Below are 60948 nucleotides of genomic sequence, written 5' to 3' on the forward strand. Positions count from 1 at the left end.
CAGCCCTTCCCACCCCCTTGCTTCTGTGAAATGGGGAGACAAAGCACTTTTGCTCTCCAAAGCACTTTTGGATACTCAGGAGGAAAGATAAGATACGTGTTTGAAGTATTCAATCATAGGAGCAAAGAACTTGCAAAATATGAAGTGACTTGGAATTACCCGTGTTGTAGCCTAATGTGCTACTGCATTTCTAAATCACCAATATTTGCTTGTCTTTGCCTAGGGGCAAAGCCTAGACTCTAGACTCATAGTCTAGACTCTAGACTATGTTAACTAGTTAAGGATGTTACATTTTGAAAGGATGTATGTTAGATATATTACTTGCAGCAAGAAGTTCACTCTGTGCAATATGGACGTGTTTGCAAACCATACCAAGGGTCAGGTTGCTGTACACTTACAGTACACGTCAACCATAACAGAACATCCACAAATGCATCAATTATACCAGGGATGTATAGTAAGTCAGGGAACTAATATAAATGATGACAGTCATGGCTGCACTGCTACTTGTGCTGTCGTTTTGTTTGTTTTTCTATGATAATTTAAAATATATAGGTAGGGCTACTTGAGGAAATTTGGAGAGCCACATTCTGTGGTTTCTCATTATACTTCCTGCATTTAGAGGGAGTTTATTTAAAAGAAAAATAAATGACAATCAAACCAAATCATCAGTTATCAATGTCTGTTTAATTGTGTGACTATCTGACTGTTGATGGCCACAGACGATGGTCTCCTATGGTATAGTTCACTCTGTAGAAGATGTATGCAAAGTGAAACGCCAGCCCTTTAAAGAAACAGTAGTTAGTGTAAAATGAATGTTTGTATGTTGCAGTAGCATTGACTGTGTTTCAAAACTCAGATGCATAAAACGTGAGGTATATAAAAATAGATCTATGCCTGTATTTGAAACTACAACTTGATAACCCCTAGAAAGAAGAGGACATGAAAGGATGCTGGCTATATATGTTAATCAGCAAAAGGATTACAGTTGTTTTGTTCTGTTTTTAGAGACAGGGTCTCACTATATTGCTTAGGCTGGTCTTGAACTCCTGGGCTCAAGCGATCCTCCTGCCTCTGTCTCCTAAAGTGCTAGGATTACAGGTGTGAGCCACCACACCTGGCCCATAGTTGTATTTTTTTAGGTCACTTAGAAAAATATGTCATGCATTTTACATTTTGAGAAACAAATCATGGTTTCTTCTAGCATTGCACAAACATTGACCCAGCTTCTGGGTATGGAAATAACCCTGTGGTGACATGTTAATATAAAATGTTGGGGGGGAATATTCCCAGTAAAGGTCTTAAAAGAAAAGTCACATTACAGCTAATGTAATGGCCCTACCATTCATTCTTCTGGTATTTGTAACGAAGTGAATCTACTGTTTAATCAGATCCATAATCTTTAACAGATTCACCACAAATTTTTTGTGGGCGTTGAGTGCTCAGAATAATGCTTGAACGCCTCACCTGGAAACTGTAGCAGTGTGTTCTGGGCAGTATCTGTAATGTATGAAATAGAGTCTGGAATAGGTTATCCACTCCATCTCTCTAGGTTATCTTAGTCATATGATGGCCTGATAAATCTGTCTGACTGGGCTACAATCCATTGTTCTTAGTCCAATATGGACACTGCCTTAGGCAATGGTCAATATAAGCAAAAGGAGATAGAGATCTGAAATAATTTTCTGAATAATTTAGGTGGAAAACAAGAAAGAGTGTATTTCTCTGCTTTCATTTCAATTTCATTATTTCAAATTGCTTATCAAAACGGCCCAAAAGATCTGAATTCACATTAAGTTCTCCTTGCACACTTACCTACTTAAAAAACTAAACTTGGGCCGGGCGCGGTGGCTCACACCTGTAATCCCAGCACTATGGGAGGCCGAGGCGGGCGGATCACGAGGTCAGGAGATCGAGACCATCCTGGCTAACACGGTGAAACCCCGTCTTTACTAAAAATACAAAAAATTAGCCGGGCGTGGTGGCGAGCGCCTGTAGTCCCAGCTACTGGGAGGTTGAGGCAGGAGAATGGCGTGAGGCAGGAGAATGGCGTGAACCTGGGAGGCGGAGCTTGCAGTGAGCCCAGATCGCGCCAACGCACTCCAGCCTGGGTGACAAAGTGAGACTCCTTCTCAAAAATAAAAAATAAAAATAAAAATAAAACAAACTAAACTTGCACTGCAACTGAGAAATTATTTGGAAATCATGTGGAATCTATGTATAATCAAAGAAACAGACAGCTATATTACTCAATTTCATATACATCCAAAAAGTATAGGCTAATATTATATATAACCTGAAGTTGCAGCTGGTTCTTTTTGATCTGAAGCTGATGCTTATTAGAACAAATGATATATGGGGACAGGAGAAGGAAGGAAGGGCAAGGAAGGAATTGACAGATAAGAAGCAAATGGTTTCTTGTAGAGAGGAATTTTGTTTTAATGTAGAAAGTTATTTGAAATGAACTAGGTGAAATGAAATTAACTAAAGGTTTTAATCTGGGATTGAAAGCCTGAAACCGTTTCCTGCTTCTACAAGTGTGCCACATCAATCCGGTAATGCCCCAGTGTTAGTCACAGATAGAACTTTGTTTCCTGTGATTTTAAAATACCGCATCTGTTCCTCCATGGACTAGAGTAATTGGCACATTTTAATGCATACGCTGGGGGTTTCATTTTCCCAGGCTCCCTTCACCATCACTGCATTGGTAGCTAGGAGCTTATTGCTTCACCCCAGTATGGAGTTCAGATGACAGTGTTTTCCATTACATTTAGATTCATAGAATCTGAATGGCTGATTAAATGGCCATCTGATGGCTGAAAGAGGGGCGTATTTTTCACTCTGTAGTGAAAGGCTTGGAGGAGTTTCTACTTTTTATTTTAATTATACTTTAACCAAAGAATTATTTTAAAGTAACCTTATATTTGAAAGATGATTTTGCAAAAAATAAAAAATAAAAAATATGTCTTCTGGAGTGATGTCTGTTTGGTAGATCATTGTGGATAATTTCCTTGTTAGTGGTATTTGGAATGCACATAGAGTGTCCTGTCACTGTGTTTAGCATTACCATCAATGTATCTTTTCCACTCAACTAGCTGTATTCGTATTAAAATGAAGTCTGTTATTTCAATTACTTAGTGTCGTTGGGAACTAATTGAACAGCTACAGTAAGAGAAGTTCCTATCTCATTGCCTTTGTGGAAAGGCTTCCCTATGTGGTAAAAGGAAGGCATTCCTCCGTAACCTAGGCACTCTGCAAGTCCAGTGTTTAATTTCAAAGCAGTGATGAATTGCTCTTTTGAAATTACTCTAAGTAATCCATGTGTTAGAATACAGATGAACCTCCATTTGATTTCACAGGCTTCAGCACAGACAACTGTTACTGAGTCTGCACGAACTTAGATAATGAGGTGCAGGGTTATTTGCATTTAAATTGTAATCCAGCACACGTGTGAGAGAGAAGAGGCGCTAGTCTAAAAGGCTGCCTTGCGGGGAGAAATGAGACAGGCGGAGGAGGGTGGGGTAAGGAGCGATTTAACATCTATTTAGGTTAATGTTCACTTTACAAAGGTGATGGGGATATTTTGTTAGGTGATAGCAGATGCTTTTCATTTTTAAACATAGGATTAAAATTGGATTTGCTTCTCTTTAATACTTCAACATATTGAATTTTCCTAGGAAAGTGACTAGCTATAATGAAAATTCAAGGGAAAGGGGAAAAAGATTGTCTGTAAATGCAGATGAAATAACTTCATTTTAAAATACAAATAATAGTAGGTTTGGTGTATGTAGGTTTAAAATTATAGTGATGAGTAGTCAAACTTAATATACAATCAGTTCTTACAAATATTTTACACTTAGCTGCCATTACACAACAAATTGGAATTTTGCAGCTGTTCAACTATCATGGACTCTGTACAGGATAGATGTGTATAATGGGAAATATGTACTGCTTCTTTCTTTGATTGCCACTCAGGATGGAAACACCATGCCAAGGCATTTTGGTTATACACAGATCATTCTAAACCTGTTATTTTGGAGAGGTATATTGGTTTCTTTCTCATTTATAAGGCTATTGTATTTTTTTTCTATGTGATTCAGGTGTATTTATTTGAAGACTATTTGTAATTATAGGAAAACCACACCTACCTGTATTGCCAAATTCTTTGTAAACTCTCCGTGGCATTTGTGCTTTCCTGGCTGAGAGCTCTCCCCTGTTGATACAGCTATGGCACCATTGTAATTACAGGTGCACCTTTCAGGTGCATCTCCATTAAATGGTTCCTAGATGATTTAATAAAAAGAAACTTCTTAGTTGATCCAGAGCAATGTCATTTTAAATCTGAGTGGTCTCTTTCTATCATGTTTTCAGATGTTACTTTGTTCATTATTATTTCTTAAACGTGCATTCAGAGTGTGATTCTGTTTTCAAAAGGCCAGAGGACACTTGCTGCTGATGGAAGGGGAGGATGCTCCCGCAGCACTGTGTGTCTCTGGACCCTTCTGACCAGGCATCAAGCCTCCATGCCATTCAGACTGGGGAGCTGGACACCCACTGTGTGTGAAAAAAGCAAGCTTCAAAATGCTTCCCCTGCCCTATGTGCAAACTAGGGAACAAAAAATATCTTTCCTTCTACCTATCCTAGGTTCATGGCTGAGGCCCCTGTAACAAAAGATAGATTGACAAAAGAAAAAGCATATAAGTTTTTCATGTCTTGGGGCCAAGGGAAAGCTTCGCCTCTACCCTCTGAAGGTTCACTGAAAATAATTGACAGGAGGCAGATTAATAGAAAAAGCATATAAATATATTAACTATGTGAGCATGTAGAGTATCACAGAGTGAGTGCCCAATCTCCCAACGGGGTACAGAGGCTTATATACCCTACATCTTAGGGGAAAGAGGATGGGGAAGTGTGGATGATTTCAGGCAGATAGTAAATGATTTTTAAAGAAATTCAATGGACTTGAAGAACATACCATGGTCTGGGACAAAGTCGGTTGGACCCACAGAGTGGACAGTCATTTGGGACAAAAGTCTGTCCAGGTTTATTGTCAGACTTTAGTCTACCTTCCTGTGATGTGAGTTCAGTCAATGAAAACTCCGAGAAGGGACCAGAAGTAATTGTTTCCTTCTTTGGTAGATATGAGAATAACCTCATCCTGTGCTTTGGGACAGGTAGAGGACTGAAAGACAGGGGACAGAGGAAGGAAAAGCAATTATTCTCCTTGGTGGGTCTGTTCAGTCTTTATGTAGATAGGGGAAAGGTTTCTTCTAGCATCTGTTGATCCCTAAGGGCCTTTAATTCAAAATACTCAGCTGGGTGTTGTGGCTCACACCTGTGATCCCAGTACTCTTGGAGACCAGAGCCGGAGAACTGCTTGAGCCCAGGAGTTCGAGACCACCCTAAGCAACATAGCAAGACCCTGTCACTACAAAAAAATACAAAAATTAGCCAAGTGTGGTGGTGTGCACTTGTGGTCCCAGCTAATCAGGAGGCTGAGGTGGGAGGATCGCTTGAGCCCAGAATGTGTAGGTGACAGCCATGATCGTGCCACTGTACTCCAGCCTGGGCAACAAAGCAAGACTCAAACAAACAGACAAAAACCCAAAATACTCATTATACCAGGGAGCCATATTTGGGGGGGGAAGTTCCCTGTGTTCCTTTACATAACACAAAAACCTTCATACAGAAATGAAGATTTGAAGAAAACCAGTTAAACCTGAATATTTCAATGCAAAATTTGGTGAAGAGTAGACAGTCATGGAGAAACATGATAGAGCTAAGAGTGTGATCTAATGGTAATAAACTGGGAGGACTTAATGAGGCCTGTGTGTTCAGATTCCCCTGGGTGTCCCTCTGTCTTCAGAGATGAAGGTGCTAATTTTCTTTGGGTCTAGGGAAGACACCTTTCCTAGCATAACAGCTAGGAAACATAACCTGCTTAGGAAAGGTTAGAGTCCTTCCTAGGTTTTATCACCAATTCAGGGGAGAAGGGTGGGAAGGGAGGAATGGCCAAAGTGACCTTCCTGCTCCTGTTGTTTTCTCACATTCCTTCATCTTAAACTATTCAAAATGCTGAGATGCAGTATTTTCGGGTATTGTGCCCTGAACTCCATGTCACCTTTGTGGCTGACTACCCACCATCCACCTCAAGGAGCTGCACCAAGAATGATCCAGAGAGTGAGAATTTGGGTAAGAGAGAGGGCACATTCAGCTCAAACTAGGATCTGCACTTCTAAAAGTCATATACCATTTTTGTTTTGTTTTGTTTTTGTTTGTTTGTGTGTTTGTTTGAGATGGAATTTCACTCTTGTCACCCAGGCTGGAGTTCAATGGCGCGATCTCGGCTCACTGCAACCTCTGCCTCCCGGGTTCAAGCGATTCTCCTGCCTCAGCCTCCCAAGTAGTTGGGATTACAGGTGCCTGCCACCACTCCCAGCTATTTTTTTGTTGTTGTTGTTGTTGTATTTTTAGTAGAGACGGAGTTTCACTATGTTGGCCAGACTGGTCTTGAACTCCTGATCTCAGGCAATCCACCCACTTTGGCCTCCCAAAGTGCTGGGATTACAGGCATGAGCCACCACACCTGGCCGACCCTATTTTTTGAAGTAATTATGTGTTAGGCTAATAAGATCTTAAAATAAGCCTTGAATGCAAATTTGTACCAAGGACATGAATACAGATTTTCATTAACACAACTATCTACTACCTTGGCAGGGTTTACTTCCTGAGGAAACATAACAGCTAATGTTCATATGCGACAAAAGACCAGGCTATATTTAGCCTTCTGGCTGGTTCTCAGCGGTTCTCTGCTTGACAGATTTCCAAACTCATTCTGCTCTTTTGTGATGTATGTAAAGGCTGCTTGCACATCCAGAGAAAATGAATAATGTACTTGGGATTTGTTTAAGTTAAATCAGCAAAGTGTCTGTTTTTGGTTTTTTGTTTTGGGGGGTTTATTGGAAAGTTGTTTGAGGACCAAAAACAATCTTCTTCCTGAAGAAAGAAAATACTTCGCTGTGCCAGAAATAAGCATGTAAAAGCTCAGATGGCTTGGTTCTGGCTATGTAAAGAGGTAGAGGCGGCCGGGCGCAGTGGCTCAAGCCTGTAATCCCAGCACTTTGGGAGGCCGAGGCGGGTGGATCACGAGGTCAGGAGATCGAGACTATCCTGGCTAACACGGTGAAACCCCGTCTCTACTAAAAATACAAAAAAATTAGCCGGGCGTGGTGGCGGGTGCCTGTAGTCCCAGCTACTTGGGAGGCTGAGTCGGGAGAATGGCGTGAACCCAGGGGGCGGAGCTTGCAGTGAGCCGAGATCGCGCCACTGCACTCCAGCCTGGGAGACACAGCGAGACTCCGTCTCAAAAAAAAAAAAAAAAAAAAAGAGGTAGAGGCATGAAGGGGAACGTACCAAGGGAACTGGGTGGAAGATCAAAGGTGATAAAAGGAAGGAAAGACAGAAATGGTAACTGGTAAAGTAAATTTTAGAGGAGCCAGTTTGGAAGTTTTCCAAAAAGGCCAATGAAGTTCTAGTTAGCAAAAAGGAAAAAGAAAAAAAAAAATGCCAGACGCAGTGGTTCATGACTGCAATCCCAACACTTTGGGAGGCCAAGACAGGCAGATCAGTTGAGGTCAAGAGTTCAAGACCAGTCCAGCCAATATGGCAAACCCTATCTCTACTAAAAATACAAAAATTAGCCAGGTGCGGTGGTGCATGCCTGTAATCCCAGCTACTTGGGAGGCTTAGGCAGGAGAATCATTTGAGCTGAGGAGGCAGAGGTTGCAATGAGCTGAGATGGAACCACTGCACTCCAGCCTGGGTGACAGACCAAGACTCTGCCAAAAAAAAAAAAAAAAAAAAAAGAAAAAGAAAAAAAAAGTGGGGGTGTGGGATAATTCAGCTGACCAAGAAGTTCTCATGGGAAAAAATATCCCAACAAGAAGAGAAAAGCCTTAAATATATATATAGTCTGAATATCACCTTTTAATTAAGCTGACTTCTGAGAATAATACTCTTTTAAAATGTCTTTTAAGTATATTATTACCAGTTTTGGGCAAACAGCAAACATTCTCATTTCCTGGCTTTTCTTTCCCTGAAGTTTGCATTTTAAGAGGGATGGTTTCTTAGGTAAGACAGGGGAAAGAATTGACAGGTACAGAGAAATACTGGAAGTTTTTAGAGGTTCAGGGTAATTAATAATCAAATTTTTCCTTTTGAGTATAAAGTACCTTTTTAGCTCAAATGAGAAGGGAGAAAACAAACCAACAAAACAAAACAAAAAAAAAAAGTTTTTAACATGCTCTGAATATAAACCAAAATTTTAATCCAAACCTATATTCAACAAGTGACTGAAGACTCAACTAATAAGCCCCTTTATGGCTTTAACCAAGGTGGCCCTTCCAAGATCCAGACCATTCTCACAGGACAGCCAAAGAAAGGAAAGCTTAGCAAGCCACAAATGGATGTAAACCCACATTTTAGTTTGGCCACGTTCTTGAGGCTCTCAACTTTTTGTTTGGCTGCCTGCAGCAAAGAAAGGTGGGATAATCTACATGCCCCTGATAAATGGAGAATCAAAAAGAAAGAACAGTCAGTAAGACAAAACAGGAAAACAAAAGTTGTCTGTGGCAGTGAAACCACTTTTGCAAATATTATGACTGAGAAAATTATTACAGTGAAAGAGATCTGACCTAACCAATTTTGTCTGGCTTCTAACCTCCAAGCTGTCCTTGTTCATTTCTAGGTGTAGGCCAAACTAACTTGGGGGAACTTAGTTTATAGTTTAACTTTGAAACAAAGACAATAACAGCCTTCTCCAAAAACAAACCCCCTTCTTGTCAGGGGACTATACTGCCTTTGTAGATTTAACAAATTAGCCACAGGATTAGAAATTATGGTTTAAGAGTCATTGCTGTAAAATCTGAGATCAGTGTTTGAGATATTTTGAAGACCCTGCATTGATTGATACACCAGCTGACGCCACCCAAATTGATAAACTGGCTCATCTGATTTTGTGTCATCCACGCAGGAACTGACAGCACAAGAGGACAGCTTCAAACCCCTGTGATTTCATCTTCAACCTGACCAATCAACACTCCCTACTTTCTGACTCTCTACACACCAAATTATCCTTTAAAACTCCCATACCAAAATTTTGGGGGAGATTGATTTTAGTAATAACTTTGTCTCCTATGTGGCATGGCTGGCCTCACATCAATTAAACTTTTTCTTTACTGCAATGCCATGGTTTTATTTGTGCAGTGGGCAGGAAGAACACATTGGGAAGTTCCAAATTTGAGGGCTCTTCCAGGATCACCCTTGTGACTCCTGCTTGTGGCTTGGTAGCCCCTCTCTGGCGATGAATCTAGAGGCCAGCCCAAGAGGCTGCCTAATTCTCTTGAACTGGAGGCTGTCTCTGGCATAGTTTCTACTGGCAGGGCATTGCCAATCCATGGTGCATGGATTTCATTGCAATGGAGAAAAAGTCCTATAACTGTAACACCATCATTAGGTGTCTGTGGTCCTATCATGGAGTGTCTGATTTGGTGCATATTCTAGGTGCTTCCAGCACCTCCTTTCTCCTCCTGATTGGCTTGGCTTCTTCTGGGGTCTTGGTTCACCTCCTTTAAGGGGTTTGGCTGGCTCTCCCCAAATAGTAGGAAGAGTCTTGGTTCAGGAGATTTTTCCTTAATCAGGAAGATTTTGGGGAGATTTCTCAGGAAAAGATTAGGTGGTTAGTTTGGGAAGAATACTTAGGAGTTTTGGTTAGGGATCTTGGTTTAGAAGGTCTTCTGTCTGTCTTGTCTTTGTTGTGTGTTTGTTTATATACGTGGAGGTGATCTCTGAAGGAATTGTTAATGGAAGTCAAGCAGGCCTAAGTTGGAGAACCCTCCTTATTTTTCTGGTCATATTAGGTAACCCCTGAAGCAATTGTTAGCAGAAGCTCCACAGGTCTGACACAAGGTGACCATCTGCTCTTCATCTTGCCCATAGTTCACCCACTGAATTCTGAGTTGAAGGTCATCTCTCCCCACTTTGAGTGGATCAAAGATGACAGGGATGAACAGGGGCAAATTTGAGACTTGCCAGGTCAATATCAGGTGCTGAGTAAGGTGACTAGTGTCTATTTTGTTATATGTAGTTTGCTTTGGCTGGGATGGAAAATGTTCATTTGTTCCACATGCAGTCTGTTGGGCAGCATCTTGCAAAATTGAAAGGCTTTTGCCTATGGTTTTACAAAACAAAAAGAGGTGATTTTCCCTTGTGATGCTTCTTGGCTCCCATGGTCATTGGAATAGAGGGGGAAAAAACAAATATTCAGTATTCTCATAAAGAGCTAATATATTCATGTGGTTTGCTAATTCAGTATCAAGCAGAACAGGAGTTAATGCATGTGCTGAACTAGTAGAAGACTGAAATTATCTCTTATGATTTTTTGTTTAAAATATTTACTGATCCTTTATGTTTTCTTTTTAGAGTCAAGAAAACTTTTTTTTTCTTTTGAGCTATTTACAGCTTTTATCTACTGAGTAAAGTATACTCTGTGAGAAAACCTTGGAACATATGTCTTTCTCTCTACCTAATTTCTCCAGAATTTGGAAACTATTTGTGAATATTCTTAATTTATGGCAGTATAGTTATTTACCTACATGTAATAACAATGTTTGCTTTTGTAACAAGACATCACTGGAGACACTGATTATTTTACCAAGGCTTTGACTGCAATGGCATACTTTCATATACAAACAGACTGCTTTAAGGAATCAAAGTTGACTTATAGGGCCAATAAAAGCCCCTGGTAAAAACTGGCCTCAAACCTTTTCTATGCAGTCCCTGTCCAGGGTTCTAATCTGTGGTAAGTAAAGAATGTCACTTTCTGACAAGCCCAGGAGCCCCCAGTTATCTTGGAACCTCAAGGAGAGGAATTCACCCAATTCATACTGATATTTGCAGGCACAGATAAATCCATAGCTGGGCTCAAGGCTTTGAAAAATCTAAGCTGAGATTCCTTATGGAATAAAGTTCCATTAAAGCCAATTTTCAAAAAGGCCTATATGGCAAATAATTATTCTTGCTGACTTTATGCAAATATTCATGCCAAGTACGATAAGACTAACACTTATTTTGCAAGCAAATTTGTTTTTAGTAAAAACGGGAATGGAGAGAGACAAAGTGTATTTCAGAGAAAGCTATAGTACCTCTGTTGTTAGATTATAGTCTTGTCCACCATTTTTGAGTTTTTATTATTTTCTGCAATTTAGACTGATTCCTGAATTCTGTCTGGGTTACAAGTCTCAAAATGAATGCTTTCAAATCTTTCTTTCATTTTTCTGACTTGAACTCACTGAAATTGCTACTACATCTTCTCTGAGGCCCTGAAAGCTGAAGCTTATTCCTTGTGGTACAGGCAAGAAAAATATGTCCGATTATCACTGCCTTCCTCCTCTATAACGAAAGATGCTTTGAGTCTAAAGTTTCAATAAATTATGCCCAACATTAACCTTTGTTTTTCTTGTTTCCACAGAAATGCCTCGTATTAAAAACTTGTTTGCTGTCATCATATATAGAGGCCTAGCTCATCTGCACTGCCCCTTCTTGATATGGTAAACAGCTATTTAACGGGACTGATCTAGTCTCAGGACTAGGAAGCCAACTAAAAATATATGGGTTGGTATATTTAAATTTGTCCTTTCCTGTCTATCCTAATCAGCCATTCTAATAACCTCTGACCCAAATATCTCTCTACTAGAGACCCCATGTCTGATTGGTTCTCCAAGCTATTCACTTGGATCCCTCAGAGATTCAGATCAGTTCTACAAAGGCTTCTGAAGCTAGGTCTCTCACTCCTTACCCTAGAATTCATTATTTACTTTATAGCTCATTTAAATGCTGTGCTAAAACGATAGAGGAGAATACTAATGCTTTTGTCACGCAAGCCTTGAAACCCCAGTTAGGCACCCTGAGTGTGTGCAGATAGCTGCAAGGCAGTTCCACTCCTCTTACCTTGGAGTCAACTCCTACTCCCACCATGCCACGTGTCAGCAAGAAAAAGCTAGAGTGATCATTGCCCTTTTTCCTTCTTCATAGCCCACATCTTAAGAATAAGGTGTTATAAAACCCAAAGAGAGAGATTGAAACTGCCTTTGCAAAAATTATTACTGAGAAAATTATTACAGTGAAAGCCAGACTGAATCCATCTGGCTTCTAACCTCCAAACTTCCCTTGTTCATCCCTGGATGTATGCTGAACTAACTTTGGGAGGAACTTAGTTTACGGTTTGACTTTGAAGCTAAGATGATGACAGCCTTTCCCAAAACAAACTCCCTTTTTGTCTGGAAATTAGATTGCCTTTGTATGACTAACAAATTAGCCACAGGATTAGAAATTATGGTTTAGGAGTCATTGTTGTAAAACTTGAAATCAGTAGTTGAGTTTGTTTTTGTTTTTGTTTTTGTTTGCACTCCCTGTATTCCAGTGCACCAGCTGATGCCACCAAGATTGATAAACTGGCTCATCTGATCTTGCGGCCTCCACCCAGGAGCTGACTCAGCACAAGAAAACAGTTTCAACTCCCTATGATTTCATCTCCTACCCAACCAATCAGCACTGCCTACCTTCTGACTCCCTACTCACCAAATCATTCTTTAAAACCCCAATCTCCAAATTTTGGAGGAGATTGATTTGAGTAGTAACTCCATCTCCCAGGCCGGCATGGTTGGCCAGCCTGACATCAATTCAACTCTTTCTTTATTGCAATGCCGTGGTCTTTATTTATGCAGCAGGAAGAAGAACCCATCAGGCAGTTACAGCAGGGGGAGGATCATTAAGGAATGTCCAGAGTCATACAAATAGCTTCCAAACCTCTAAACGTATTCCTTCTTCAATTGTGACTCAAAATCAGTAAGAATTTTTATGACTTAAAACCAATAAATGTAAGAATTGAGTTTTATAGAGGATATATGCAGTCCCTCTCAAGATCTAAAGTCTCTTTCAAAGATAGCCTAAGACAGCAAAGATTCTCATTATTAATAAAACAACAAAGTTTGAGACAAGACAAATTTTCTTGAGAGCTGGTACATTCAGATAAACAGACATTTTGGACTCTCAGCCAACTGGCTGCCTGCCTGGCATAAAGCTGATAATTTATTCCCTTCGAAGTAGCACCTGAGAACAAATTCACTGATTACAAAGCCAAGTTTCTCAAGACATAAAAACAGGACAAAAAGATAATCTTATGGTTTTCCTCCTTATGACAAACCACACCAAATACAAAAACAAGAAGAACAAAGACCATTTGTAGGAGTTTACAGATCAATAATCAATAAGCCTAAAATAAGTCTACAAGAGTCACAGATTCAAAGCACTAGTTTTAAAAAATCTCCTATTATTTTAAATTTGGAAAAGAAAAAGACAAGAAGTGACTCTTACTGTCTGCTCAACTGGATCCCATAAGTAAAGATTCACAGGACTGCCTGATAAGAATTTCTTAACCTTTTCCCAGCTTCATCAAGTCCTAGGTTCTCTCAGTTGTAGCTTCCAGAGGAGCAGAGCAGTTTTAGTATCCTGCCAGTTATGCCAAATCTGTAAAGCAAAGAGAAATTCCCACCTCCTCTGAAAGTGCAAGTCTGCTAAACAAATGGACAATACACAGATTAACAGGAGGAAAGGCATACAAATTAACTAACCTCAGACATAGGAGTTCCACAAATACACGACTCTAAGAAGGGCCAGATTATTGAGGCTTAAATACTCTCTTTATAGGAAACAGAGAAATCACAGTGTAGGCAATTTTGAGGGGTGGTAAGTGATTTTCAGGAGAATTAAATGAGCGCAAAGAGCCAACAATAGTTTGTAAGTGATTCTCGTTTGAAACCAAATGGGAACAATAAGTTATGGAAAGGTGAAGGGCAGAATTGCACTGCAAACAAAGGCTGTCTTATTATGCAGATAAAGTCTCCTAGGTGATCTCTCAGAGCTGTCCTTAGAATAATAGATGAAAAGTCTGTCTGAGTGTGGTAACAATTTTTAGCCTCTTCTCTGATGGTTAATCTTGCCTTGTTATTTGATGAGATACTTACAGAGGAGGTCTTTTATTATTATTATTATTTTGAAATGTAGTCTCACTGCAATGCCCAGGCTAGAGTACAATGGCACGATCTCAGCTCACTGCAACCTCTGCCTCCCAGGTTCAAGCAATTCTCCTGCCTCAGCCTCCTGAGTAGCTAGGATTACAGGCACCTGCCACCACGCCCAGCTAATTTTTTTATTTTTAGTAGAGACAGAGTTTCACTATATTGCCCAGGCTGGTCTCAAAAACATGAGCCACTGCACCCAGCCCAAAGAAGTCTTAAGACAAATTGCATTTCTTTTGAAGGCAACTTCCAGAGAGAGCCCCTCTCTGGACCTGGGGGAGAAAAGCAAGAGAAGGTTAGAAAACCCTGAGTGCTGAGGCAGCTTCTCAGACTTTCCTAGTTTCTTTAATTCAAAAGTGTTCAGCACCATATTTTGGCGTATTGTTCTCTGAATCACAATAAGAATGGTAAAAATTGATGTGTTGGTTGAATTCTGTAGCTTGTCTAAGATGTTGCCTTAATGATTTACCACTTTCCTTTGTATAACTCTTTATAATTAAAAAAACAAAAACAACAACAACAAAAAACACTTTCTCATTTGATCCTCATAACAATTTTACAAAGTAAGGAGATCAGGTATTATCAACTCATTGAATGAAACTAAGATACTGAGCTTGTGGATTCATTCATCATTCTGTAATACTTATTGAACACTATGTTTCCAGCAGAGCAGCAGGCTGGAGCTATAGTGGCAAATAAGAGTGCAAGGCCCCTGCTCTCATGAAGCGGGAGAGAGAGAAGAATACATAGATAAACAAGATAATTACAGATTTTGATAAATGCTCTTTAGGAAATAAATTGGGTAATATGATAGAAAGTAACTTTGAAGGGATGTGGAGCAGGGGTTACACTCTTAGATAGGGTATGGTGTCCCTGAACAGGTGATGATGAAACCAACAGTTAAAACTGAGCAGGAGCTGGTTGTGCTGAAGACCTAAATGAGGAGGGTATGAGGAAGCTGTACATACAGAAGCCCTCACATGGGAAGAAACTAGCTGGGTTAGAGCAGAAGAGGCTGGGGAGCTAAAGCGTAGTAAGCATGATAGAAAGTGGGGGGCACACCCAAAGACATGGGGTCTTATAGACCAGGAGTCAGCAAAGTATTGCTTATTGTGCAGAATCTCACTCATGAGCAGAATCTGGCCCACAGCGTGTCTGTACAGCTGCAGGCTAAGAATGATTTTTAGCTTTTCAAATCTTTGGGGGAAAAAAAAGCAAAAAAAAAAAAATAATGATATATGAAATTAGAGTTCCAGTATATATAAACAAAGTTTTATTGGAACACAGCCTCATTCATTTATTTATGTATTGCCTATGGCTATTCCAGGATACAAGCGCAGAGTTGAGAAGTAAAACTATTTAAAAATGTTTATACTTGGCCCCTTGCAGAAAAAGTGTGTTGATCTCATCATAGACCATGGTGAAACATTTGGATTTTATTCTAAATCTGCAGAACCCAGCACAAAAACTATTTTACCTGACATAACAATTCATAGATTGGTGGCATCCAGTGGCTGGCAAAGTAACAGCCAGCATTTGAGTGCTTGTATTTATCAGGCACTTTTCTAAGTACTTCACATGTGTAAGCTTTTTAAATCTTCTCACCACCTCTGTTCGGTAGAAACTATGATTCCCAATTTATGAAAGAGGAAGTTGAGGCTTAGAAAGGTTCAATCATTTGCACACAGTCACACGTCTCATGAGTGTTAGAGCTGAGACCAGGACCATGTCAACCTGGTTCCAGAGCCTGGACTAATCATGGAAAATGTTTTTTGAAAGACATTTCAATGAAAATATTGCAGAAGCCTAAGGCATCTTGGGGATGCTCGTGTTCTTCAGAATACAGTTTGGAAACCACAGCTTTCATCTCATCTCATTTACAGATGAAGACACCAGGGCTGGTCACTTATCTGGGCAGAGCTCCATGAGCTGGGGCCTGAAGCTGGCCCTTGCTATCCTGTGGTATATTCTCCAAAACCACAATTGCTTTCTGAAATCACCTCATGTTTGGGTTGTTTTCAGAATGATCTATTTCACTAGACTAAATAAAGTTTCTACCCTCACGAAAGCCCAGGTTCACAATGGCAGGTTTTTCAGGCAGAAGCCTTCAGAACAAAAGCCAAATGATCCCTTCCTCCTCCCAGCACACCTAACCTACCACAGTTCCTGTGGGGAGGAGATGCTGCTCCAGCCACCTGAGGTCTGCAGATTTATGGAGGATGTTTTTTGTGCCAAGGTGCTAGGTATTCGGGGTATTATTATATATTTAATTTAACCCTCCATGAATGCCACACAAAGAACGTGTGATCCCGGGTGAGCTGATTCTCTTCCACTGAGGGCAAGTATAAAAATGTGAAGTCTCTCAAAGGAATCTCATAGACAAAGCAAAAGATATATGTGTGTGTGTGTCTGTGTGTATCACGGATTCACTGTGTCACTTCAGGCAAACTTCTTAATTCTTCTTTTTTTTTTTTTTTTTTGGAGACAGAATCTCGCTTTGTCGCTCAGGCTGGAGTACAGTAGCGCGATCTCGGCTCACTGCAAACTCTGCCTCCCAAGTTCAAGCAATTCTCCTGCCTCAGCCTCCCAAGTAGCTGGAACTACAGCTACTGTAGTCTGGCTGTAGTCTGGCTAATTTTCCGTGTTTTAGTAGAGATGGGTTTTCACCGTGTTGCCCAGGCTGGTCGCAAACTCCTGACCTCAAGTGATCCACCTGCCTTGGCCTCCCAAAGTGCTGAGATTACAGGCATGAGCCACCACGCCCGGCCAATTCTTCATTTTTAAAAATGATACAATCCAACTTTCTCAGCTCCTGCCTTATGATTCCTGGACAGTCACCTCAGGCTATAATTACTCTTCCCATTTTACAGGTGAGGAAACTGATTCCAACAGGCAGGTAATGTGCTTAAGGCTACACAGCTGCTAGTGACAGGGCCTAGGGGCCAAGCCTGGGCCTGTCTGCTACTCACTCCCATGCTCATTCCACTAAGCTCCTACTACTCCTAGGAAACTTTTCTCTGAATCAATAATTAATTTCAAAGGCTGCTGCTCTGGCTTAGAAACTCCCCAGTCACTTTGTGCAACAACAGTGCTCAGAAAACCTCAACGCTGGGTGTGAATTATCTGAGGCATCTTCTGGGAGATGCAGGCAGGTCCACCTCTTACTCTGACTTGGGAAAGGCCACGATTCTTCACAGGAGCTGTGAAATGTCAAGAAGCAAGTGTAGGCCTCTTTTGTAAATGCAACAAAAAACCCAGTGGCTTCTAGACACAGGGAAATCCCCTGTTTTCTGACCCCTTAAAACAGTTCATCTTTAGCCTGTTTAACAAATGTCTTCTTTTTCATGTTTGCACCCCCCTCACCCCCAAAACTCATGTTGACAAGGGTGATGATGAAAAATAGAGAGGATGTTTGTTTATTTCTCCAAAATATGTCCCCCTCTGCCACCCCACCAGATGCTACTTCCTATTAGTATTGAAACCAAATATGAAGATTTCATAAAACAGAGATCAAAATGACAAACTAGCTATCAGTTGTGAGGTCTCCCACATACAAGGTGGTCAGTGGACTCTTTTCCATTAGAAAAGAGGTAGACCACTTATTACCCTCCAACCTCATCTTTTTCTCCCAATTCACTGAGCGGCTACAATCTGCTGCCCTCTCCTGTTGAATATTCCATAAGCTGCAGGCTGAAGTGGGGGTAATGAGAACAGGGACCCTGGAAAGCACACATATATGTCGTCCACCAGTTCACCATGTAGCATTTCCCCCACCAACCGTTCTTAATGTCCGAGTCCAGTGGACTACTGTGACATTTGTCAAGGTTTTCAACCAGTTGAATATAGCACCCGTGGATGAAAAGGATACACTCACCATTGTCCAAAGTGCAATTTAAAGTAAGCTCTTCTCTAACGCTCTGGGGAAATTGTAAGTCAAACATCTTTTTAGACTTCAGAGCAAAAAGAGTAGCATTTACATCTCAAATAAAGAGTCCATTTAGTCTTTCATTCACTCACTCATTGACAACCTATGTCAAGTGTTGTTTTGGGTCAGGTTTTGGGGAAACAGATGCTGAGACAGAGATCTGTGTGCCGAAGTTTATAGACAAGTACTCTCGGTGACAAGAAGGAAGCAAGATGGGGAATCAGTAGAGGCTGGACTGAGGTGCAGTTACAAAAGATCTCAGCTGATCCTGATCCCTTGGGGAGCTTCAGAGTTGCTCCACCTCAAGGCAAGGGAAAAGGACCTTGACACCCCCTCATGGATGCCCTATGGAGGAACTGTGACCCTGGGTAAACCATTCTCTTCTACTGAGGACAAGTATAAAAATTAGAAGTTCCTGGATGGAATGTTACGAGCAAAGGGGAAAAAATCAAAAAACGAAAAATTTGAAAGACGAAATATTTTGTTTTGGAGGTTTCTTTTACTTTTATTTTTTTAAGACAGGGTCTCACTTTGTCACCCAGATTGCAGTATGGTGGTGTGATCATGTCTCACTGCAGCCTCAACCTCCTGGGTTCAAGCAACCCTTCCACCTCAGCCTCCCAAGTATCTGGGGCTACAGGCATGCACCACCACGCTCAGCTAATTTTTGTATTTTTTGTAGAGATGAGGGTCTCACTATGTGGCCCAGGTTGGTCTTGAACTCCTGGCCTCAGATGATCCTCACACCTCAGCCTCCCAAAATGCTAGGATTACAGGCATGAGCCACTGTGCCCAGCCAACAAAATATCTGAAAGACATTTTTGATGAGTAAGACTTTTCCTACCCAAACTATCATCAAATTTATCAGAATATTAACATTAATTTCAATTAGAACCAGTAAGTAGTGTTTCCTTTAAATTTTCCAAGCATTGCAGACTGATCTTTGTTTTCTAAACATAAACCTACTAATATTTTGCTGTGTGCCCCTGGAAAAACTAAATTACATCTATCTCAATTTGTCCAATTAATGAAAATTAACTACCAAAATTGTTCGTATGTACACTGTCTCCCCCACTAGATTATATTCTCCTAAAAAACAAGGAATTTATGTTTTTTATTTGAGCATGTCTCAAAGTAGTGCATACTAGATGTTGTATAGGTGACAAGATGAATGGGTGGATAGAAAGAAGGTTGGATACATATGGATGGACATATGTATAGATAGATGGGTGGGTGAATGGATGAATGGGTGGGTGAATGGATGAATGGGTGGGTGGAGAGATGGATGGGTGGTTGGGTGGATGGATGAGTATATGCATGTATAGATAGATGGTTGGCTGAAAGAATAGGTGATGGACGGATGGATGGATGGATAGATGGATCGGTGGATAGATGGATGGATGGATGGATGGGTGAATGGATGGATAGGTGGATAAATGGATGGATGGCTGGCTGGCTGGCTGGCTGGATGGATGGATGGATGGATAGATGGATGGGTGAATGGATGGATAGGTGGATAGATGGATGGATGGATGGATGGATGGATGGATGGATGGATGGATGGCTGGATGGATGGATGGATGGATGGATGGATGGATGGATAAATGGATGGCTGGCTGGCTGGATGGATGGATGGAGAGCTGGATGGATGTATGGGGAATGAGTGGGAAGGTCATACATGAGTGAGTGGGGTGGATGGATGGATAAATGGATGGGTGGATGGATGGGTGGATGAATAGATTTGTATTTGTGAGTGGGTGGATGAAAAGATGGGTGGATGGGTGGGTGGACAGATATATGGATTTCAAAAATGAGTATATATATGAATGAATGAATTCATTCCCTGACAACAATTATAAATTGATGTCAGCATTAGAAATATAATATTCCCAAAGGTTGAGCAAAAATTGTCTAATTGTATTTATCTAATAAACTAGAAAAGTAAAAATAAGGATGACATCACTACACAGGGACATTTTACAGTATTTCTCTCACCCATCCTCCCTCTAAAAACCTTTGTAACTAGTTGATTTACCAGTACTACCCACTTGTGGTAAAACAATTTTTGTCACCAACACATCACTCACACTTCTCTACCATCAAGATAATACATGTGGTCCCCAAAATGTTCCACCAGGAGGTGTTTTGGGGGCAGTTAACTAAGAGGGGGCTTCCAGACAGGTGGAGGAGTTGATATACATGAGGTCACAGATCTACTCCCTCTCCCCCTTCAAAAGAAACTAGTCGGCTCCATTTGTCTCAGAATCTAGAGGAAGTTGACGAAGGTGCCACAGCAGCACAGCACAATATGTGGTGGGGAGTTTTCAGCTTGCTGGTTTGGTTCCCCTTACAAGGTAAGGACTTAGAGTCATTATTTTTGTTGTTGCTCAGCTGACCTAATGTTTTGCCAATCTACCTATCAGCCAGTCAACTGCATTTACAGAGGAGCTGCTGTAGAAGACAACCCAGGTAACTGCTCATACTTTCCAAGCCATGCTCAAATCATGCATCTGAGGGATGTTACTGCATTTATTTGATCTCTTGTTCAATGGCTAAAGAGTATAGAAAGGATCACTATAGTGTGTGTCTCTGTGGGTCCTATGTTATAGCAAGATGTAACAAGCTTATTAGGCTCTGTCTTTTAAGGGTATACCAGTTGAGAGAGCATCCACATTGAATTTTAAAATTTCCTTGCTGTATAAATCTTAACCAAATGATTTAATCTCTTTGAAACTCAGTTTCTGCATCTTAAAATAAAAATGATAAAAACGTTCGATCCACCAAACTCCCTGGATTGTTAGAAGGATCAAATTTCAAATGTGAAAGCACTTTGAAAATGATACAGTGCTGTACAACACTTACCTAGCTCAGAGGTAATAATGAGAGCAATGAAAACTTCATGTTTATTTTTAAAGAGTAAGTTATATTTTACATTTTACTGTAATTTTCAAATTTGGGTTTTAGTGCTTAATCCTAATGTAGCATTATGAAAATTAAGGATAGAAACAGTTACTTTTTTGAAGCAGGTCAAATTATTTTCTACCCCAAAGAGTGGGGGCAGGGGTGTAGGAAGGGACTCCTGTTGTCCTTCAGTCTCTGCAGTTGTATCAGATTCATGCAAAGGACATTACTCATAAATCCACTCAAAAATTTTGCTTTTTGTGTGTTTGTTTCCAAATACTGAATCTGTAGTTCTGTTTCATGAAATGCACCTATCCTTCCAAATCAACATTTAATCTAGCATGGCATCTGAAGGATGCTACTTTAAAAAACTCGATTTCCTATTTTACATGGTACTTCAATTCCCTATTTCATATAGTTCAATTAATGCCTTCTTTTTTGGTCCCTGTACCCTGAGGCACTTAATAAGGATTCAATTTTGGTAATGAATAATATTATTTTCTTCAATAAGTGGCTTAAAGAATAGCTAATACATTCAGAAAAAGTACATTTAGACAGCTAAAATTAGAATGATTTCAATTTTTCCAGAGTTTAAAGCCTTTAACTGACCTTAACTTTTTTAGGCTTTGAGTTATTGCCTCATACAAAAAAACTCATAAAAATACATTTTTAAAAATATAGCAAAACTTATGTTTCAAGGTAAACCTTAATTACTTAAATATTATTTATATGGAGAGGAAAAATATTTATTGTTTCACACACAGTGTTGAGTACTCTATGTTAATTACACCTAATCATAGCGGAAGTACTGAAGTAGTAGGTACTAATATCCCCAATTTAAAGATGAGAAAAGAAGTTAATGTAACCTGCCCAAGTTTTCAAGCTAGAATATGACAACATAAATATCAGCCTATAAAGCACACAGTAAAAATATTTATTTCATGAAACTTTTAATTCATGTGTGTGTGTGTATGTGTGTGTATGTGTGTGTGTATGTATGTGTGTGTATATGTGTGTGTATGTATGTGTGTATGTATGTATGTATGTGTATGTATGTGTACGTGTGTGTATATGTGTGTATGTGTGTGTATATGTGTGTGTATGTGTGTATGTGTGTGTATGTGTGTGTGTATGTGTGTGTGTATATGTGTGTGTATGTGTGTGTGTATATGTGTGTGTGTATGTGTGTGTGTGTGTGTGTGTGTACTAGGTTGTGACAGAAAATGTGTTTATTAATGTGGATCAAAAGTTGGAAAACCACTGACTTTCACAATTTGGAGGATTCAATATTAAAAAGTCCTCATTTGAAAACTCATTCAACGGGCCACCCGAGGGCATCTAAGCTCAATGGCATTTGAGCAGTGGCTGCCACATTCATTTAACCTTGCTCAAGCCCATCCCAGATGTAATTAGGAGAGGAGTTGACCATGTTGCTTTCTTGTCAGCAAAAAAGGCAGCAAATCATCAGTTTTGGCAAATCTATAAACTGTCAGCTGATTTTAGCAAATTAAATTATGGGAAGATCACTGTGACTGCTTCTACAGTGTAACTTCTACGGCTGCCAAAAATTTATGGAAAAAAAAGTCACATAGTTTGAGAGCCTGCCCTCTTTTCAAGGCTACTCCCAGAATAAATAGTCTTAGGATTGGTAAAAACACCATAAAAATGAAGCATTTTTCAAAATTCATCCCATTAACTTACATTGTAGACAATGAAAATGTCAAATCCAAAAAATTTTGAACCCTCTATTTTCATTGTTTTGTGGAGGGTAGGATGCAGAAAACAAAGGAAAATTGCAAATTGAGTAGTTCTTTTCGTATTTTCTTTGCCCAGGAAAAAGTCACATGTTAGATGACATGTTGAGACAGCTTCTTTAAAATGTACTAAAAATAATTTGATTCTGACAAGTCTGATTTATTTTTATACCTGCAATTTTCTCTATTGATTCAATCTAAAAATAATAAAAATCTTTTTTTGTGATGATCTGAATTAAAACACATTTTTGCTTAACACCTCATGGCAGTCATGTAACTAGGACTCTGATGTGAGAATTAATGCATTGCATGTCTCTAACTTTAACTTAGCCCTAGTCTTTATTATTTGATATAACAGTTAAAGAGCAAAGTTAGCATCCTATTAAAATATTTATTCCTAATACATACATTTACTCTTTTTTTTTTTTTTTTTTTTGAGATGGAGTCTGAGTCTTGCTCTGTCACCCAGGCTGGAGTGCAGTGGTGCGATTTTGGCTCACTGCAAGCTCCGCCTCCTGGGTTCACACCATTCTCCTGCCTCAGTCTCCCAAGTAGCTGGGACTACAGTCACCCGCCACCACTCCCGGCTAATTTTTTGTATTTTTAGTAGAGACAGGGTTTCACCATGTTAGCCAGGATAGTCTCGATCTCCTGACCTCATGATCTGCCTGCCTCAGCCTCCCAAAGTGCTGGGATTACAGGTATGAGCCACCAAGCCCGGCCTATTTACTCATTTTTATCCACTAATTCAACCAATATCTAAAATTTTACTTTATGCTAAAATGAATGAATGGTAAATATCTTTTCCATGGGGAGTTTGTAATCTATCTACAGAGAAATACCTGTAACCAAATAATTATAAAGTAATGTGCTAAGTGCTATAATAGAAGTATATCTCAAGCCTTTGGGAAACTAGGGGAAAGACATTATGGGGAAAAGGGAGGCTAAGGCCTGTTTTGGAAGTTTTGACAAAAGTTGTGTAATTTGAGTTGAGTCTTTAAGTTGAGTCTTGAGTTGGGTCTTAACGTTGAGTCTTGAAGGAGATAAGAAAGGCATTCCAGGCCAAGAGAATATCATAGACAAAGACAGACTATCTTCTGGAGCCTGGAACTTTCTGGAAACAGCAAGTGGCCATCCATATACAAGGACTATCTGAAAAGGAGTATCAGGACATGACAAAGGAGGAGAACACAGGAGTCAAGTCAGCTGGAATTTGGGCCTGATTCCTATAGGCAATGGAAGCCATAGCAAATATTTGAATGAAGGAAGAGACATAATCAAATTCATGGGTTATATGTTTGTTTGTTTGTTTGTTTGTTGAGATGGAGTTTCATTCTTGTTGCCCTGGCTGGAGTGCAATGGTGCAATCTCAGCTCCCACAACCTCCACCTCCCAGGTTCAAGCAATTCATCTGCCTCAGCCTCCCAAGTAGCTGGGATTACAGGTGCCTGCCACCCTGCCCGGCTAATTTTTTGTATTTTTAGTAGAGACGCGGTTTCACTGTGTTGGCCAGGCTGGTCTCAAACTCCTGACCTCAGGTGATCCACCAGCCTCAACCACCCAAAGTTCTGGGATTACAGGCGTGAGCCACTGTGCCCAACCTCAAATTCATGTTTTTAAAATGTAATCCTAGAACCAGATGATGATGATGAATTACAGAGAAGAGAGACTAGAACTAAGTTATTACAATGGTCCAGGAAAGAAATGATGGAGTCCTTAAGTAAGGCAACAATAATAGTGACAAAAGAGGAATAAATTGATTAAAGAGATGTTTTAGAGAAAGAAGAGTTTGGACCACCTCTCAAATATCTGGTGTGCAGTGGTTGGTGATGACATTAATTTATATAAGCGAACTCTAGAATGGGGCAGGTGGTATATCTGTGTTAGACATGGGTAGAGCATGGGGACAGTAGAGATAATATATCTGTGTTAGACATGGGTGGAGCATAGGGACATGTAGAGTTTGGGGTCTTTGCAGGACAAACTTGCTCTGCTCTGGTTTTAAATTTATAGCATGTAAAAACTAGGTTATTAAGGCAAGAAAAGGAAAGAATATTTTATTCTTTTCTCAGTCTACATGATAACCTATAGTAGAGGTAAAGATTACACATGTGAACTTCCAAAATCTTGGGAAAGACCGAAGAATCTTAAGAACTGCACTGGTTTTATCTATGTGTACTTTGGTAGGTGGCTGTTACTGCTGCTTGTCCTTTTGTTTGAGAGTAGATCACATGTGCTTGGGTGTAAAGTCATCCACTGATAGGACAATTAGTTCATGGGATTTGGGGTGGTGATGATGGTGAAGGTCACAGGTTCCATTTCCATATATAAATGTCACAATCTATAGCCCCAGGATCGGCTAGCAATCTCATAACACATGGCCATGCATGGATGGATGAATTCAGTCACGGAGATAATGACAAAGCCCAGAAGTCAATAATCCATTCCGTAAACACGACCTACCAGTAGGAAGTGGTGACCTCACAGGAGAAACACCACAGTCATTCATTGTCAAGCTCTGTATGCTCAGCATGTGGGGAGCCATGCAGGGCTAATTTGCAGATAAGAACTCTGAAGCTCAGATAGGACTAGGAAGTCGGTGTATGACACTCGGGGTCTAATAAGAAAGTTTAAAGGTGAATGGGGATGTACATGTCTCTAGAGCCTACAGAGGAGGAAGTGGTAAGCAAGGAAGAGATCTCACACCCTATCCCTCTGACAACAAAGGTGAAAGTCTGACTCCAAACTTAGGTGAAAGAAAAGTCCAAAGAAGTTCCAATTTAGTTTCCAATGGCAATGAGGAGACCATGGGGAACTTGTCCTTGGAAAATGTGCCACCAAAACTTAGGCACAGCATCCTGCTCATCCTCCTTTAACAAAACTACAAACATTGAAACATATTTTTAAGCAATACAGCCTAAGCAAAGCTGGGTGGGTCTGTGGCTTCTCACTGGGGCTATTCTTCCCTTCTACAGTGATTTCCTGTTTCTAAATCAAACATGGGGTCTACATGATAATACTGCAAGATAAGCAGAACTGTAAAGCCAAAAGTGAGGCTTGGTGCAAAGAGTAAAGGAAACAACTGATATTCTATGCCTCAAACACAGCCCTTTCTATATGAAACTCAGGCATCCATGGTGTGGTCAATCTGGTTAGCAGGCTGATACTGAATTCTCAAGAAGTGCAAACATAATCTTAAGACATACAGTACTTTAGCATGTAATAAAAAGCCAAACTATATTTCATCACAATTTTTAAAATGTTGTAAGAATTAAATTATACCATTTAATTCATAAGCATGCATCCTATGAAAGAGAAAAATGATACATACAACCTTAAAATGGCAGACATTTATTCCTAAACAGGCTGCAGATAAATCTCACCACTCCCATCTTACCCAACACAGGCTTTCTGTTTAGACCATCATTTTACCAAAGGTAAGAACATTGGCAAAACTTCTGTCAATGTCTAGTCCCCAAGGATGAAATTAGGGCATGTTTCTTAACACTAGTCTTTATTCTATCATTGATTCAATGTGTAACTTTCTTCCAGTAACTTCTTTCCTGTTTCTCAGAATTTTTATTAACAACAGGAGAACAAAGATATCTGTCAATCACCTACATTATAGTGCCATCATGAAAACTAGCATTAAGCCAGAACTTTTCAAGCTCACCTTGTAATAGTTTCTGTAAAGAATGAATTTTAGAGAAATATAAAACATAGTCATTGTCCTCTAGAAACTTCAGTCTATTTATAGGAATCAAGACAGTGCACAAGAACTAGTGAGTGAATCAGGAAGCATCACAATGCTATGGAAGTTAGACAGTTCTAGATTCAAATCTTGGCTCAAAAAATGCTTAACCTCTGAGCTTTGATGTCCTCATCTGTGAAATGGGAATAACACCTCCTTTACGGAGTTATTGGTTTTGGGCCTGAGTAACTGGGCTATTTGCTGGTGGTGAAGTCTCAAATAACACATTTAGGGGGAAGAGTATCAGGAGTTTGTGTTGTACTTGTTAGGCGTTCAGACTTGTAACTGATCATCAGAAAAGTGATGAGGCCAGATGAGATGACCTACAGAGTGAGTATAGAGAGAGTCTATCCAGGATCTGACCTCCGTTGTGTGGAGGGCAGATTGATGAGAAGAACCCGGAAACGGAGCTGAGCAGCAGCAGCAGCCAGTGAGTTAGGAGGGGAGTCAAAGAGACTGACATCTAGGGAACCAAGTAAAGACACTGATTTAAGGAGCAGAGAGTGATCATTTATGGCAAAGGCACACCATAGATTGAATAAGATATGGTCTGAGAATGGAGCATTGGTTTGAGCAATGTGAAGGTCTTTGGCAACCTTGACAAAGAGCTATTTCAACGAAATAGTGGAGTTGAAAACCTGGTCAGAAAACAAAGAGCGGGATAAACAAGTATAGATAGTTCTTTAGAAAAATGTTTCAATAAAAAAGGGGGAAGGCAGGGCATGTGGCTCATGCCTGTAGTGCCAACACTTTGGGAGGCAGAGGCGGGTGGATCACTTTAGGACAGGAGTTCAAGACCAGGACAACATGGTAAAACTCCACCTCTATACTAAAAATACAAAAATTAGCCAGACGTGCTGGCAGATGCCTGCAGTCCCAGGTACTTGGGAGGCTGAGGTAGGAGAATTGCTTGAACCCAGGAGGTGGAGGTTGCAGTGAGCTGAGATCATGTTACTGCACTGCAGCCTGGGTGACAGAACGAGAATCTGTCTCAAAAAAAAAAAAAAAAAAAAAAAGAGGGGCATAGGGGAGTATAGGGGAGTATAGGGTAGTAGCTGGAAGGAACTGTGATATTTTGTTTATGCATTTTAACATGGGAGAAATAGTATACATTTGTGTGCTGATGAGAATGACAGTTTTTTTTTTTCTTAATGTTTTGTAGAGACAAAGTCTTATTATGTTTCCCAGGCTGGTCTCAAACTCCTGGCCTCAAGTGATCCTCCCACCTTGGCCTCCCAAAGCGCTGGGATTATAGGCGTGAGCCACCACATCCAGCCAAAGAAAAAAACAATTAGAGAAAAAAAACAATGAAGGTAGAATTATTTTTGTACCAAATCATCTTTTGAAAGATGGAGCAACACAGAAGGGAATTCCTAGAGTAAATAAATGGGATGAAACCTGGTGCTCAAGTGGAGATACCAGCTATCCACTCCATTCACAGTGATGGAGGGCAGGCCAAGTATGCAGGATCTAAAAGCAAGTAGATGTGACTTGGAGATGACATTGACAAACACATATGCAAATAAGTTAGTGTTTCAATAGCAAACAATTTATGTGATGAAGAGAGGAGAGAAGTGAGAAAACATGTTATTATTTAATTTAGTTTAATTTAATTTTGAGATGGAGTACAACGGGCTGGAGTGCAATGGCACGAACTCGGCTCACTGCAACCTTCGCCTCCCAGGTTCAAGTGATTCTCTTGCCCCAGCCTCCCGAGTAGCTGGGATTACAGGTGCCCGCCACCACGCCAGGCTAATTTTGTATTTTTAGTAGAGACAGGTTTCACCATGTTGGTCAGACTGGTCTCTAACTCCTGACCTCAGGTGATCTGCTCACTTCGGCCTCCCAAAGTACTGAGATTACAGGCCTGAGCCACCGCACCTAGCCATAATTTTATTATTTCACAGAGTTCTAACACCTCTGCCTGTCTGCCTGTCTGTCTCTCTCTGTCTTTTCATCAAATAATGATTGTGTACCATGAACTGAGTGGTATGATTAACTACACCCTTGGTTGGAATCTAAGGTCCAAAATAAAAAGACCTCATAATCACCGTTTGCTCCTCAAAATCTTTAATCCTCCTGAACTGTTCCCATTTAGGTTTACTGTGACTGGAACTGCTTCTTCCTTAATGTCTACTAGGACCTTAGAATGTTTAATAATAAATAGTCCCATAACACTGGGGAAGGAGATCCCTAGTGAAGAGCTGCAGAGCTACAAGGCGTTGGCTTTTGACACTGACTCTTTCCACTTTTCTTTATAAAGCACGAGTCAGCTCAGCTCTTCATATAATTATCAGGCACTACATACCAAGTGAAAGCAGCATGTCATGCTCACCTTGGACTAAGTACTATACTAGATTGTTTACTTTTTTTTTTTTTTTTTTGAGACGGAGTCTCGCTCTGTCGCCCAGGCTGGAGTGCAGTGGCTGGATCTCAGCTCACTGCAAGCTCCGCCTCCTGGGTTCACGCCATTCTCCTGCCTCAGCCTCCCGAGTAGCTGGGATTACAGGCACCCGCCACCTCGCCCGGCTAGTTTTTTGTATTTTTTTAGTAGAGACGGGGTTTCACCGTGTTAGCCAGGATGGTCTCGATCTCCCGACCTCGTGATCCACCCGTCTCGGCCTCCCAATGTGCTGGGATTACAGGCTTGAGCCACCGCGCCCGGCCAGATTGTTTACACTTTTTAAAAACATTTTCTCAATGACTCTATGAGATGAATACTATTGTTTTTCCTATTTTTATGGTAAGAAAACTCACACACATAAATTGCCCAAGTTTGTGCTGTTAGTAGTAGAGGAGCCAGGATTCCAACCCAGTCAATGTGGCTCGTGTGTGCGTGTTACCACTGCATCCCATGCCACCCAGGTTAGGGACGCAGAGATGATTATAAACAGCTCCTCTCTGCAACAGGTTCAGATGGTACAAAGCCTAAGGGTCTATTGACAGATAAGACAATCAAGAGCAAGAATGTTCTCAGAAAGCTTGAACCCTCACTCCAAACTTATCAAATAAGACTGATGAGGGAGAATATGAAATCTGAACTTTGGTTCCAAAATGAAATGCATCATCAACACAGGATAGGGAGACGTGATGTGACACAAATTCTCTGAAGAAGTTCTGGGTGTTTTGGGTGACTGCCTCAACAGGAGCCTAGTGAGATGTTACAGCTCAAGGGTGAAACCCTGGGCTTAATAGAACAAGGAAGTCCAGAGGGTGGATGGCAATGCAAGTGAACGTCCCCCTATGCTCTCGCCAGCTCTGATGACACATGAGTCCCCTGTCCCATGCAGAGACATATTTTTGGAGGGACATTGACAAACTACAGTATATTCACATGTGGCTGTTGGGAAGTGGTGAAGAAATGCTAATGAAACTAAAGGCATAGTTTCTTTCATTATTTGACCATGCTATGGAAAAGACATTTATCTTCGGAACACCCAGTCCGACTAAGGGCATAAGGGCTTGGACACAGTGGTACAGTAGAATGTCTTCTGGAAGTCTTTGAAAGTGAGATTGATACTCATCTTCCTGTTCCATGTGGTTTTTCAGCAGCAGAGAGTTGGTCCTAAGTATCTGAGGAGCAGCCACAGAGCTCTGGAATTTTATTCATTACACTGCAAATGTGGGCTCTGGGAACAGGATGCTCTGAACACTTAGGCCTGGGGTCAGGAGAACCGATGTGTGGGCCCCACCAAGAATTCCGAGTTAATTAGTAGTGAATGAGGCCAGGACACAAACTCCCTCAGTGAGTCTAATGTACTGCCAAGGTGGAGGACCACTGGCTTTCCTACCTTCTTAATATGGATGTCATGAGGACACAAAATAGGGACTTACTGGCTTCTTAAACCTTTACTATCAGCAAAAATCCCTTAGAAGAAATTCTATTGTCATTCTCTATTAATATCCTTATGACTCAATTATGGATTGATGTCACAGAGGAGAATATTTCCAAATGGCCAAACCTAAGCAGAATTCTGGCCTTATGCCCCAATGCTTTTTTTGGAAAGCACAGATCTCTTTTTATTGCCTCCTTGTTGTTCATTTTGGTATTGGTGGATGATATGGGTGTTTTTCCATTAGAACTTCAGCAAACAGTTTCCCATGAAAGCTTACAGGAACACAATACAATAATTCTGGGTTATTTCTGCTAGAGGCTAGATTCAAATTAATGACCTAGGAATGGAACAAACAAAAAAGTAGACGCCAATTAATTCCCAGAGCTCTCCAAAGCACTTTTCCTAACACTTAAAATTTATCACAATAAACTCTCCTGGTTTCTTTTTTGTTGTTGTTGTTAAGGTTTAAGATGATGCAGTAAAACTTGTTGTATTTGCTATTCATAATTTATAGCCCCACGGTATTCTTCTGTTTATAAAAGTGTTTTATACCTTCATTGATAAGAATTGCCTTTTCCTCAGGAAAAATAATTTCATTTAAAATATGAAGGCATAATGAATGGCAATAAGCATGCCAAATCAGTAGGAATGCCAGTTTATTTTTCCATCAATTTCTTTTTTGGGGAGATAAATGTGAGCTACTTAGAACCAATTGTTCATCATTCTCTGGGGGTTGTGATTTGGAGAAATTAGACTCATGTTTGTCTGCAGAAAGCTCGGCTGTGGAATACTGAATTGAATGAAATCTTAGGACATTCTCCCTCTGGTGTAGAAGCTCTTGGACAGGTGGGACTTAGCTACTTGCCCTGAACTCCGCAGTTCACCAGAGCACCATGATTACAACATTCTTTCTTAGAATCCTAGACACACAACTTGAAGGTACTAGATGCTCTTTTATAAGCTGAGGCCAGAAAGGTTGCATTTTCTGGGGTCTTGTGGCTTAGATAGGCTGACGTGGTTACATAAGCATGGCCTTTGCCATCCACAGCCCTGGGTACAGATCCCAGCTCCATGACCTCTGTGACCTTGAGCCTCTATTCCCTGGTCTGTAAAAGTGAGCACAATTCTTCCTTTCTGGGATTAGTTTGAAAATTAAATTCCAGCCGGGCACAGTGGCTCACATCTGTAATCCCAGCACTTTGGGAGGCCGAGGTGGGCAGATCACTTGAGGTCAGGGGTTTGAGACCAGCCCGGCCAACATGGTAAAATCGCGTCTCTACTAAAAACACAAAAACTAGCCAGGCGTGGTGGTACGTGTCTGTAATCCCAGCTACTCAGGAGGCTGAGGCACAAGAATTGCTTGAACCCAGGAGGCGGAGGAGGTAGTGAGCCAAGATCACACCACTGTACTCTAGCCTGGGCAACAGAGCGAGACTCTGTCTCAAAAAAAAAAAAAAAAAAATTAAATTAAATACAGGTAAATGGCGTGGCACAGTTCCTGGCATATGGCAGAGCAAGTGCCCAACACTGGTTGAACTGTAGTTCGACCTTCCCTTTCTTTCGTCAAAATCCTACCCCTTCCTTCAGACCTGGTTCCAGGGTCCCTTACTTCAAGAGATGTCATTACTGCTCCTGCTCTCAGTTCTTGCCTCTCCCCTCCCATTTTGTTTGTATTTGCTTATTTTTTGGTTTCTAGAAGAAATAGATAATACATGATTGAACGAATGAACGAGACAAAATCCCCGAGACAGTGTGGCCACCCCAGGCCTGACCATCCTCATTTCTCTTCCCCCGCAGAGGCCTCTCTGACTAACCACACAGAAACCATCACCGTGGAGGAAGGCCAGACGCTCACTCTAAAGTGTGTCACTTCTCTGAGGAAGTCCTCCTCCCTCCAGTGGCTGACCCCCTCAGGGTTCACCATTTTTTTAAATGAGTATCCTGGTAAGTGAAAGAAAGAAAGAAAAATGCCACCAGACCTCAACCTGAGGGATTTTCCAGCCGGACAGGTTGGTGGGACAGAAAGCCTGCATGAGTCACCCAAGGGGTGAACTCAGCCCACCTACTGTTACACGTGAATCATGCCTCCAAAGCCTGTTATTATAGACGCGGTGGCTTGCTGGGGGCAGGAACTGTGAAATGGAAACCCCACCAGAATGGTTGTTAAAGGGGGTTCAAATTACAAAGCACATTTCCATGTCCCCACTCCACACTCACATCACTTTTTCACTCTCAGTAACCATCCCACAACCACAGCACAATGACAGACAGGCAGCCAACTGCCTGGGAGCTCGGTCCTCATGCAGCCACCACCACCACCCCACATAGGAAGCCAGCTGCTTCATTTTCCATCTGAGCAATCCAAAGGCACATTACAAAGCTCCCTTCCAGATAGCTCTTCTTCTCCTGTTGGTCTTAACACAAAATCAAGATTTTTAAGCAATAGAAACAGACAGGATGTATTAATGTGGAAATGAGGACAGTCATTTCTCTCTTCACAAACACACATGAAGAAAGTACAAGATGTCTTGAGATGGAAAAAGACTCTTAAAAGTCTCTTGGGTTCATCTCTTTGACATTAGGCAGGGTTTTACTAAACCCTAGATCATTTTATATCTCCATTTAATATTGCTAACTCCCAAATACTTGAAAAAGTCTAAAACACATTTCAATCTTATTTACAAAGCAGAGCCTCTTAAAACATGTCATGCTGGCTGGGCGTGGTGGCTCATGCCTGTAATCCCAGCACTTTGGGAGACTGAGGCGGGCAGATCATTTTGAGGTCAGGAGTTCAAGACCAGCCTGGTCAACAAGGTGAAACCCTGTCTCTACCAAAAATACAAAAAAATTAGCTGGGCGTGGTGGAGCACTCCTGTAATCCCAGCTACTGGGGGAGGCTGAGGCAGGAGAATCACTTGAACCCAGGAGATGACAGTTGCAGTGAGCCGAGATAGTGCCACTGCACTCCAGCCTGGGCAACAGAGCAGGACTCTTGTCTCTAAAAAAAAAAAATTGTTATGCTTTAAAAGCATTATTAGATACTGATGTGTTAACATAAAGAAATATGTTATTTCAAGCTAAATCAACTAGTAATACTAGATTCCAGTAGAAGTAAATACTGTCAAAAGTTCTGAGAGAAAAACATTTTAAATAGAGATAATTCTGTTACACAATGCTGTTTGCTGTTTTGTTTCTGGTTTCGGTAAACTAGGAGAGGAGGGACTCTCGGGTTTCTGCAGCAGAATGGCTTGATCTAGCTCAGTGGGTCCCCACCTGGAATGATCTTGCCTTCCAGTGGACACTGGACAAGGTCTGGAGATAGTTTTGATTGTGCCAAATGTAGAAAGTGGGTGGTACTTCTGGTATCTAGTGGGTAGAGACCAAGGATCCATCAGATACCTTTCCTCATAACAGCTCTATTTCCCTCTTGTACAGCTTTTAAAAATTCCAGATACCAGCTTCTTCATCACTCGGCCAATCAGCTCTCCATCAGTGTGTCTAACATAACCCTGCAAGACGAAGGCGTGTACAAGTGCTTACATTACAGTGACTCTGTGAGCACAAAGGAAGTGAAAGTGATTGTGCTGGGTAGGTACTTGCAAGTAAACCCAGTAGGGGAGCAATATGGATAGGAACACGATACGTCATTTTTAAACTGAACCTTTTAGTTTAAAAATGTTGCCTAGAGCAAGGCATTGCCTGGGACACCTCTGCCATCTTGTATTGAAAGGAAACAGAAGAGAGCATTTTGAGAAGCAAGCCCTAGACTGAACTGTGAACTTGAGAAATTTGTCTTTGACAGCAACTAAATTTTCTCTCCGGGGAACTAAAAGAAAAGAAAATTAATATCTGATGAGCTGCAACTATGTGCCAGGCACCATGTGAGGCTCTAGGGAACCAAAGATGAATTAGGCACGATCTCTGCCCATAAGGAGTCTGCGCACCAGCTCGGGAAGGAAAACATGTATGCAAATGAAGTGGAACCTCGTGACAGCAAATCCTAAGATAGAATGAATTCAGATGTAGCTGCACTGCTTGATCTGCTCAAATCCTCTCTGCCAAACAATTCCTCTTTTCTGTAGGAGGGTGGGATTAGGAGGTGCAGATAAGAAGTGACAGCCTCCTAATTGCCTAGGACTCACTCAGTTCTACAGATGATCAGCTGTGTCCAGTACGTGTCTTACTATCCTTACTCGTTTTGTCTTTTGTGGCAGAGCAGATCGATTAAAAACATTGCTTTTTATTGATCTCTGAGTAACATCATCCCACATATCACACAAATGAATGTCTTAGACTTCTCTTGTTGAATTACTGCAGTGTGGTGCCTGCCATTGGGTAAAAGCATGATGCGAAAGTAGCTGGGGAGGAGTGGCTCTCCAGGGGGTTTTGAGAACCACCGTGACTCAGCTCAACGTTGTCTTTTTGTAAGGGAGCACACATCCTGGCTCGGCTGCTTGTGTGCCCTTCTGGGCTCTCTTAACACCCCATGCATACTCTGTCATTGCCCTCAACACATAATCTTTTCATTAACAGTTTAGGGGCTGAAGCTACCACCAGACTATTAGCTCCTTGAATCACATCTTTTTCATCTTCGTATTGCCAACAAGTAACACATCTAATGTATATTTGGAGCTAAGCAGTGCCTTTACGAGGTCTTGATGGCAGATGGGTGGGTGAGTTAAGAGAACGGGGAAGAGTTCAGTTCTGGACCGAAGTGAAAGTAGAATGGGAAAGAGGAAGAAGCAAGCCTAACTAAAAAGTATTTCCAAGACAGAGGTATAAAGAAAAAGACGAACGTGCCCTTTATAAGATAAGCGCACCTTTTTTTTTTTTTTTTTGAGATGGAGTCTCGCTCTGTTGCCCGGGCTGGAGTACAGTGGCGCGATCTCGGCTCACTGCAACCTCCCCTTCCCAGGTTCAAGCGATTCTCCTGCCTCAGCCTCCCGAGTAGTTGGGATTATAGGTGTGCGCCACTATGCCCAGCTAATTTTTGTATTTTTAGTAGAGATGGGGGTTTCACCATGTTGATTGGCCAGGATGGTCTCGATCTCCTGACCTCGTGATCCGCCTGCCTCGGCCTCCCAAAGTGCTGGGATTACAGGCGTGAGTTAACTCGCCGGGCCTCATATATCACATTTTAAGAATTGTTGCTACATTGCTTGTTTGGGAATTTTCAGAGACTCACAACACACTGAGTAATACACATTCTGGCTTCAGCCAAAGTTGCTTTGCAAGCACATAAAAGCCCTTTAACATGGCTGTATTCTGGAACAGATTAAGTTAAAAACATGGGCCGGGCCCAGTGGCTCACGCTTGTAATCCCAGCACTTTGGGAAGTGGAGGTGGGCGGATCATTTGAGGTCGGGAGCTGGAGACCAGCTCAGCCAACATGGAGAAATCCCGTCTCTACGAAAAATACAAAAATTAGCTGGGTGTGGTGGTAGGCGCCTGTAATCTCAGCTACTCAGGAGGCTGAGGCAGGAGAATTGCGTGAACCTGGGAGGTGGGCGTTGCAGTGAGCTGAGATCTTGCCACTACACTCCAGCGTGGGCAACAGAGGGAGACTCTGTCTTTAAAAAAACAAAACAAAACAAAAACAAAACAAAACAAAAACAAAAGGCCCATTAATTAGAGTATACCCTACAACAATCACCTACAGATTATTAGGCTCTGTGCTATGTTGAGATATGCAGACTCATACCTAATTAAACACAGAAAAATCCATTTTCTTCTAGCAACTCCTTTCAAGCCAATCCTGGAAGCTTCAGTTATCAGAAAGCAAAATGGAGAAGAACATGTTGTACTCATGTGCTCCGCCATGAGAAGCAAGCCCCCTCCGCAGATAACCTGGCTACTTGGGAATGGCGTGGAGGTCTCCGGTAAGTGGAGAAACGGTTCTCTTCTTTGTCTTCCTTCCTGCTCAAATTTCCAGGGGATTTTTAAATGTTTTGGCACCCTCTAGTGGCAGAAGGTGCCAGAAGACACCATTTAATATTCTATTAGTTCTTTTCCAGACAAATTATTCTTACAACCAATCAACATTATGCCTTAATCTTGAAAGGCTAATCACAGATAATGAAAATGTTTTTGTTTAAAACAGGTAAAAATCTAAAGTGAACTGTAATGACTTCTTAAAATTTCACAAAATTTTCTAAAATAAGTAAATACAGAAGTATAACATCTCAGGCTGGGTGCAGTGGCTCACGCCTGTAATCCCAGCACTTTGGGAGGCCGAGGTGGGCGGATCACCTGAGGTCAGGAGTACGAGACCAGCCTGACCAACATGGAGAACCCTTGTCTCTACTAAAAATACAGAATTAGCCGGGTGTGGTGGCGCATGCTTGTACTCAGGAGGCTGAGGCAAGAGAATTGCTTGAACCAAGGAGGCGGAGGTTGTGGGGTGAGCAAAAAAATCACACCATTGCACTCCAGCCTGGGTAACAAGAACAAAATTCCATCAAAAAAAAAAAAAAAAAAAAGAAGTATAATAGCTCTGAGCCTGAACTTTTTCCCAAATATAAAATTGAAAATACATTTAACATAATACGTATAATTGAAACAGATATGATCTTCCCTATATTGTATAGTACTATATTGTGTCATACCCACAAGGACAGATTAAAAATATTCTTGTAATAAAGCATCTAAAGGTTGAGCCTTTGAAACAGAATAACTAATTAATTATGATGCCTGGGTACTGTTTATAGTTTGCTTACATTTCAACAGACATTACCTTTGATATCTATGTGATGAACAATTTTTTTTTTTTTTGAGATGGAGTCTCACTCTGTCTCCCAGGCTGGAGTGCCGTGGTGCGATCTCGGCTCACTGTAACCTCTGCCTCCTGGGTTGAAACGATTCTCCTACCTCAGCTTCTGGAGTAGCTGGGATTACAGGCGCCTGCCACAACACCCAGCTAATTTTTGTAGTTTTAGTAGAGGCGGGGTTTCACCATGTTGGCCAGGTCTTCAACCCCTGATCTCAGGTGTTCCACGGCTTCCAAGAGTGCTAGGATTACAGGTGTGAGCCACTACCCCCGGCCTGTAATCAACATTCTTAGAGTTGCAAAGGACCCTTTACAGTTGAGAATACTGAGGGTCAAATGGAGTTCTAGAGAGAAAAGACCTAAACCTAGATCTGATTCCCAGTGCAGTGCCAATTCTGCTTCGTTATAAGACTTCCCCTTTAATTCGCCTTATTCATATAACCGGAATAAGGTCTTGGATCTTTGTGTTTCATAACAACATCAAGCTATCCTTCTTAAGCTTTGAATTTTTTTTATTTCCAGTAGTGAAAACTTTGTAGAAAACCATCATCTACTCTCATTCATCTGTTTGCCTTTGTGACCAGAGCCAAGCCTATACAAGGGAACTGGCTGAGGTTAGAATGAGGTTAGAAATCTAATGTTTGCCCTGAAGTCAAGGCCATTGGCCTCTAGTAGAACCTAGCATTAAATAGCCATAACCTCTTTAAATTGCTACGCAGGTGGAACCCACCATGAATTTGAAACTGATGGGAAGAAATGTAATACTACCAGCACTCTCATAATCCACACTTATGGCAAAAATTCAACAGTGGACTGCATTATCCGGCACAGAGGCCTGCAAGGGAGAAAACTAGTAGCACCCTTCCGGTTTGAAGATTTGGGTAAGAAGAACTAATGATTCTCTTTAATAATTTTTGATTTACTTTAATATTACACTATCAAACCAAATTAAATGCAGTGGGCAAAGTCCTTCAGAGTGAGATTACTGCCAACAAAGCTCTTCCTAATAGCAAATTCCTGTACTGATTGAAATTTCTCCAGGTGAGTGACGGAATTTCAACTATTCCAATGTTCAAAAGAACCCCAGTTAAGCAGAAAGCCTAGCAGAGCGCCATATGCAAATAGTGTTATGCTTGCTTTTTGATAATGACTTTAAATAGTTTTATTGCCGTTGTGTTTTTGGAGCAATCATATGAATCATACTACATCTTTGTACTTGACCCAGAAGGAGATAATATCAGCTGAAATAAACCGAAATTGTCAATATCATTTTATGTCAATATGAAACACACAGTTACATGAAGACATAATTCCTGTTTAGATTTATTTTATTGTTGTAATTGCTTTGAAGATTTTAGTTTAACCATGTTAATATTCTGAGTTGAACACCATTTTAAATATCCAATATTAAATGTGAAGATGAGTTGCCTCCATTCTCAGAACCTCTATTCTGTGATTCTTTCCCCAAAAGTCCAAGAAATAATTTTAAAACTGTCCACAACTCTTTGAGCCAAGAGGTATCCTTTAAGATGCATGAGTCCTGTAAGAAGTTTGCAATTAGCAGGACTCTGAGTTTCATTGTTTTACAAGGTACTTCGTGTAATCAATTCCTGAAGTATAAGGAATTACTCACATTAGTGAAAGAGGAAACTGTAGCATGACAATGCATTTATTGAAAAACTTTTATCAAGCTGATGCTGAAAGTCAAGCTTGCTTAGGAGAACCTCGCTGTGGGAAAGCTGCCATACTGCCCTATGGGGGCTGTGGCTGCGGTTAACAGCCCCCCTCTGACTACCACATACTTTCCACGGGTCACTTTCTCACCAAACCAAAAGTAGTCATTGCAGAAGCTGCACTGTGAGACCCATGAACTCACAGACTGAGCTGCACAGTAACCTTACACAACCACCCCCGCCCCGCTGTGAGTCATCCCCACCCCACGCCCCCACCTCCAGCAGTAGAACTGAAGCACGGGGCCTGTGGGGGATGAGGCTATATCTAAAAGCTTCCTAAAGACATTCAGATTCTTCAATAGGAGAACCAACAATGTTGGAAAAAAATGCATTCTTAATTTTCAGCAATTGTTCAAGCCATCTACAAAAATTACTATGAAGGGGGAAATGGCAGTTCTCCCTTATGGCAATAGCTCGACATGACTCAAAATTATAGCTAAAGATGTTTTTAATAATAGGCTAAGGCCAGGTGTGATGGCTCACGCCTGTAATCCCAGCACTTTGGGAGGCTAAGTCGGGTGGATCACCTGAGGTCAGGAGTTCGAGACCAGCCTGGCCAACATGGCAAAACCCCATCTCTACTAAAAATAAAAAAATTAGCCGGGCATGGTTGTGGGCACCTATAATCCCAGCTACTTGGGAGGCTGAGGCACAAGAATCGCTTGAATCCGGAAGGCGGAGTTTAGTGAGCTAAGATCACACCACTGCACTCCAGCCTGGGCAACAGAGCGAGACTCTGTCTAACAATAATAATAATAATAATAATAATAATAGGCTAAGACTTAATTTTTATTTGTGATCTATCTATTTGCTGTACTCACTGCCAGATCTCCAAATAGTATTCGAAGAGAAACACCAGCATCAGCTATTGACGGCTTCCATTAGTTCACTGTTTTTTCCATTTGGCTAGCTGCTACTATATTGACATACAGATGCTACAAACATTTTGTTCACCCAATTAGGAAAAAAATATTACTAGCCGAGGATGCTTTAAAACACATTTACACATAAGAGTTCTGACCCCTTTCATTCCTATGCTCTGCACGGAGGGACCTGGGGAAAGTGAGGGTCATGCCAGCACCAGGACTAGAGTGGTCCTGAGGAAAGAAGTGCCTTCCTCTGAAAAAGCCACAGTGTGACGCTTGGAGAAAGAGAGCAGAGCAACAGGAATAGATTTTTGAATAGGCTATCTTTGGTTTTTTGTTTTGTTTTGTTTTTTGAGACAGGGTCTCACTCTATCACTTAAGCTGGAGTGCAGTGGTGTGATGATGGCTCACTGCAGCCTCAACCTTCCTGGTTCACAATCAGCCCCCCAAGTTGCTAGGACTACAGGCATGCACCACTACATCTGGCTAATTTTTAATTTTTTGTTGAGACAGGGTCTCCCTATGTTGCTCAGGTTGGTCTCAAAACTCCTGGTCTCAAGCAATTCTCCCTCCTTGGCCTCCCAAAGTGCTGGAACTACAGGCATGAGCCACCTCACCCAGATTTCATAATTATCATTTCTTTCTTTCTTTTTTGAGATGGTCTCACTCTGTTGCCCAGGCTGGAAGGCAGTGACACAATCTTGGCTTGTTGTAACCTCTGCCTCCCAGGCTCAAGTTGAGTGGCTGGGAGCACAGGCATGAGCCACCACGCCCACGCCCCGCTAATTTGCATATTTTTTGTATATGGGGTTTCACCATGTTACTCAGGCTGGTCTTGAATTCTTGAGCTCAAGCGATCCCCCAACCTCTGCCTCCTTCCCAAAGTGTTGGGATTACAAGCATGAACCACCACACCTGACTCTTTTTCCTTTTCTTTTTCTTTCTTTCTTTCTTTCTTTTTTTTTTTTTTTTTTTTTTTTTTTTTTGAGACAAGGTCTCCTTCTGTAGCCCAGGCTGGAGTGCAGTGGTGCAATCACAGCTCACTGCAGCTTCTACCTCCCGGGCTTAAGTGATCCTCCCACCTCAGTTTCCTGAGTAGCTGGGACTACAGGTGCACACACCACACCTAGTTAATTTTAAAGTTTTTTATAGAGACAGAATCTCATTATGGTGCCCAGGCTGGTCTGAGCTCCTGGGCTTAAGCTATCCTCCCTCCTCGGCCACCCAAAGCACTGGGATTAGAGGCATGAGCTACTGCACCTGGTTTGTTTCATCTTGTTAGTATTTAAAATGAGAAATCTTGGTTTTCTATTACTTAACTGGGGATAGGATTTTTTAAATATTTGAAAAGCAGTTCTCAAACTTTTGGATTTCAGGACATCTCTACACTCTTAAAAATAATTGCTGGCCGGGCGCGGTGGCTCAAGCCTGTAATCCCAGCACTTTGGGAGGCCGAGATGGGCGGATCACGAGGTCAGGAGATGGAGACCATCCTGGCTAACACGGTGAAACCCCGTCTCTACTAAGAAATACAAAAAATAGCCGGGCGAGGTGGCAGCGCCTGTAGTCCCAGCTACTCGGGAGGCTGAGGCCGGAGAATGGCGTGAACCCGGGAGGCGGAGCTTGCAGTGAGCTGAGATCCGGCCACTGCACTCCAGCCTGGGCTACAGAGCGAGACTCCGTCTCAAAAAAAAAAAAAAAAAAAAAATTGCGAACCCCAAAGAACTTTTACTTATGTAGGTGATGTCTGTCAATATTTACCTATTAGAAATTCAAACTGAGAAATTTAAAAAATATGTATCTGTAAATTTATTTTAAAATAATAAATCCACTACATGTTAACAGAAATGGCATATTTGTTTTATTTTATTTTTTGAGATGGAGTGAACTTATTTTTGGAGATAAGTGCAGTGGCCCGATCTCAGCTCACTGCAACTTTCGCCTCCTGGGTTCCAGTGATTCTTCTGCCTCAGCCTCCTGAGTAGCTGGCATTGCAGGCACCTGCTACCACACCTGGCCAATTTTTTTTGTATTTTTAGTAGAGATGGGGTTTGCCATGTTGACCAGGCTGATCTTGAACTCCTGACCTCAGGTGATCCACCTGCCTTGGCCTCCCAAAGTGCTGGGATTACAGGCGTGAGCCACTGCACCTGGCCTAGAAATGACATATTTTAATGAAAAAAAAAAAAAGGCATATTTTGTAAACTGAAAAGATTAGTGTGAAAAATGTCATTTTTTTTACATTTTGAAAATCTCTTTAATGTCTGGCTTAATGGAAAACAATTAGGTTCTTGTAACTTTTGCATTCAATCTCTTCCAAAATGTTATTTTGCTTTAAATAAAGACATAAAAATTTAATCTCACGTAAATTTATAATTGGAGAAGGGTAGAGTATTTTAATAGCTGGTTCAGATAATTGTGGATGTTCCTCTTTGACGTTACACCAAAACTTAACAAGTAGTAGTTTCTTAAAGATTAGTCGCTGGGCCCATGTTAATTAACTTTTCATACTGTTGTATTAAAATCCACTGAACTGTCTTGCACTTTGAATAGAACTTCTACCCAGGCATGATTTTTCTAACATTATGTGTTAGTCATTTGGAAAATACTGATTCACTAAGTTCTACAGAACTTTCAAATGTTGACATTTCAGCGTCAGAATCACATTCATTAATATCATCATTGATCTCATCAGAAGTCTTTAAGCATTTGGAGGTTGTCAGGCTCACACTGGTTGACACAAGTTGCCCAAAATTCGAACTTTAAGTGTGACTATTGCAACTGAGAAAGTAATTTTTTTTTTTTTTTTTTTGAGATGGAGTCTTGCTCTTGTCGCTCAGACTGGAGTGCAAAGGTGCTATCTCAGCTCACTGCAATCTTTGCTTTCCATCTCAGCTCACTGCAACCTCCACCTCCCAGGTTCAAGCAATACTCCCACCTCAGTCTCCCGAGTAGCTGGGATTATAGGCGCCCACCACCATGCCCAGTTAATTTTTGTGTTTTAGTAGAGTCAGGTTTCACCATATTGGCCAGGCTGGTCTCGAACTCCAGGCCTCAGGTGATCTGCCCGCCTTTGCCTCCCAAAATGCTAGGATTACAGGTGTGAGCCACTGTGTCTGGCCTAAATTTTGAATATATTTTCATTTTAATTAATTTTAATTTAAATAGTCGTTGGAGCTAGTGCATACCATATTGGATAGCAGAGGTCTACAATATTCTGACCAACTAGGGAGGTAGATCATCATGTGCCAGTATTCACCTAATCAAAACAACATTCAGTCTAAACACAATAGTTTGCTAGCTCGTTAATTAACAGGATAAATCAAAGCAAGTACAGAACCTAGTTTTAAATAGGCATAGATAAAACTTGTTTTGTACATAAACATAATTTTCTGAATTCACATAGTATATACTATGTTAGAAGATTTTAATCACTATTGATAAATTTTATTCTATATGTCCCCAGTGATGTTCTTCTTTTTTAAAATTTTGAGACAAGGTCTCACTCTGTCACCCAGGCTGGAGTGCAATGGTGTGATCACAGCTCATTGCAGCCTTGACCTCTCTGGGCTCAGATGATCCTCCTGAGTAGCTGGAACTACAGGGGTGCACCACCATGCCCAGCTAATTTTTTGTAGAGATGGAGTCTTGCCATGTTGCCCAGGCTGGTCTCAAACTCCCGGGCTTAAGCAATCTGCCTGCCTCGGCCTCCCACAGTACTGGGATTACGGCATGAGCCACTGTGCCCGGCCCCATATTCTTCTTAAAATTTGTTCCCAGTACTTCTATTTGACTAGCATTCCAGCTTTTCCCTCTTTTCATTGCCAGCAGTTCTCCTCTTTCTTCAATTTTCTCTGGCACCTGTGTGGTCAGAGTTCATTTTAGCCTTCTAGTCTATACTACTATCTCTATAACATTTCCTTAGTAATTCTTTCTTTCCTCAGAGCTGTTACACACAATTCAGGTATTTTTATATTTTTCATACATTTAAATGTTTGATCAACCAGATACATTTTCAAAATCATGGAAAATTATTTGATTAAATAAACACCAGGAAGCACTCACAAATTTTATAAAAAAAGAACCACCTGTGACGTGTCAGTGTGTATATATATATATATGTATATACACACACACACATACATATACATATACGTGTGTGTGTGTGTGTATATATATATATATATTTTTTTTTTTTTTTTTTTTTTTTGAGACAGAGTCTCGCTTAGTCGCCCAGGCTGGAGTGCAGTGGCGCGATCTCGGCTCACTGCAAGCTCCGCCTCCCGGGTTCACGCCATTCTCCTGCCTCAGCCTCCCGAGTAGCTGGGACTACAGGCGCCCGCCGCCTCGCCCGGCTAATTTTTTGCATTTTTAGTAGAGACGGGGTTTCACAGTGTTAGCCAGGATGGTCTCGATCTCCTGACCTTGTGATCCGCCCGCCTCGGCCTCCCAAAGTGCTGGGATTACAGGCGTGAGCCACCGTGCCCGGCCTTTTTTTTTTTTTTTTTGAGAGGGAGTCTCCTTGCTCTGTCACCCAGGCTGGAGTGCAGTGGTGCGATCTTGGCTCACTGCAACCTCTGCCTCCCAGGTTCAAGCAATTCTCTTGCCTCAGCCTCCCAAGTAGCTGGGATTACAAACACACACACCACCATGCCCAGCTAGTTTTTTGTATTTTTAGTAGAGATGGGGTTTCACCATGTTGACCAGGCTGGTCTTGAACTCCTGATTTCAGGTGATCCACCCACCTCAGCCTACCAATGTGCTGGGATTGCAGGTGTGAGCCACTGCGCCTGGCCCGACATGTCAGTATTGGTATTTGTAAAATGACAGGCGTAGTTGTTACATGCTTCCCGGATGTGGGTCTGTTCAATGACTGGTAAAACCTATACTAAGCTGACCCTCTGGAAACATTCCTAAGCATTGACTAATATTATACAATAACATGTAGCATTGTGCTTAATAAATAGCTAGGCATTGTACTAAACATGTTATATAAATGAACTTACTAATTCTCATGAAACACTCGAAGAGGTAAATGCTGTCAGTATCTCCATTTTACAGATAAGAAAAAAAAAAGTGTTAGAGAGATCTGGTATCTTGTCCAGCTCATTCAGGAGCAAGTAAATAGCAGCACTGGAATTCAGCCCAGTCTGAGGCTGATTCCAAAGCCATCTAACTAATAGATAGATAGGTGGATGGGTAGATAAACAGACAGAGGGATTGATTGATGGATAGAAGGACACAGATCGAAACAGTGAACACCTTTTGCCTAGCTCTGCCACCACACAGAGGTCCAGCATGCTGTGCTTTAACCAGGCAGGTGAGCAGATGGACACTCAGTGGGATACAGATTCAAAAACCAGAGCAGGAGCCGCAGAACACACAGTTCTGGGGTTTCTGCACAAGCTCTACAAGCAGGTAGCCGCCAAATATATTCTCCAATCTCTTTTACTGAGCACAATGTGGGTAAAACTGCTCTCCATAGTAGCAGAATTTTGTTTTTCCCCTTTCCTAGTTACTGATGAAGAGACAGCGTCAGATGCTCTGGAGAGAAACTCTGTATCCTCTCAAGACCCACAGCAGCCCACCAGTACTGGTAAGTGTCAAATCATAAAAACTTGTTTTAAAAAATCGTGCCTCCTTGGGAGGGTTATTTTTCTCATTCTAAGTTTTAAGAATATTTTTTGTTTTAATTTTTACTAAGACCATACAGGCCCCCTCCAGCTGGCTCCAGCTTTGTAGCATCCTAGAGTAGAACCACATCAGGCATTGGAATACTTAGTGGGATGGGCTTCAGGGTGACATAAAGCCTTGCAAGTTCAGTTCTAGTTTGCTTGAGATAGAGATGTACACATATACACACACACATTCACGACTGTGACATTTGAATTTCCTCTGCGGTAAAGGACAAGGTTGAATTCATTTATACGGAGACTCATTTCTTTGTTTTCCCATCTAAAGCACACCAAACACAAAACACAGAGTTGGTATCAATAAAGAGAAAAGAAACAGAAGCTGGAGATTTGGTGTTGTCATTGAATAACAAAATCACCTTTGAAGGCACATCAATTACTTGATTGTCAATAACTCAGGTCATTTTTTATTATGGGATTGAACTACAAATGCGGAATACTTTAGAATGTCTGGATTATAATTCCAGTTTTTTAGACAGTGAACTCACTAGAAGTTAACTCAGAGCAATGATCATATATCTGATTTAACTTTGTAGTTTACCTAGCATAGTATCCAGCAATCGCAGCTGCTCAGAAAATGAATTACAAATGAAAAGAAAGAAGGAAAGAAAGAAAGATACAAAGAAAGAAAGAGAAAGGAAGGAAGGAAGGAAGGAAGGAAGGAAGGAAGGAAGGAAGGAAGGAAGGAAGGAAGGAAGGAAGGAAGGAAGGAAGGGAGGGAGGGAGGGAGGGAGGGAGGCAGGGAGGGAGGGAGTGAGGGAGGGAGGGAAGGAGGAAGGAAGGAAGGAAATGGTTATGGTGCTTTGAGTAAGACTATTAGCCTCATCCAGAAAGGCATAAATTCCTACATACTCTCTTTCCATTTCATGTAGTGTGTCAATAAGAATTTCATTTGGTGGAATGAGGGCTTTCAGATCATTATCATGTTCATAGTTCTGAGTATCAGATCACATTTTTAAAAATGTGTATCCTAAATAATATTTAAAAGTAAATGTTTGGGATTTCTAAACACTGATAAATACAATATGTACCATATAATTTTTTGAAGAACAATGGAAATTGAAAATATTATGAAGTGGAACAGCCACATCACTTGCTTTAATAATCCAATATTTGTAAACGTGTTTAGAATCTAGTTACTTTTAATGGCTTGCATCATTACTGAACAGCTCAATTTTCTGCTCTCTTTTTCATACATAAGACTTTAAAAATATGGTTTCTAAAATTCCTTTCAGCTTTCCATTTCTACGATTTTATTACCTTTAATACCCATTTTCAATAGAATGGGAGGCTTCATTCCCCTCAGGGTCCACATAGTGGCGCTGTGCAATGGACTAAAAGGCAAGAAACTGCAGAGTTTTGGAAAAAAGGAAATTGGAAACATAAGCAGTAAGATCTGAAAAAAAAAAACAAAAAACAACAACAACAAAAAAACCCACAGTCTCTTATTTTTTATAATTTATCTTGTCTAGAAAAAAAATCATAGTACATCTCACCTCTAATGGGGAGGAAGCAGAGGTCTGAATGATAACTGAAGCTATATTTCAACATAAAAATCATTGCTTTCTGCATTTCAGGCAGTAGGTTTTTTATAATTAAAACTTGGGGCCGGGCGCGGTGGCTCAAGCCTGTAATCCCAGCACTTTGGGAGGCCGAGACGGGTGGATCACGAGGTCAGGAGATCGAGACCATCCTGGCTAACACGGTGAAACCCCGTCTCTACTAAGAAATACAAAAAACTAGCCGGGCGAGGTGGCGGGCGCCTGTAGTCCCAGCTACTCGGGAGGCTGAGGCCGGAGAATGGCGTGAACCCGGGAGGCGGAGCTTGCAGTGAGCTGAGATCCGGCCACTGCACTCTAGCCTGGGCTACAGAGGGAGACTCCTTCTCAAAAAAAACAAAAACAAAACAAAACAAAACTTGGAAAGCCATTCCTCGGTGTTGAGTTGTTATCTTGAAGCATCCTAAAGACCTTCTCCCTAACAGGCCTGATTCAGGATGGAAGTATGAAATCATGGTTTAAATGCTGGGTTCTAGAGTTAGGTAAAACAGAGTTTATGTATTGGCTTTGCCACTTACTTGCTACAGGACTTTAGGTACTTTACATAACTGCTCTAAATCTCCGTTTTCTCAGAGCTGTGGTGAGAAATAATATATACCAAGTGCTCAGTTTGAGGCCGGGCACAGAGTAAGTGTTCAAAACATTTACCTTAAAAAAACAAGGCAAAGTGAGCCCAGTCATTTGCAAATATGTTTACAAGAAATCCATAGTTCAAAAATGATCTCAGTGCTGTTTTTTAATTTGACTTCCCAAGCTGCTCTGGGAAGACTTATCTAACTACAGTTGTGTATAGTCACATGCATATAATGTATGCATAGCTCATGTTTTATTTTCTTTCACTTTAGTGTCAGTAATGGAAGATTCTAGTACATTGGAAATTGACAAAGAAGAGAAAGAACAAACCACTCAAGATCCTGACTTGACCACCAGTAAGTATCATCCACTGCATTTAGAATAAACACTCGACATTTTAACCTCTTAATCGATAAATTCAATGGCCTTTGTCAGTCCTTCTTTTTCTTGACCTTTCTGCCCTTTAGGACATGATTGGTTAATCACTCCCTTGTCCCTCCTTGATTTAGTTACCTCTTGGCTTCTTGACATACTTTTCCTGGTTCTGTTATCTGTTGCTAACCACTGCTTCCCTGTATCCATCAATTAACTTATCTTCCTTTTCTGACTTCTTAAATGTGTATATACTTCTGATTTTACTTCTCCATCTTTTGTTCTTCCTGTTTTTTTTTTTCTTTCTTTCTTTTTTTTTTTTTTTTTGAGACTGAGCTTTGCTCTTGTTGCCCAAACTGGAGTGCAGTGGCATGATCTCGGCTCATGGCAACCTCCATCTCCCGGGTTCAAGTGATTCTCCTGCCTTAGCCTCCTGAGTAGCTGGGATTACAGGTGTGTGCCACCACCCCAGCTAATTTTGTATTTTTAGTAGAGATGGGATTTCTCCATGTTGGTCAGGCTGGTCTTGAACTCCCGACCTCAGGTGATCCCCCCACCTCGGCCTCCCAAAGTGCTGGGATTACAGGCTTGAGCCACCGCTCCCGGTCGTTCTTCCCTTATTTCTTAAAGAGTTTACTCATTCCCAAGACGGTTCCTGTTGCCACTAGGCAAAAGATTTCTCTCTTTTTCTTTTCTGGTTTTGTTTTGTTTTTAGAGACAGGGTCTCTCTCTGTCGCCCAGGCCAGGGTGCAGGGGAATGATCATGCTCCCTGCAGCCTTGAACTCCTGGGCTCAAGAGATCTCCTACCTTCACCTCCCAAGTAGCTGGGATTACAGGTGTGAGACACTGTGCCCGGCCAGCAAAATATTTCTATACCTATATTTTCAGAACATCCTCCTCAGCATTAGTCTCAATTTCTTTCTATTTTCTATATGTCTGTAGCTGAATTTTCTGCGATTTCCTCAAACTCAACATTGCTAAATACCAAGCAACACCTTCTCCCACAAAATCAGCTTGTCCAAAGCATCACACAGGCCCCAAACCTTAGTGTCATCTATCACTCCTGTGCATGTGTACAAATATATATATATATATGTGTATGTGTATACGTATATGCATATGCACACATGTGTATAAAATCGGTCAATTTCCAAGAACTTTTGAGTCTTCTCTTTCAGGTATTCTGTCCATTGTCACTGTTAACATCCCAATCCAGGCTCTCATCATCTCCTGCATGGAGTATTATAACTTCAGTTTCCCCTCCTCTGGTTCACTTTCAGCACCCTACCATCAAAATATCTCTTTACACTCTGCATATCTGTGTTCTAAAACCCTTTATGGCTTCCTGAAATCTACAACACAGAGCATGAGTCCCAAACACCTCATTAGGTGTCATCTAATACCTACTTCTGCAGTCTCATATCTACAAAGTCCCTACGAGATATATATTTTTCTCTGAAAACATCATCCCTTTTCAATCACCCTGCTCTTGTTTGTTCTCACTGCCCCTGGTGGAAGAGGAGACCTCCTGTCACCTCTCCTTACTTCCCCTTCAAGGCCAATATCTTCACTGAAAGCTTTTTTGACCAACTCACTCCTCAGAGACCATTCTTGCCTCTGAACCCCTGAAAACACTATGATATAAATATATATGGATCCAGAATTTGACATATCTTACTTTTGTTTGTTTTTACTGATTTGTTTATGTATGGAGAAGTAATTCCCAAAGCATATGAACTGTGCCTTCTGCAGGTCCAAGTACAATGTTCTACAGGTAGCTGGCACTCCTTAATTATTTGTTGGTTGAGATAAGGTGACCAGAACATTTAGCAAAGCTATATCCCATAGAATCAGAATTCTAGGTTTAGAAAGCTTTTTTTTTTTTTTTTTTAGAGACAGGTCTCACTCTGTCTTCTAGGTTGGAGTGCAGTTTCACAGTCATAGCTCACTGTAACCTTAAACATCTGGACTCAAGTGATCCTCTGCCTCAGTCCCCCAAGTGGCTAGGACTACAGGTGTGCACCACGGCTCCTGGCAAATTTTTATTATTATTATTATTTTTGTAGAGACAAAGTCTCGCTATGTTGCCGCGGCTGGTCTCAAACTCCTGGCCTCAAGCAACCCTCCCATCTCAGCCTCCCAAAGTGCTGGGATTACAGGCATAAGCCACTGCACCTGGCTAGAAATATTTTTAAGAGCTCATCTGATTTAGCCCAAATGCCTTCCTGTAGGGCCACATTTAACCTAACCAAGATAAATAAATTTTCATTTTATTTGGATAGTTTTTTAAATTCCTTAACAATCCCTCTTGCTACTTAACTATATTTTGCTAAAAATCATTCCTATAACTAATTTGAATCCCCTGAGTATAATTTAAGTTGATTTTCTCATATGCTTTCTCTAGAAATAAAAAATAACTAGCCCAATAGCTATGTAACTTAAAAGATCTTTTCAAATCATCACACATAATTGCCTTGTTTGTTGTATGCCTGTTTGCTTGTTCTCAGAGAATGAACAGTGTAAGTCTCTTTACCTTCAGGGGTAAGCTCTTTCTCATCTCTTCATCTGAGCTGTTTATTAGCTTATATCACATTGTAGAAGTATTGTTACGTATTCTCCAGTGACAAAAAAAAAAACAAAACCCAAAGTATATAAACTTCCTTTTTCATTTTCCTTATAGAAGCAAATCCTCAGTATTTAGGATTGGCAAGGAAGAAAAGTGGCATCCTGCTGCTCACGCTGGTGTCCTTCCTCATCTTCATACTCTTTATCATAGTCCAGCTCTTCATTATGAAGCTGCGGAAAGCACATGTCATATGGAAAAAAGGTCAGTGGGCAGGGAACCTGACGGAGGCTATAAGACGCCAGAACAAATGGCTAAAAAAAGGGAAATTCTGTCTATTAAAGCTTTCTGTCAGACACTACATAATCTAGTTGATAAGTGCTGTCACTCAGATAAGCAATTGTTTGTTTTCTAGTAAACTCGGGTGCGAATCTCCAGGGACTATAGTCTAAGAGTGCATAACCAATAGAAACTAGCATAGCTCCAGAAACTGGCATTCAATGATAGACACTTCTATTCACAGAAGGATACAAATCCCAGGACTGCCTAGCACAGTGCCTACAGGAATCAAAAAACTATGTGTTGAATTAATGAGGGTATGAGTTATGGGAGGGGCATGGTAAGTCTACTATTGCACAGTAACAGAGGTATTATCTTATTCAAACACACATTTCTACATGTCCGTGGCATCAGAAATTAGTCACTTGATTTTCTTTTCTTGTAGAAAACGAAGTTTCAGAACACACACTAGAAAGTTACAGATCAAGGTCAAATAATGAAGAAACATCATCTCAAGAGAAAAATGGCCAATGTAAGTCAACTGTACGACCTGAGATCTGAACAATGAGGTTCATTAATGTATTAGAGATCTCCTGAGAGACAGAGACCACAGAATATATATATATATATATATATATATATATATATATATATATATATATATATGAGGAGGGGATTTATCAGGGGAATTGGCTCATGAGATTATGGAGTCTGACAAGTCCCTGGACAGGAGGTCTGCAAACTGGAGATCCTGGGATGCTGGTAGCCTGGCTCAGTCCAAGTTCAGAGGCCCAAGAACTCAGGGGACCACTGGCAGAAGTCCTGAAATCCAAAGGCCAAGGAGTCTAGAGTTCTGCTGGCCGGAGAGGAGGGAGTGTATTCCAGCTCCAGCAGACAGATCAACACATTTGCCTTCTTTCTGATTTTGTTCTTTCCGGGCCCCCAGTGGATTGGATGGTGCCCACCCACATCAAGGGCAAATCTCGATGCCCACCTACTCCACTCAGACTCACACACTAATCTCCTCTAGAAACAACCTCATAGACAAACCCAAAAATAATGCTTTACCAGATTTGAGGTATTTCTTAATCCACCCAACTTAACACTTAAAATTAACCATCACAATTAATTAGTCACCATTAAAAAGGAGAAGAATAAAATTTGACTTTTTTAGCCCCAGAAAGTCTCCTAAATCATATTATAGAACTTAAGGAAACTCATCTGCAAAAAATAAATAGTAGCATTCAAGTTCATGTAGCAGAACGTGACTTCCTTTTGGGAAGCCATCCTTGACTCTTTGACGTCACACACAGGGATACCCCAAGACCGCCAGAGGATCCTATGACACCTTTGTCATAGAAGCACTTCTTCCCCCATATTGTAATTTTCGGTGTTTTTATATAGCTACAATACTCCTTTAGGTGGTAAGTAATCAGATTTACTCTGTATCCTCAGATTCTAGCACAGGGTAGTTGATACATTTGTATTAAATGAGTGACTATAGGCTTAATTAATTCAAGAAGGCATGTTTCAGGTCCTTTGGATGACTTCATTGCAATTCCCCAGACAAAATATGTAAAGAAAATGAAGAGAATGGGGTTGGGAAGGAGATTGTGTATGGGAAGTGGAGGTAGGGGGTTGTATTCTTGATAAAGATCTGGAAGGCAGAAGCTAGGACTATAGAAAAGCAAGAATATTCCACCTTCCAACCATTTTATTTCCCCCATGCAAACTAACTTATTCTACCTGCCAGGAGTTGCAAGAAATACAGCGAGCTTTGCCGCTCTATTCCACTGATTTTACTGAGGTTTTTGTAGGAGGCTTGTCTTTTATAACACCTCTGCCTCTTCAGGTGTTGACCTACTAGTGTGAACTGCAAAGACCGAATAATAGACGTACTAGCTGGGGGAGGAACACAAGCGAATTGACTGTGTGAACACTGGGGGTGGGAGGGGAAAATGTGTGTAAACAACATCCAAGTCAATTGTGTTGCAACACCTGTTTCTAAATACTAGTCATCACATACTCACCTGGCGGACAGGAAAATGATGTGAATATCACGTGTGAGTTGGCTCGCTCCCTGTGCTGTTTTTCCTAGGCAAGAGGAACCAAAACAGTGGGAGTAGAATTATGTCTATTAGCTGGAAAAATGGAAGCCCGTCCAGTTCAACTTTTAAAACAATTTTTTTTTTTTTTTTTTTTTGAGACAGGGTCTCTCACTCTGTTGCCCAGGATGGAGCACCGTGGTGCCATCATAGGTCACTGCAGCCTTGACGTTTCAGGCTCAATCAGTCCTCCTACCTCAGTCTCCCTAGTAGCTGGGACTACAGGCATGCACCACCACGCCCAGTTAATTTTTGCATTTTTAGTAGAGACAGGGTTTCACCATGTTGCCCAGGCTGGTCTTGAACTCCTGGACTCAAGTGATCCACCCACCTTGGCCTCCCAAAGTGCTGGGATTACAGGCATGAGCCACCGCGCCCAGCCAACTTTAAGAAAATGTAAAATGAGTACCTGCACTACTCAGGGGCTTCCTTCCCCAGAAAAGTACATCTCGGGGGTTTCACTTTCTCCCGAGCGCAAGCCTTCACTTTCATCCTCCTTGCCTTAGCACCCTCAAATCCAGCATTTTAATTGTGTTGTTTTGCACATGTTAAAAATACTATCTGGGGCTGTCTCTAGTCTGTTTGTACAGAGTTGCATAGGCTTTGAGTGATCTGCCCCGATCCTGTTTTTGCAGTAAACCCTGTTATTTTTAGTGTACAGTTTTGCTAAGGCAATGTTTCAGCAGCAGATTATTTTACAGCAGAAATATCTGTATATTTTCTTTCAGTTTTACCAGTAAATTGTGTATGTAGTAAGACTTCTTAAAAAATTATAGTATAGGCCGGTGCAGTGGCTCACGCCTATACTTCCAGGATTTTGGGAGGCCGAGGTGGGTGGATCACTTGAGCCCAGGTGTTTGAGACCAGCCTAGGCAATATGGTGAAACCCTGTCTCTACAAACAATTTAAAAATTAACTGGGCATGGTGGCGTGTGCCTGTAGTTCCAGCTACTCAAGAGGCTGAGGTTAGAGGATGACTTAAGCCCTGGAGGCTGAGGCTGCAGTGCGCCATGATCACACCACTGCACCAGCCTGGGCAACAAAGTGAGATCCTGTCTCCAAAAAAAAGCCAAAAAACAAAAAAGAGTATAATAATGCCTTCAGACCATTTATATGCATCAGTAAGTTTTAGGTTTTTATAAAGTACTTTATGAACCTAAAAATATGATATCCAATCAAAGTGTTTCACGTAAATGGGTGCAATGTTATTCAAAATAAATATTCATCTTCAACATGTTTCTCTTTCAGCTTCCCACCCTGTGCGTTGCATGAACTACATCACAAAGTTGTACTCAGAAGCAAAAACAAAGAGGAAGGAAAATGTACAACATTCAAAATTAAACGAAAAGCACACCCAAGTACCAGAGACTATTGTGTAGTGCTCTCTGCAATAGAACATGTGATTTCAGGGTTGCTGCAGTGTCACCTCAGTGGACCAGCCCGGGGGAAGGAGCTTAATTGCTGAGACATTAACAATGACCTCACAGTGCAATGCAAGACGGTGTCCTTGGATAATGATCTGCCCCAGAGCTAGGGCAGCAACATGAGGATCAAACCATGCACATAAAGCTTGTAGTTTAAAAAAGAAAAGAAAAAAAAATAATTATGTCTGACACTACTTCAGAGCAGGAGGATTCTACGAAGCCTTGGGGATCAGGGTCAGTGTGACCAGCTAACATCTTACCTCAAATGGAACAGGATTTTTCAGATGCTTTGCTCTAATGGAACTGCTTTAAAAAAAATTTTTTTTTTAAATATTTTCTTCTGGTCACAAGATAAAGAAATTTGGGATGCAAAGTACCTAAAGATCCCTGATCCTAAGAAGTTACTTCTGCCCGGGTGCGGTGGCTCATGCCTGTAATCCTAGCACTTTGGGAGGCTGAGGTAGGCGATCACTTGAGGTCAGGAGTTCGAGACCAGCCTGGCCAACATGGTGAAACCCCGTCTCTACTAAAAATGCAAAAATTAGCCAGGGTAGTGGTGTGCACCCGTAGTCTCAGATACTCGGGAGGCTGAGGCTGGGTAATCACTTGAACCTGGGAGGTGGAGATTGCAGTAAGTCGAGATCGCACCACCATACTCCAGCCTGGGCGGCTGAGGGCGACTCTGTCTCAAAAAAAAAAAAAAAAAAGAAGTTACTTCTAAGACAGACTTTTAAGATGTAACCAGCACAAACCAATGTCAGGGAGGAGCGATGCATGACAACAAATGAGTCAGATGGGCATGAAGGCCCCAGGACCCATGCCCCAAGGCACAAAGAAGAGCTCAAGGTAGGCCCAAATATTCGAATTTCTTAGATTACTAAACCACCTGAGCTGACCTTGTCTGTCAGACAAGATTTTTACCTGGAGATTCCATGACAAATACATGTGCAAAAGAAAATGATGGGTTTAATTTACTAATTATTGACCTAATGGATGGCTTTTTAAAATTTTTTAATAAAAAGCAGACTATATGTTTTTCTAGTGGCTATACTAAGTTATACTTCCTGTTTTCATATGTGAAAGTAACTGGGACATGCCTTTCTTTTTCAATCAGTTTATTTAAGCTATACAGCAAACTCTGGCATTTATGTGGAGCATTTCTCATTGTTGGAATCTGAATAAACCGATTACAAAATAATACACGTGCACATTCTAAGTCTGTAATTTGTGACAGGGGCCAGATCCAACCATGCTGATTTTTTGTTCTCTTGACAAAAATGTTTTGGACAATCACAACGTTACAGAAAAGTGTAAAGATAGAACAAAGCACTTGTCCCCCGGAATCATTTGAGAGTAAATTGACATAATACGCATCACCCCACAAAGCCTTAAGTGTGTGCTTCCTACAAATAAGAACACTCTCCTTTAAAAATACAATGCAACCATCAAAAGTGGGAAATTAGCACTGTTCTGCTTCCACGAACAGTCCTCAGACTCCATTCAGGTTTCTCCAGTTGTCCCAAAGGATCCAGTTCATTTTAGTCTCATTCAGTTTGGAACAGTTCTTCAGTCTTGGCTTGACTTTCATGACCTGGATATTTTTGAAGATTACAGGCTGATTATTTTGTAGATCATCCCTCAATTTGGCTTTGTCTGTTTTCTTGTGGTTAGATTCAAGTTACACAACTCTCATAGGACTGTCACAGAAGTGATGTTTAGTCTATTTCATTGGACCAGGTGCGATGGCTCACGCTTGTAATCCTAGCACTTTAGGAAGCCGAGGCAGGTGCATCAGGAGTTTGAGACCAGCCTAGCCAACATGGTGAAACCCCATTTCTACTAAAAATACGAAAATTAGCTGGGTGTGGTGGTACATGCCTGTAATCCCAGCTACTCAGGAGGCTGAGTCAGGAGAATCGCTTCTACCAAAAAGTACAATCCCAGAGTGCTGGGATTACAGGCATGAGCCACCATGCCCGGCATATAATGGGGCTTTGATCTAGATGAAATGTAGTTCTATTTTTCAAAGTTGTACCTTCCAAGAGAGAAGCCCTCTTCCTTCCTATGATTGCTTTGAACAAATTTGTTCAAGAGCAAATTTGTTATAATTGATAATTCCTCCAGACCTGTTGAAATATGTTAATTTTTAGACTAGGCGCAGGTGGCTCACACCTGTAATCCCAACACTTTGGGAGGCCGAGGTGGGTGGATCACGAGGTCAGGAGTTCAAGACCAGCTGGGCCAAGATGGTGAAACCCCATCTCTACCAAAAATACAAAAATTAGCCGGGTGTGGTGGCAGGTGCCTGTAATCCCAGCTACTTGGGAGGCTGAGGCAGGAGAATCGCTTGAACCCAGGAGGCGGATGTTGCAGTAAGCCAAGATCACACTACTGCACTCCAGTCTGGGCAACAGAGCAAGTCTCCGTCTGAAAAAAAATTTAAAAAAAAACCCAAATGTTAATTTTTTCCTACATTTTCTGATCTATGTCTTGTTTTCAGTTAGAAGCAAACCAAAACTAAGGCCACAAAAATGTCATTATTCTCCCCAAATGCCGTCTTGCCTAGGTTGATCTCAAACTCCTGGGCTCAAGTGATCTGCCCACCTCGGCCTCCCAAAGTGCTGAGATTACAGGCATGAGCTGCCAACCTGGCCCACACCCTTTTAAGCAACCAGATCTTGGTGAACTCAGAGTGAGAACTCACCCATTAGCAACGGGTTGGTGCCATGATATTCATGAGGGCTCTACCCCTGTGATCAAAATACCTTTCACCAGGCTCCACCTCCAACACTGGAGATTACATTTCCACATGAGATTTGGAGGGAACAAATATCCAAACCACATCAACGAGGCTAGAACATTTTATACTAGAAAGCAAAGAAGCTATCAGAGACTCTTCTGGGACTGTGTTAAAGGGCCCAGAAACCAAATTGTGTACACCCTACAGGGACTTTCAGTAGCCAAAGATGGGATCATCTGAGCATTAAAAAAGAGTAGTGATTGGGCCTGGCACGATGGCTCACGCCTTTGGGAGCCAGCACTTTGGGAGGCCGAGGTGGGTGGATCACGAGGTCAAGAGACCAAGACCATCCTGGTCAACGTGGTGAAACCTTGTCTCTACTAAAAATACAAAAATTTGCTGGGTGTGGTGGCGTGTACCTGTAGTCCCAGCTACTCAGGAGGCTGAGGCAGGAGAATTGCTTGAACCCAGGAGGCGGAAGTTGCAGTGAGCTGAGATCACCCCACTGCTCTTCAGTCTGGTGACAGGTCGAGACTCTGTCTCAAAATAAATAAATAAATTTAAAAAAATAAAAATAAGTAAATAAATAATAAAGAGTAGTGATCAAAACATGTTAAATACATTAAAACTCATGAGTTTTTACAACACTTTAAAAACGTACCGATCAGCTTTAGAGATTGCTCAGACACTAGTTTTTAAACTGAAATTGGAAATATATTATTAAAATAACTATGTAATAAAAACGGCCACGAGCACAAGAAAAGATGGGAAACCACAATTCACAACTGGAATATAATGCCACTTCACACCCATTAAAATGGCTGTCATAAAAAAGACAGAAAAGAACAAAGTTTGGAAAGGTTATAGAGAAATGACAGCCCTCAGACATGACTGGTGAGAATGTAAAATAGCTCAGCCGCATTGGAAAACAGCCTTGCTGTTACTCAAAAAGTTACACATAGGGCTACCATATGCTTCAGCAGTTCTACTCCTAGAGAGAATATACCCAAGAGAATTGAAACATATGTTCACACAGGCGGGGCGCGGTGGCTCATCGTGAAACTCCATCCTACTTTTTAGTACTCTAAAAAGTGGCACAATCTCGGCTCACTGCAACCTCCTCCTCCCAGAGTTCAGGAGATTCTCCTGTCTCAGCCTCCCAAATAGCAGGATTACAGGCACGCGCCGCCACGCTCTTGTACACACAAAACTTGTACGGTAATATTAGCCAGGTGCGGTGGCTCATGCCTGTAATCCCAGCACTTTGGGAGGCCAAAGTGGGCAGATCGCTTGAGTTCAGGAGTTTGAGACCAGCCTGGGCAATGTGGCGAAACCCCCTCTCTACAAAAAATTACAAGAAGGAATTAGTGGGGCATGGTGGCCCTCGCCTATAGTCCCAGTTACTTGGGAGGCTGAGGTGGGAGGATCACTTGAGGTCAAGATGGCAGTGAGCCACAATAGTGTCACTGCACTCAAGCTGACAATGAGACCTTGTCTCAAAAAAAAAAAAAACCTTGTACAGGAATATTAATAGCAATATTATTTATAATAGTCAAAGGTGAAAACTACCTAAATCGTCATCAAATGATGAATGGGTAAATAAGTTGTGGTATACTCATAAAGTGAGACGACGTGTGGTGGCTCAAGCCTGTAATCCCAGCACTTTGGGAGGTCAAGGTGGGCAGATCACCTGAGGTCAGGAGTTCGAGACCAGCCAGACCAACATGGAGAAACCCCGTCTCTACTAAAAATACGAAATACAAAATTAGCCGGGCGTGGTGGCATATGCCTGTAATCCCATTTACTTGGGAGGCTGAGGCAGGAGAATCGGTTGAACCCAGGAGGCAGAGGTTGTGGTGAGCCTAGATCACGCCATTGCACTCCAGCCTGGGCAACAAGAGCAAAACTCCATCTCAAAAAAAAAAAAAAAAAAAAGTGAAATATTGTTTGGCAATAAAAAGAAAGAGTACTGATACATGCTGTAACATGAACTTTGAAAACATTATGCTAAGTGAGAAAAGCCAGACACACACTCACAAAACAGATATTGTATGATGCTGTTTATATGAAATGTTCAGAATACACCAATCCAAAGAGACAAAAAAGAGATAAGTGGCTGCCAAGGGCTGAGGGAAGTGGGGAATGAGGGGTGACTGCTAATGGATACAGGGCTTCCTTTGGGGAGACAGTCTGGAATTAGCTGGTAGTGATGATTGAGAAAACTCTGAATATTCTAAAAATTATTCAGTTGTGCATTTTAAGAGGGTGAATTGTGTGGTATGTGAATTATACCTCAATAAAGCTGTTATTTTCTTTTGAGACTGAGTTTTACTCACTCTGTCACCCAGGCTGGAGTGCAGTGGCACAATCTCGGCTCTCTGCAACCTCCTCCTCCCAGGGTTCAGGAGATTCTCCTGTCTCAGCCTCCTGAATAGCAGGATTACAGGCATGCACCACCATGCTCAGCTAATTTTTGTATTTTTAGTAGAGACAGGGTTTCACCATGTTGGCCAGACTGGTCCTGAACTCCTGGACTCAAGTGATCCGCCCACCTTGGCCTCCCAAAGTTCTGGGGTTACAGGTGTGAGCCACTGTGCCCAGTCGAGCTGTTAGCTTTTAAAAATCACTTTGTACAACTTGTTTGGGTCCTAATTTAAACCAACCAATTATAAAGACATGTAGGAGACAGTCTGGGAAGTCTGAACGCTGAGGATTAGATGATATTAAGAAGTTATTACTAATTTTGTTTTAGATGTGATCGTGGTGTCATGGTTATTTAAAAATGATCTCTTAGGACACATCATAAGTACTTACAGATTAAACCATGCGATAGCTGAGATTTGCTTCTAAATGATTTAGCCAGGGAGGAGCACAGTATGTATAGAAACAAGGTTGGCCACATGTTGATCTTTGTTAAAGATGGGTGAGAACAATGTGCCCATTCATTATATTTTTCTCTCTACTGTTGAATATGGTTTCAAATTTTCATAATGAAAGGTTTTAAAATTATTTTTAAGAAAGAAAACCAAGGACACAAACAAGGAGAAAAAAGGCTGTTATTAATAATCTGTTCAGGCCGGGCACAGTGGCTCATGCCTGTAATCCCAGCACTTTGGGAGGCCGAGGCGGGTGGATCATGAGGACAGGAGATCGAGACCATCCTGGCCAACATGGTGAAACCCCGTCTCTTCTAAAAAAAAAAATACAAAAAATTAGCCGGGTGTGGTGGCAGGCGCCTGTAGTCCCAGCTACTCAGGAGGCTGATGCAGGAGAATGGTGTGAACCTGGGAGGCGGAGCTTGCAGTGAGCCGAGATTGCACCACTGCACTCCAGCCTGGGATACAGAGCAAGACTCTGTCTCAAAATAATAATAATAATAATAATTGTTCATTTGCATTCCTAAGAGCCATCCTTCCAGATCATCTATTTCCCAAAGCTGATCCCAACCAGGCTGAATTCTCTTCCCCTGGGCTTCACCAGCACGTGGCTCGTTCTTTTAGAAGGGTGTCAAAGTTACTCATATTTCTGTCTGTTGAGTTTCATTTTCTGTTTAAACACATATTTATTGCCATTTCGGTCCTCTAAAATTCTCAGCCCACTCATTCTAAGTAAATTCTTTTCTTTTGGATAACTGAGATTTATCTCTTGAGATGTTAAATGTTTCAATATTTTGGATGAAAGTCTTTGTAAAATAGGCTACATGACTTTTACCTTTCTTTTTTTTTTTTCTTTTCTTTTTTTTTTTTTTGAGACGGAGTCTTGCTGTGTCGCCCAGGCTGGAGTGCAGTGGCCGGATCTCAGCTCATTGCAAGCTCCGCCTCCCGGGTTTTTACGCCATTCTCCTGCCTCAGCCTCCCGAGTAGCTGGGACTACAGGTGCCCACCACCTCGCCCGGCTAGTTTTTTGTATTTTTTAGTAGAGACGGGGTTTCACCGTGTTAGCCAGGATGGTCTCGAACTCCTGACGTCGTG

General features: G+C 41.3%; 2 protein-coding genes across 7 annotated transcripts in view; both read left to right on the forward strand.

Annotated features, from left to right (window-relative positions):
- UBASH3B (ubiquitin associated and SH3 domain containing B) overlaps positions 1-933 on the forward strand; it is a 155083-nt gene extending 154150 nt beyond the window's left edge. For 4 of the 5 annotated variants that reach the window (XM_015115905.3, XM_077960653.1, XM_015115904.3 and 1 more), the window contains exon 14: positions 1-933. This exon is cut by the window's left edge and continues 767 nt beyond it. The gene's annotated coding sequence lies outside the window, so the exon portion shown is untranslated. 5 annotated transcript variants of the gene reach the window in all.
- Positions 934-20141: 19208 nt separating this feature from the next.
- Positions 20142-55432, forward strand: CRTAM (cytotoxic and regulatory T cell molecule). Of its 2 annotated transcripts, none has more exons than XM_077964541.1 (10): positions 20142-20415; positions 32101-32247; positions 33739-33891; positions 36039-36182; positions 37789-37950; positions 45184-45264; positions 47766-47849; positions 50547-50693; positions 51154-51240; positions 54062-55432. In XM_077964541.1, the coding sequence occupies exons 1-10, from the start codon at positions 20370-20372 to the stop codon at positions 54190-54192; spliced, it is 1182 nt and encodes a 393-aa protein (XP_077820667.1). In that variant the 5' UTR covers positions 20142-20369; the 3' UTR covers positions 54193-55432. The 2 variants fall into 2 exon arrangements, with proteins under 2 accessions (XP_077820667.1, XP_028689927.2); XM_028834094.2 differs by lacking the exon at positions 20142-20415 and adding an exon at positions 20419-20530.
- Positions 55433-60948: the final 5516 nt, after the last annotated feature.

This window comes from Macaca mulatta, chromosome 14 (assembly GCF_049350105.2).
Source record: "Macaca mulatta isolate MMU2019108-1 chromosome 14, T2T-MMU8v2.0, whole genome shotgun sequence".
NCBI lineage: Eukaryota > Metazoa > Chordata > Mammalia > Primates > Cercopithecidae > Macaca > Macaca mulatta.

Excerpts from the sequence above, each read along its gene's own strand:
- CRTAM (XM_028834094.2), top strand. The coding sequence starts at position 20,461 with ATGTTTTGCCAATCTACCTATCAGCCAGTCAACTGCATTTACAGAGGA. Across the intron at positions 32,248-33,738 it reads TTTTTTAAATGAGTATCCTG|CTTTTAAAAATTCCAGATAC; the intron begins GTAAGTGAAAGA and ends CCTCTTGTACAG. Across the intron at positions 37,951-45,183 it reads CTTCCGGTTTGAAGATTTGG|TTACTGATGAAGAGACAGCG; the intron begins GTAAGAAGAACT and ends CCCCTTTCCTAG.